The 72,089-nt window shown below is 42.4% G+C and overlaps 1 protein-coding gene across 1 annotated transcript; it reads left to right on the top strand.

Annotated features, from left to right (window-relative positions):
- The first annotated feature begins 13,723 nt into the window (after positions 1–13,723).
- Positions 13,724–59,702, top strand: LOC145339191 (ETS domain-containing transcription factor ERF-like). Its single transcript, XM_080183577.1, has 5 exons — positions 13,724–13,787; positions 48,345–48,579; positions 50,295–50,478; positions 55,330–55,471; positions 58,811–59,702. Exons 1-5 carry the CDS (start codon positions 13,724–13,726, stop codon positions 59,437–59,439), a joined length of 1,254 nt encoding a protein of 417 aa, XP_080039703.1. The 3' UTR covers positions 59,440–59,702.
- Positions 59,703–72,089: the final 12,387 nt, after the last annotated feature.

Here is a 72,089-nt window from a genome sequence, read left to right on the forward strand (position 1 = left end):
ACAGCTTGTAACACTTGAACCCCAGGGTGTAGTGTCAGTTGATGGGATGTTTGATTCCACATATCCACCCAAACAGCGATACCTGACAAGTGAGGGAATAGAATCCCTTATTGTCATTGTGAAGGTTGAAGGATAGAAATAGAGAGATAGGTAGAGATTGATCGATAGTGACAGACGGGCAAATGAGAGAGGTGGGTAGATCAAAGGAGCAGAGGGAGAGGGAGGCAGATAAAGTTCGACAGGGAGGGATAGAGGGACGCAGAGAAATTGAGGGAAGCAGACATAGAAATCGAAATAGGTCACGAGATTTGGAGAGCAATAGAGGGAGAAACAGATGTTGTTGATAGACAGAGCAGCTTCAAAATGCACCCAGGCAGAGGGATCTGGGTGTCTTTGTTCACGAATTGCAAAAGGTCAGTATGCAGGTGCAGTACGTAATGAAAAGGTAAATGGGATGTTAGCATTTATTGCAAAGGGACTGGAGTATAAAAGTAGAGAAGCATTGTTGCAATCGTGCAGAGTATTCATGAGACCACATCTGAAATATTGTATCCAGGTTTTTGTCTCCTTACTTGAGGGAGGGTGTGGTGGCGTTGGAGGCAGTTCAGAGGAGGTTCACCAGATTGATTCCGGGGATGAAAGGGTTGACGTATGAGAAGGGTGACTGGGTGGCATAGTGGTTAGCACTACTGCGCCAGGGACCCGGGTTCAATCTGGCCTTGGGTCACTGTCTGCACGTGTTTCCTGTGTCTGCGTGGGTTTCGCCGAGTGCTCCGGTTTCCTCCCACAGTCCAAAGATGTGCAGGTTAGGTTAATTGGCCATGCTTAAATTGACCATTAGGATCAGGGGGATTAATGGGGTAATTATGTGGGTTTATGGAGATAGGGCCTGGATGGGATTGTTGTTGGTCCAGGCTTGATGGGCCGAATGGTGCTGTAAAGAATTCTTTGAGAAATTAAACAGTTTGGGCATGTATTGCCTAGAGTAGGAAAGAATGAGAGGAGATCTGATCGAGGTATATAAAATGCTAAAAGGGATCATTAAAATTAATGTAATCCAAATGCTTCCTCTTCTGGGTTAATCTACAACAAGAGGTCACAGGTACAGGTTGCAAGGCAGTAGATTTAAAACTGAGATCAGGAGGAACTACCTCTCGCAGAGGGTGGTGTATTTGTGGAACTCGCTGCCCCATAAAGCGGGTCTGAATCACGACATCTTTCAAGAAAGAGATGGATATATTTCTGATAAAGAAAATGGGTTAAAGGGAAATGGGGAACATATGGAGAGATGGATTTGAGACCAGGGAGAGATCAGCCAGGGTCTGTTTGAATAGCGGAGCAGGTTTGAAGGGCTGAATTTGAATACTTCTGCTCCTATGTTAGTGACAGAGATGAAGAGGGAACTTTCAACAAGTTAAGATAAATGAGAAATATAGCAAGGTAGGTAGAGGGAGGAATGTCTTATAGTCTGATGGAATAGAGTTGGTCTTTCAAGTAGATAAGTAAGGTGACAGGAAGGGAAAGATTGAGGGAGGTGAAATGAGAGATAGAACGACAGGGAGAATGAGAACAATGTAGAGAAAGAAAGATTGACAGAGAGAGGAATAGAGAGAATGCTAAAGAGAGGGTAACAAGAGGAAGAGACAGATAGATAGATTGGTCAACAGCGAGATATGGAAGGAGGTAGAAAGATAGAGAGCACAAGGGATAGAGAGAGGGAGAGAGGTACAGGGGAGAGAGAGGAAGAGAAAATAAGATAGACAAATGAAAAGATGGATTGACATTTTGTGAGAGATAAAGGCTCAGACAGATATGTCAGTTGGGGGTAAGGCAGAGCAAGAGAGGGCGAGATATGTCGAGAAAGGAATATGAAATTTACATATTAATATTACAATATAACATGCATGTAGTTGACACATTACACATTCACTTCGTACCCGCACCTCGGATAAATGTGAGGTGATGTATTTTGGTAGATCCAATTCAAGTGGGAGCTATAAAATCAGTGGCAGAACCATCAGGAATGTAGATACATACAAAGACCTGGGAGTACAGGTCCACAGGTCCTTAAAAGCGAGGTGGAAAAGGTGGTGAGAAAAGCATTTGGCATGCTCGACTTCTTCGGACAGAGCATCGAGTATAAAAGTTAGCAAGTTATGTTACTGTTATATGAAATGTTGGTTAGGCCACGTTTGGAACATTTGGTGACTAATTCTAGTCACCACACTGCCAGAAGGACATGGAGGCTTTGGAGAGAGTACGGAAAAGGTTTACCAGGATGTTGCCTGGTATAGAGGAGAGATTGAATAAACTGTTCTCGCTGGAAAGACGGAGGCTGAGGGGCGAGCTGATAAAAATTTATAAAATTATGAGGGGTATGGATAGGGTGAACAGTTGGGAGCTTTTTTCCAGGGCAGAAATGACAATTACAAGGGGGCACAAGTTTAAGATAAGGAGGGAAAGGTTCAGTGGAGATGTGCAGGGGAGGTTTTTTACACAGGGGGTGGTGGGGGTTCTGGAATGCACTGCCAAGTGAGGGGGTGAGGCAGTTACATTAGCCACGTTTATCTTGATAGGCATGTGAACAAACGGCGAATAGAGGGATATAAAATGTTGGTTAGATGGGTAAACGTGGCTGATGCAGGTTTGGAGGGCCAAAGGGTCTGTTCGTGCGCTGTACTGTTCTTTGTTCTCTTTGTTCTTTACATGACTGGTACAGCAGATGTGTGACCATGTTTCAGGGACCACATTCTTTGCATGATCATGATTCTAAACCATCCTCAATTGTGTGTGTTCATGAACCTGGTGTAATCTAATGTGTGTCTGGGGACATGATAGACTGTACAGGGATTCTACATGCGTGTGTGTGTGTGTGTGTGTGTGTGTGTGTTCAGATAACTAGTGCAGTATACACAGTATGTGTATAAAAGGAAAATACTATGTAAGAAAAAGAATCAGCATAACTTTTACTATTTGAGATATTTAAACATGATAAGATGTAATGCTTAACACCCAGCTATCTCTATGGCTCCAATCTGAGAACTATCCCCACACACGCGTACATTCTTCTTCAGAATCAGTTCGCACAAAACATATAGCTCATGCGGCTGCTAGGTTTCCAGACTTTTAACAGCTCTAGACTGAGATCCAGAAAAACACCTTCTAAACTCCCATACAGCAGCCTCCAGAGAAAAATTTAACTTCAAGCAGTGGACTTCAGGAAAAGAGACCTATTTTCTGGCAGATCCCATTTTCCAATCTTCAGGGAATGAAAAGGTTACTCCTCTCTTCAGCTCCCAAGCAGCGACTGAACTGGGTTTCTTTCTGTGCGCCTAGTCGCATGACTTATCCTGTCAATTAACATAATCAATCCCCACTCTGAAAAGCCCTAGGGGTAAACACTGAAATAACAGATCTGCTTCAGCCCAGATTAAAAGCAAACATTCCAACAATGAGGACCAATTATGCTTCTGCAGCAACAACACGTAGGCTGCCAGTTACAGACAAAGTGAGTCCACTACACAGAACTGACTGCTAAAAACCATCCTGCACAGGAAACATGACACAAATACATTTCTTAAAGGCACTGTACTTATAATAGGTCTTCGGAGGCAGAAATCCCTTCACTAAAATCCCTTATTTACAATTCCAGCAGCAGTGCACAGAGTGCTAGCCATCAGCAGTGGGAGTGCCAGATGAACTGACAGTCCAGGTTCAATACAAGGAAAAGACTCCCTAATCAGGGAGTTCGTATTCCAATTGGCCACCCTCAATGGCTTGAGTGAAGTCATTACAGCATTGTCACACCTCCCCCATTAAAAATAAACTAACAACATGCAAAGATGGCTTCATTTTTCAAAACCTTTAGTTTAACACTAATAGTACTCTACAATACACACACACACACATTTTGTTAAATCTAAACATACAAATGTAACAGTTGTATCGCCCATTTCAGTTCTTTTCTTCCACCATTGAACATTCCTTCATCATATTCATGACAAAACATGGGCAACCATATTCTCTCTTCCTGCCACTTGAGTAATTTTCAAATTAAATGGCTGTAATAATAAATTCCATCCAAACAGTCTTGCAATTGTATCCATAAATTTCTCCAAAACATCAATGGATTATGATCAGAGTGAGCACAAATGTCTCTGATGAATTACCGGTGATATAAATGTTGCAACGCCAACACCAAACTCAAAAACTCTTTCTCAACAGTTGAATATTTCTTTTGATAACCATTTAGCATTTTTGGAAAAATCCCCAAAGGCCTTTCAGCCCTCCCATCGTCTTCTTGTAATAACGTAGTACCAACACTCACGTCAACGGACATGTTAAGTAGCTTTGTATAATTTGGTGTGTCTAATAGCTGGGTGGAGGGTAACACAGTTTTCAGGCTAGCAAAAGCCTGACCTTCCGCCGTCCACTGAAATTTGCAAATCTTCTTCAGTAGGTCAGTCAGTGGAGCAGTAATGCTGCTAAATTTCAGCATGAATCTCCTGTCAAGGCAACTCAGGCCAGGAATCTCAGTATTCCCTCAGTACGGAATGGGAAAATCCCTCAATAACTTGTATTTTCACATCAATGTCCAGTTGAATAGCTGAGGAGCATGATTTGGGATTTTGCAAACTCACTTGTAGCCAGGTTTTCCACCAAGCCCCTGAAGTCGATCAAACTATTCTGCCAGATGCTTCAAATCCTCCTTCCTCATCTGAATAAAAAAAACACCAGACCATCTTATGTACACAGCACAATTGGATAATCCTGAAATGACCTTGTTGGTTTACCTTTGAAATGATTAGGATATGAATCTCAATTTGTAACTGCATTGACCTTTCTATAGTCCACCCACAATCGTTGAGCTTTGGTGCCATCACTATGGAGCAGCCCCATTCACTGCAACTCATTACAATTGTCATTTTTAAACATACTTTTAATCCATGTTTGACAACTTTAGAGGGTTAACCTCTAAGGATGTTGCTTAATTGGAACAGTATTTCTTACATTTATATCATGCATTATTATTTTATTACTTCCAAATTTATTCCAACATATATCTCAATGGGATTGGAATAATGCTTCCAGGTCATTATGATTTTTCTCCAGAAGGATAATCCTCAATAATTTATTCCAGTTTCTGAAAACTTCCTTATTATCCAATTGAATTTGAGGAACTTTAATTTTTGAATCATCTGGATTTGTTCTTCAATCTGTGTTGTAACAACTAACACATCCTCCTTCTGCTTTCCTTCTCCATCAAAGTACCCTTTGAGCATATTCACATGACACATTCTTCCCTTTCATCCAGTCTTCTCATCAAATCATTCACCTCATTCAATTTCCTTTCAATTTGATAACGTCTATTAAACCTTGCTTTTAGACATTCATCTATTACCCATAGCATTATTAATACTTTATCCCCATCAGCAAAACTACACATTTTTGATTTCTTATCCATTTCATGTTTCATTACATGCTGTGCCACTTTTAAATATTGTCTATCCAACTCACCCACTCTTTTTAATCTCTCCCTAAAATTTGACATATGGTTCAATAATGCAGTCTCAGACGTTGACTCACTCTTTTCTCTTTACTCATTTTAAGTGGTCCTCTTACTTTACCTCATGACTAAAAATCAATTCAAATGGAGTGAATTTAGTTGCTTCATTAGGTGCACCCTAATGCAAAAAGTACAAATGGAATTCCTTTACCTCAATCCTCTGGATAACCTTGAATGTAGGCCTTCAACATGTTCTTTAAAATTTGATGACGCTGCTCTAACACTCCCTGTGATTCTGGAGGGTACAGTAAGAAGTCTCACAACACCAGGTTAAAGTCCAACAGGTTTTTTTGGCAGCACCAGCCTTTGGAGTCTCAGGCTCCTTCAACAGGTGAGTGAGGACTTGTGTTCACAAACAGGGCACTAAATTATCCATAATTTCCTTGAATACTTTTGATGTAAAATGTGATGCTTGATCTGATTGTCTTTCTGTGGGTAGTCCATGTCTAGTCAGAAAATTCAAGCATCTCCTCTACAATCCTTTTAGCTATAATATTGTGTAATGGAGTGGCCTCTGGAAATCTAAAAGATACATCCATACGGCCCATAGATATTGATTCCTTTTTTTTGTTTTAGAGATGGGTCCTAAGCAATCAAATAAGACCCTTGTAAAATGTTCCTCAGACGCTGGAATGAGTATTAAACATTCTGGTTTTATCACTGCTTGGGGTTTCCCTACTATCTGACATGTGTGACATGTCTGTCAAAATTCAACCATATCTTTATGCAGTCAGGGCCAATAAAAATATTTTTGTGTTTTGGCCTGAGTTTTCCTTCATCCCAAATGATCTCCTACTGGAACCTCATTTGTTACCCAAAACACCTCCTTTCCATAATCCTACTGGCAATACAACTTGATGAACTTCTGCCCTCTTTTCATCCACCTGAATATGTAAAGGTCTTTATTTCCTTATTAAGACATCCTTTTCAAAATAAAAACATTCCAGTATACACACAGATTCTTCTTCTTCTGTGTATATTTTCTGATACAATTGTTTTATCTCCACATTTCTCTGTTGCAACTTTCCTGAACTAAAAATATCCACTTTGCCCTTCACCTATTCTTGTTCTTCCTCAACCATCTGTTCAAAATGGTTTTGGCTAACTGAACTTCAACTTTTTTACCTTTACTCTTTGATTTCTCCTCTTGTCTTAACCTATGGCTTTGTGGCTTTGTTACTACACAATCAGGAAAAATCCTAGGATATGTTTCTTGTAACACATCAGTTGTTTGATTGTATTCATATTTTTCAACCACAGTAGCAGCACTCCCACCTGTGATCCAGCTATACCATTATCCAAGACAAACTGTATTCCTAGACTCGATCATTTCTCTACTACTCCTTTGCCATTTTGTACTGGACTCTCCTACCTCACCTTACATAATGGAACATTACTTTTCTCACCATATATTCCACATATTATTAATTAAGTTGCATGTATTCCATCCACTATGTATACCACATATTACCAATTTTCCTGGCAATACTCCTTCTGAACTACAAAACTCTTTATCTCTTACCATCAACTTGCTCCCATATCTCTTAAAATCTTAACTTGTTTCCCTACTCCTCCTGGTATACCTGAGTAAACTTTACCTACACATATACATTCTTCAAAGAAACCTGGCACTTTCTCATCAATCAACCCCTGACCAAGCCAACATTCTTTGCACCTCTTTAGTTTCAGTGGAGTTTCCTTTTACCACTTTAACAAACCCCACTGCCTCATCCTGTTTTATCGCATCTGTCTTCCCAGTGCTTTTCTCAAGCCACCAACACTGTGATCCTGTGTGTTCTACTTTATGATGTGGAGATGCCGGCGTTGGACTGGGGTAAACACAGTAAGAACAAAACAAAGAACAAAGAACAGTACAGCACAGGAAACAGGCCCTTTGGTCCTCCAAGCCTGCGCCACTCATGTATCCAACTAGACCATTCGTTCGTATCCCTCCATTCCCAGTCTGTTCATGTGGCTATCCAGATAAGTCTTAAAGGTCTTAAAGAAGTCCAAGGTTAAAGTCCAACAGGTTTATTTGGTAGCACAAGCCACTAGCTTTTGTCTGTGTCGACAGTGTCACTCTGAAAGTTAGTGGCTTGTGTTACCAAATAAACCTGTTGGACTTTAGACTGGTGTTGTGAGATTTCTTACTGTCCTACTTGATTAGAGTGAAAACATCTAAGGCTTTTTTATTTCTCTTCCACCGTCAGTGGTTTTATTTTTAACCTGAGGTACACTATCTTTACTATCTGCCGTGAGATCTCATTTACCCATCCCACCTGAGATTATCTCTTTTCCTCAGTTTCTATCTGTTGCAGTTTGAAATTGGTGTTGGAAACTTTGATTTATGAACAAATTCATAATCACCTGCCATTTCTGCTGCTAACCTCACAGTTTTAACCTCCTGCTTTTCCACATGAGTTTGGGGTAGCACGGTGACACAGTGGTTAGCACTGCTGCCTCATAGCACCAGGGGCCTGTGTTCAATTCCCTGCTTGGGTCGCCGTCTGTGTGGATCTGCACGTTCTCCCTGTGTCTGCATGGGTTTCCTTTGGGTGCTCTGGTTTCCTCCCACAGTCTGAAAGATGTGCTGTTAGATGCATTGGCTGTGCTAAATTCTCCCTCAGTGTACCCAAACAGGTCAGACTCTGTGACAAGGGGATTTTCAAAATAACTTCATTACAATGTAAATGTAAGCCTACTTATGATATGAGTAAATAAACTTTAACACTACTTCAGGACGTGAATTTTTAAACTCCTCCAAAATAACTGTTTCTCTAAGAGCTTCATACATCTGGCCTATTTTCAATGTCCTTGTCTTTCTATCAAAATTACTTTGTTTGATCCTTTCAAATTCCATGTACGTTTGACCAGGTTCTTTCCTTAGATTTCTAACCTGTTGTCTGTAGGCTTCTGGCATAGTTCATTTGCACTTTAAATGTTTTTTTTAACCTGATCATAATGCTTAGATGCCTCCTCTGATTGTAATGCGAACATCTCACTAGCTCTACCTACCAACTTCATTTGAATCAACAATAGCCCCATGATCTGTAGCCCTTTAGTTTATTTAGCTGCTTTTTCAAATGAAATGAAAAAGGCATCTACATCTTTCTCATCAAACCTTGGCAATGCTTGGACATATTTAAAAGGCCCTCCGGAGGCCTTTGACTATAATATGCTTGCTCTTCCTAACTGCCTCATCACAGTCCCAAATTTTACCTTTACCTCTGGCATTCTAATTTGACATTCACTTCTCCAGTACAATTTCTGAAGTTCAAATTCTCTCTCCCTTTCCCTTTCCTCTCTTGTTTTCCAACTATAAAAGCTTTACTTTAACCACCTTTTCTAAATCAGCCCAAGTGACTTCTTCCACACCCATAAAGCTTTTAGCCGCTGAACGAGGCATTATTCCACAAGGCACTCTCTATTTAAATGAACTGAATGCAACACCAAAAAGCAAATACAAATATTCACAAGACTCACTGTTTTTGAGTTCAATAATCCTCAAACCCAAACAAGGAATTGTAGATTTTAATCGCCATTAAGACCCTAATGTTTAGGGATCTGATCAGAAACTCCAAATATTTTATGAAGTTGTCCTAGACACCAACTTTTTTTGATTTTGGCATTAGTGTGAACATCATTCCAGGTGCAATTCTATTAACCCACTAGGAAGCTGTTTTTAAAACAAACTTTACTTAAGAACAAAGTTGAAATATAACAAAAAGAGTCAGCATAATTTTTACGAATTAAAATATTTAAACATGCCATGGTATATTTCTTAACAGCTATCTATCTGTATAGTTCCAAGTTAAGCAATATCCTCACAGACGTATATCCTTCTTCAGACTCAATAAGCACAAGATGTATAGCTCATGTGGATGCTAGCTTTCCAGTCTTTTAATACCTCTGGACAGAGATCCAGAAAGACAAATGTCTTCTGACTCCATATAGAAATCTCCAGTGAAAGATCTAACTTCAGACTGCAGAACTTTGGAGAAAGAGGCTGGTTACGGACAAAGTGGCACTGATACATAGAACTGACTGCTAAAAAAACTGCACAAGAAACATGACATAAATACATTTCTTAAGGGCACAGTATTATCATAACATTCTGTATCTGTGTGTGTATACATGTGCTCATATATCCTTGTACTATACACAATGTGTGTGTGTGTATGTGTGTTTGTGTGTGTGTGTTCAGAGACCTGGAACAAGATATGCAATCTGTCCATATGTGTTAAGAAACTTGTTGCAATACATGCGGTCTGTGTATGCATGTTTGTATGCATGCATGTACGTACACATGTTCAAATATTTGGTGCAGTATACACAGACTGCATGTTTCAGTTCAGATATCTAGTGTAGTACACTCTGTGTGTGATCAGATGCCTCATGCAATATACATAGCCTGTGTGTGTGCATGTGTACGTGTGTGCATCTGAGTTCAGAGACCTGGGTCAGTATACATTGTGTGCATAGTTTCATGTGTGTCTGTGTGGTCAGAAGCCTGGTACGTGATACACAATTTGTGTGTGTGTTTGTGCATGAGAGCATACATGTGCATGTGTGTGTGTTCAGATCCCTGGTATAATAGTCACAGCATGTGTGTTTGCATTTGCGTTTGTGTGTTCATATCCTGGTGCACTATACACAGTATGTTATGTGCATGCGTGTGTGTGTTCAGTATGCACTGTGAGCAGGATTTTCTGGCCACATTCACTCCAAAACAGGAAAATCCTACCCGTCAACTGACATTTGCATAGTCTACCCCCATCTTCTACAATTCCTGTGGTATGTGGGATGGGAACATTCCCCCCGTGTGCGTGTTCAGATATCTTGCACAATTTAGACAGTCTGTGTGTGTGTGTGTGTGTGTGTGTGTTCAGATACCTGATGTAATTTACACAGTCTATGTGTGTGGGTGTGGATGTGTGTATCTGTCTGTGTGTGTTTGTGTTCAGAGACCTTTTGCAGTATATACAGTCTGTGTGTGTGTTCAGATACCTTCTGAAACTTACACAGTTTGTGTGTGTGCATGGGTGTGTTGTATCTGTCTGTCTGTCTGTGTTTCTGTTCAGAGACCTGGTGCATTTCACTCAGTCTGTGAGTGTGTATCAGATACCCAGTGTAATATACACAATCTGTCTGTGTGTATGTTCAGATACTTTGTGCAATATATGCAGTGTGTGTACATGTATAACTGTGTGTATGCTTGTATTCAAAGACCAGTGCATTGCATGCATCCTGGTCTGTGTATCCAGATACCCAGTGTAATATGCATACATTATGTGTATGTTCAGATAATTTATGGCATATATCCAGTCTGTGTGTCTGTTTGTATGTGTGTATTTGTATGTGTGTATGTTCAGATAACTTGTGCAGTAAACACAGTCTGTGTGTGTGTGTGTGTGTGGGGGGGGGTTCGTCAGATACCTTGTATCATATGCACAGTCTGTGTATTTGCATGTGTGTGCGTTCAGGTATCTTGTGCAATATACATAGTATGTGTGTGTATATTCAGATATCTGGTGCAGTTTACACAGTCTTACATGTGTGTGCTTTCAGAAACCTGATGCAGTTTACACAGACCATTGTGTCTCTGCGTGTCCAGTTACCTGCTACAATATGTGTGGTGCATGTGTATACCTAAACATGGTGCACTGTGCAGATTCTGTGTGAGTGTTTGTATTCAGAGTCCTAGTGCATCTTGTGCAGCCCATGCCTCTGTGTGTTCAAAGACTTGTTGCAATATACACAGTCAGCATGTATGTGTATGCATGTGTGTCTGCTGGCATTCAGATTCCTGGTGCAATATACACAGTGTGTGTGTATGTTCAGGTACCTAATACAGTGTACACAGTGTGTATGTATTCGGACACCTGTTGCAATATATACATCTGTGTGTGTTCAGATACTTAGATACATAGTTTGTATGTGCGTGTTTCAGACACATGTTGCAGTATAGGCGTCTGTGTATTCAGACACTTTGTGCAGTATAGACAGTCTGTGTGTGCACACAGGCGTGTGTGTGTTCAGGTACCTGGTGCAGTATACACAGTCTATGTGTATATTGAGGTACGAGGTGCAGTATACAAAGTCTGTATGCGTGTGCGCTCAGACACCTGGTGCAGTATACACAGTCTGTGTGTATATATTCAGGTACCTGATGCAGTATATACAATCTGTGTGTATGTATTCAGGTACCCTGTGCAGTATACATAATCTGTGTGTCTGTATTCAGGTGTCTGGTGGAGTATACACTACGTACATATTCAGGTATCTGAATCAGTATACACAGTCTGTGTGTATGCATGCAGGTATCTGGTAGAGTATACACTTGTATGTATGTATGTATTCAGGTACCTGGTGCAGTATACACGGGTACCATTTATTTGCGATCAATTGCAGGATTTGACTGAAACTAAACCCGCTGCTTCACCGCAGACCGCTCGCCTTCAGTTCCATTTGCTTAACTCCCCTTTTCCGTGAGCCTAGTGTCTATAATGCAAAGAGTTGCAACAATTCCTGTCCTCGAGAGGGTTTAACTTTGGAGGATTAAAATAAAAGGCTTTTTTTTTTAAAATGTGTTTGAGAGGGGCAGACCAGTGTTGTTGAAACGACTCTGGAAGGTAACTAAATAAATGATGATGGATGGCGGTGCCTGTCACACAGAGTAACATGGCCCTGGGCTCAAATCTTGCAGTTTAACTTACTCGCCGGCTCCGACTGCTTATTTGGGGCCGGCTGCTTCCTCCTGACGCTGGGGCGACCCAAACTGTGCCCGCTGCAGCCGGGGAGAGAGCGCTGACCCGCGGTTACCAATTCAGGGACGGGTCGCTGTTGTTCCCCCCTACGCCCAAGGAGCGAGAGACAGTGAGAGGGAAAGAGAGGGGCAAATAGAAGGCTCTTAATCGCAAAGTCCTTTTATGCATGTGTATGTATCAGGACAGCTAACGCTTCAACCCCAGCCTCCTGAATATTGAAAATGATACATTATCTCTCTATTTAAGAGATGAAGTGAGTTAGATTTTTTTTTAAAAATCTATTTTCTTTTTTTCTCCCCCTCCTACTTTGCACCCCCCTCTATCAAATGTGACACTGAATTGCCGCTTTGGTTAGAGGATAGATGGGGAAAGGGAGAGCGAGAGAGAGAGAGAGACAGGCAGAAGGCTGGGTACAGACTGGCAGCCGCGCTGTGAGCGGAATCGGCTGCAATCTAAGCATTTCATTCTGAGGATAACTTCGAGGGGCGTTCAGATACACGGCAGCGAAGCCGCCAATACGATTCATACTGAATGAAACATGTTATTCCATTTCGTTTTGTTTCCTTTTCAAAGACATTTTCAGAACATTTTTCAACGTGTAACATCATGAAATGTTACCCATTTGTTTGAACTTAAATGCAAAGCCTTGTATTCACCCGTGCAGGAACTAGTAGTTTTGAACGCGTCTATGTTTCAGTGTTGTGTTCGTTTTAAAGATTTTGTATCAGTTTTTCTTGTTGATTTTTATTGCCACGCTGCTTGAGCGTTGCGAGCAAATTTTCAAACGCTCCCTGCAAATATTTTACTTCGGCTGAACAAGAATTGTTTGCTGTAGTTATACTCTGATCTGATGTCACCTATTGTATTAGGGGATTTTTTTGTTCTTTTTAACTGTTCTTGAAACCATGACATTTGTGTGTGATGTGTGACCGTTTCATTTCTACCTTTGGGCAAATGTGTCATTTTAAAATCGCCCACAATATTTATAGTTTGCTACACATTTGTTCGTTTCATTTTTTTTTGTTTTTTTCTAACAAAACATCCATGATGTATCCATCTTTGTGTTTATTTATTTTTAAATTGCTTTCTGTTTCACACACGTGCGAATACCTGGGAGAAGCCGAGTGGAATTTTAAATGCATCTTTATTTAGGAACCCAGTTGCAACGTTTAAAAAAAATCGATAGATTGGCTTTGCATGCAAGGTGGCGAGTTTAAACTTTCTGCCGGTTTATTTCTATTGTTTTTAAATCGAATTGTCGCTGCTTAGAAAGTAATTCCTTGTGAATTTATTGCCGCAGAACTGTTTAATTTCCCGTTTATTATTTTATATTTATATATATTGATTTAACCCCTCGCTTTCTTTCTAGGGTCGCTTCTCGTTTATCACCATGGATTGCAGTTGTGTCTCTGATTTGCTTCTCACTCCACCTCTGCCCACTCTATGGACTCCAGGTATTAACCAGTCGGTTAAGGAAAACTCCACTAAGAAACTATATACGAGTGTGTTTTTTTTTCAGTTTGAAGGTGCAATTGAATTGTACCGGACACTGGTGGGCAGCAGGTTAGAGCGGGGAATTCGCCAGGGTCTGAGACAAGTAAATCACCACGGTTCAGGTTGTCCCTTAACGCGCCTTGTTATTTTCCGCTCTGTAATAGCGGATGAATGGAATAGAGGAGACAGAAGTGTATGGGGATGGGAATGGGGAAGGGAGGGGGCGTTGGAATAATTAAACAGAGAAGAAGAGAAGATAGAGGAGAAAGAGATTTATGAACGAATGCACTCAGAACTGGAGACATAGTCTGGCATAGAAAGGGGACAGCGTCAGATGAGAAAGGATTGGAAAGGGATGAATATGGGAGGCAGTGTGTGATGGAGAAATAGAGCGAGAGATAAAGTGTGTGCGGGGGGAGGGGGGGAAGGTGTGGAGAAAAGAAGAGAAAGCGGGAGGGAGTGGGGAAAGATTTTTGAGTGAGCCTGAAGGAGGAATGGAGAAAAGTAAAATGCAAGGGAGAAATTGAGGGAGAAAAGGAGAGCAAGAAAGAGAAATAGAGAGGAAGAGAACGTGTGAGGGAGAAATTGAGTGAAGGAGAAAAAGTGTGTGGAGGGAGGGAGAGAGAAAATAGAATGAGAAATGAGAGGGAGGGAAAGATAAAATTGGAAAGTGTGAGGGAGAAATTGAAGGACGAAAAGAGAATGAGAACTAGATATAGAAATGGACAGTGCAAGGGAGAAATAGTGATGAAGAAATAGAGTGAGAAAGGGAGAAGGAAGGAAGAAGCTGACAGACGAAAAGCACAGGGGAGCGAGAGGAAAGGAGGGGGGGAAAACAGAATGAGGAAGGAAGAGTGAGAGGAAAGGAGAGAGAGAGGGCAGTGGAGAAAGAGAGACGAGGAAGAGAGGGGATGGCAGAAAGCGAGACTAAGAGGGGGTGTGAGAAAGATGAGGCGGAAAGAGACAACAAAATAATAGAATGAGGGAGAAAGAAAGAGAGAAATGACAGATTTAGGAAGAAAGAGATGAAGAAAGATAGGGAAGGTGGCAAGAAGACTGAGAGTAAAGGGTAGAGTGAAAGGGAAGGAAGGAGAGAGAGATGGAATGAGAAAAAATAAAGGGAGAAAGAGGAGAGAGTGAGGGAGAGATAAAGGAATTGTGAGAGAAAGACAGGTTGAGAGGATGTGAGAGATAAAGAGAGAGAGAAAGGAAAGCAAGGGAGAAAGAGTGACCAAAGAAGATAGTGATGGGGAAGGGATATGTTTAAGGAAGGATACACTTGCATTGGAAGCGACGCCGCAGAGGTTCATGTAGGGTGATCCCCGGAGGGAGGGGTTTCTCTGTTGAAAGGTTAAGTCATTTAGCCTTATGTTCTCTAGAGTTGAGAGAATGAGAGGTGATTTGGTAGAAAGGGATTTGAGTGGACAGACACTGAGAAGTTGCTTCCCTTGGCTGGGGAGCCTAAAGCACAGGGGGCACAGTCTCAGCACAAGGGGACAGTCATTTCAGACTGAGGCCTGGAGAAATTTCTTCACTCAAACAGACATAAATCTTTGGAATTTCTATCCCAGAGGGTTGTGTGTCGGCCAGTCGCTGAATACATTTCAGGCTGAGATAGATCCATTTTTGAACCCTTGGGGAATTAAGGAATGGGAGGGCCAGCAGGAATTGAAGTTGTGGCCAAACATAAGCCATGGTGTTCTTTAACAACAGGGCTGGGGGACAACATGCATTCCTATGATGTCCTACTCTTCAATTCAGCCCCCAAATCAGTCTCTTAGAGTGCTGAAAACACAATCACTACACCTTTCTATATCACTAACTCTAACAGTGTCTGTAACAATCACCTGAATGCAATTTCAAACAGTAGCCACAAATAACTGTGGTTATCACATTGTCCTCGAGAGTGAGTAAGCCATTCATATAGAGATTGTTTATACCAGAGTCTGCGATGCAAGCAGACAGCTGTAACACTGAATGTCACAGTGACTACAGCAGTGACTATTTGAATGCACGAACAGTCTCTGAAGAAGGTCAATCACAGTTGGTATGACTGTCACCAGATTTTTTTTAAAAAAGAGCAAGAAAAGTTAATATAGTATTGTTTATAAGAGTGTCTGTAAGAATGCCTTTAATAAGAGTGTCTACAACAGTGTGTATAACAGTGCCCTTAACAGCATCTATAACAATAACTGTAAATGTCTATAACAGTGCCTGTAACAGTGAATATAACAGTTAATATAACTTTTTCTGTATCAGTGAATATAAAAGTGAATATAACAGTGACTGTGTCTATAGCAATGTCTATAATAGTTTATAACAGTGACTATAAGAGTGTCTATAACAGTGTCAATAACAGTGTCAAAAGTGTCTTTAACAGTGTCTTTTACAGAGACTATAACAGTTTCTATAACAATGTATATAACTCTGGCTATTACAATGTCTATCACAGTGACAATTAAAGTGTTTTTGACCTTGATGGTAAGATTGTGTACAACAATGCAAATAAAATAGTACCTATAACAGTGTTTATTACAGGTTCTATAACAGTTTCTATAACAGTGACTCTAACAGTGATAATAACAGTGACTATAACAGTGTCTAAAACAGTGACTATACAGTGACCAAAGCACTGTCTTTAACAGTGCCAGTAATGGTGAATATAACAGTGTCTATAACTGTGGCCATTACAATGTCTATCATGGTGAGAATTACAGTGTCCTTAACCTTGACTGTAAGATTATGTACAACAATGCTCAAAACAGTGCCTATAACTGTGTTTATTACAGTTTCTATAACCATGTCTGTAACAGTGCTTATTACAGTTTCTATAACTGTGTCTATAACAGTTTCGAGAACACAGTCTGCAACAGTAAATATAATAGTGAATATATTTCTTCCATACCTGTGTCTATAAAAGTATCAGTATTTATAACAGTGTCCATGACGTTTGTCTAACAGTGATTATAACAGTGTCTCTAACAGTCTTTATGACAGTGTCTATAACAACATCTATACCAGTGTCTTTAACAGTGTCTGTAACAGCATTTATAACAGCGTATATAACAGCATCTATAACAGTGTCTCTAACATTGACTATAACAGTGTCTATAACAGTTTTTAATGGAGTCTTTGACAAAGTCTCTAACAGTATCTATGACAGTGTCGATAACAACATCTATAATAGTCTCTATAACAGTGTCTATAACAATGCCTGTAACAGTATCTATTATAGTCTTTATAACAGCATCTATTATAGCGTCTATAACAGCATATGTAACAGCATCTCTGACAGTGTCTGTAACAGTGTCTATGATAGTGAATATAACTGTGTCTAGAACAGTTTCTATCACAGTGACTATAACAGTCTCTGACGGTGTCTGTAACATTGACTGTGCAAGTGTTTATAACAGTGTCTATAACAGCGTTTGTAACAACAACTGTAATAGTGTCTATAACAGTGTCTCTACAATTGTCTGTAACAATGTTTATAACAATGTTTCAAACAGTGTCTATAACTGTGTCTTTAACAGTCTCTATAACAGTGCCTATAACAGTGACTGCAAGTGTCTAATATATTGTCTATAACAGTGACTATAATAGTGTCTTTAATAGTGCCTATAGCTACAAAAATGTTTATAACAGTGCCTATTACAGTGTCAGATACAGTGATTATAACAATGTCTATAATAGTGTCAATTACTGTATTTTTGACAGTGACAGTAAGATAGTGTACAACAATGCCTACAACAGTTTTTATTACAATGTTGATAACAGTGACTTTAACAGTGTCTAGAACAGCATCTATAACAGCGTCTATAGCAGTGTTTATAACAGTGATATAACAGCATCTCTAACAGTGTCTAAAACAGTGACTATAACAGTTTGTCTAACATTATCTATAACAGTGACTATAACAGTGCATATAACACTCTCTATAGCAGTGTCTATTAAAGTGTCTTTAATGGTGACTATAACAGTGGCTACAACAGCGTCTCTAATAGTGTTTATAAATAACAGTGTCAATAACATTGACTACAAAAGTTTATATAACACTCAGTAACAGTGAATGTACTGTGTCTATTATTGTGTCTCTAACAATATCTCTAACAGTATCTATAATATTGGCAGTGCAAGTGTCTATAACAGTATCCATAACAGTGACTATAACAGTTTCTGTAATAGTGACTATAACAGTGTCTATAACATTGCCATTAAAACAATGACTATAACATTTTCTATAATAGTGACTATAACAGTGTCTCTAACAGGGTCTATGATAGTGACTATAATAGTGTCTCTAAAAGTGACTGTAACAGAGTCTGTAACAGCATCTATAAAAGTGTTTTAACCAGTGTCTCTAACAGTGACTATAACAGTGTCTCTAACCGTCTCTATAGCAGTGTCTCTAACAGTGTCTCTAACAATCTCGATAACAGTGCCTGTAACAGTGTCTCTCACAGTGTCCATAACAGTGTTTATAACAATGACTATAACAGCATCTATAAAAGTGTCTTAAAAGCATCTATAACAGCAGCTATAACAGTGACCAGAGCAGTGACTATAACAATGTTTCTATCAGTGTCTATAACAGTGTGTCCAATAACAACATTTATAACAGTGTTTATAACAGTGTCTATAATGGTGTCTATAATAGTCTCAAAACAGTGCCTATGACAGTGACTGTGCAAGTGTCTAATACAGTGTCTAATATAGTGTTTATAAAGTGTCTATAAAATGTCTATAACAGTGTCTGTAACAGTCGCTATAACAGTGTCTATAACAGTGACTGTGCAAGTGTCTAATTTAGTGTCTAATATAGTGTCTAATGTAGTGTGTAAGTCTATAACAGTGACTATAATAGTGTCTGTAATAGTGCCAATAGTTACAAAAATGTCTATAACAGTGCCTATTACAGTGTCAGATACAGTGATTATAACAATGTCTATAATAGTGTCAATTACTGTGTCTTTGACAGTGACAGCAAGATTATGTAAACACTGCCTATAATAGAGTTACAGTGTTGATAACAGTGACTTTAACAGTGTCTAGAATAGCGTCTATAACAGTGTCTATATCAAATTCTATAGCAGTGTTTATAACAGTGATGTAACAGCTTCTTTAACAGTTTGTCTAACGTTGTTTATAACAGTGACTATAACGGTATATACAACACTCTCTACAGCAATGTCTATTAAAGTGTCTTTAACAGTGACTATAACAGTGTCTATAACCATTTGTCCAACAATGTTTATAACAGCTTCTATGACAATGTTTATAAAGTGACTATAACATTGTCTATAACAGTGAATGTAACAGTGTGAATAACAGTAAATATAACTGTGTCTATAACAGTCTTTATAATAGTTTCTATAACAGTGAATATAACAGTCTCTGTAATAATGTCTCTAACAGTGTCAATAACAGTGTCTTTCAGTGAATTTTACATATTCTGTAACAGTGACTGTAACAGTGTCTATCACAGTGCCTATAACAGTTTGTCTCACAGTGTGTATAACAGTCTCTATAAGTGTTGATGTCAATGTGTATAACAATGTCTCCAATAATATCTATAACATTGACTGTGCAAGTGTCTATAACAGTATCTATAACAGTTGCTTTAACAGTGACTATAACAGTAACTGTGTGTCTATTACAGAGTCTATAACAGTGTCTATAAAAGTGTCTACAATAGTGTTTATAACAGTGACTATAACAGTGTCTATAACAATGTCTATAACAGAGTCGATACCAGATTCCGTACCAGCCTATAACAGTGTCTATAACAGTGTCTATAATAGTGTTTATAACAGTGACTATAACAGTGACTATAACAGTGTCTATAACAGAGTCGATACCAGATTCCGTACCAGTCTATAACAGAGTCTATAACAGTGTTTGTGATAGTGTCTATATAGTGTTTATAACTGTGTCTTTAACATAATCTATAACAGTGTCTCTAATAGTGTTTATGACAGCATCTATAATAGTGTTTATAACAGTGACTATAACAGAGTCTATAACAGTGTCTCTAACAATGTCTATAGCAGCGTCTCTAACAGTGTTTATAACAGTGTCAATAATATTGACTGCAAAAGTTTATATAACACTGTAGTAACAGTGAATATAACTGTGTCTATAGCAATGTCTCAAACAGTATCTATAACACTGGTAGTGCAAGGGTCTATAAAAGTGTACATAACAGTGTCTATAACAGTGTCTATAAGTATCTTTAACAGTGACTATAACAGTGACTATAACAGCATCTATAAAAGTGTCTTAAAAGCATCTGTGACAGTATCTATAACAGTGACCAGAACAGTATCTATAACAATGTTTCTATCAGTGTCTATAACAGTGTGTTCATAACAACATCTAAAACAGTGTTTATAACAGTGTCTATATTAGTGTCTATAAAAGATCAATGACTGCCTATTACAGAGACCAATACAGTGTCTCTAACTGTGGCTATTACAATGTCTATCACATGTCATTGCCCATGTCATAGGATTTCATAAAACAAAACTTCTAACAGTGCCTGTCATAGTGAATATAACAGCGACTACAAGTGCCTATAACAGTGCCTATAATAGTAAATATAATAGTGACCATAACCATGACTATAGCAGTGTCTATAACAGTATCTATAATGGTGTCTATAACAGTTTCTATAACAGTGCCTATAACAATGACTGTGCAAATGTCTAATTTAGTGTCTAATATAGTGTCTACAAGTGCATGTAGCAGTGTCTCTAACAGTGTCTAGAACAGTGTCTATAACTGTCAAAACAATAACTATAAGAGTGTTTATAACAGCGTCTATAACAATGACTATACAGTGACTATAACAGTATCTCTAACAGTGTCTCTAACAGTGACTATACCTGTCTATAACAGTGTGTATAACAGCGTCTATAACAGTAACTATAACAGTGTCTATACATAGTGACTATAACGGTTTTATAACAGCGACTATAACAGTGTCTATAGCAATGTCTATAATGGTGTCTATAACACTATCTTGAACAGTGACTATAATAGTGCTTATAACAATTTCTTTAACAGTGTCTGTAACAGTGTTTATAACAGAGTCCATAACAGTATCTATAACAGTATCTATAACAGTATCTGTAACAGTGTCTCTAACAGTGACTATAACATTGACTATAACACTGTTTATAACAGCATCTATAATGGTGACTATAACAGTGACTATAACGATGTGTCTAACAGTGTATCTAACAGTAACTAGAACAGTGTCTATAACAATGTCTATAATGATGACTATAACAGTGACTATAACAGTGTCTATAACAGTGATTGTAACAGAGTGTGTAACAGTGTCTATAACAGCATCTCTATGGTGTCTCTAACAGTAACTAGAACGGTGTCTATAACTGTGTCTAACAGTGTCTATAAAAGTAACTGTAACAGTGACTATAATAGTGTTTATAACAGTGTCTATACAGTGACTATAACAGTATCTATAACAATGTCAATATCAGCATCTATGACAGTATCTATAATTGTCTAAAACACTTTGTCTAACAGTGTCTCTAACAGTACCTCTAACAGTGACTATAACAGTGTTTGTACCAGTATGTATAACAGTGTCTATAACTGTCTACAATTGTTTGTCTAATAATGTCTCTAACAGTGTTTATAACAGTGTCTCTAACAGTGACTATAATAGTGTTTATAACAGTGTCTATAATAGTGTTTATATCAGTGTCTATAACAGTGACTGTAATAGTGTTTATAACAGTGTCTCTAACAGTGACTATAATAGTGTTTATAATAGTGTCTGTAACAGTGACTGTAATAGTGTTTATAACAGTGTCTCTAACAGTGACTATAATAGTGTTTATAACAGTGTCTATAACAGTGACTGTAATAGTGTTTATAACCGTGTCTCTAACAGTGACTATAAAAGCATCTATAACAGTGACTACAACAGTATCTATAACTGTCTATAACAGTTTGTCTAACAGTGTCTATAACAGTGATTATAACAGTGACTATAACAGAGACTATAACAGTATCCATAATAGTGTCTCTAACAGTATCTCTAACCATCTCGATAACCGTTTCTATAACCGTCTTTATAACAGTGTCTCTAACAGTGTCTATAACAATGTCCATAACAGTGTCTGTAACAGCATCTATAACAGTATCTATAGCAAGTGTCTATAACAGCGTCTACAACAGTATTTATAACTGTCTATAACAATGTTTATAACAGACTCTACAACAGCATCTCCAACAGTGTCTCTAACAGTGTCTCGAACAATGTCTATAACAGTATCTATAAGTCTCTATAACTGTCTCTATAACAGTGTCTATAACAGTGTCTCTAACAGCATCCATAACAGCATCTGTAACAGCATCTATAACAGTATCTATAGCAAGTGTCTATAACAGCGTCTACAACAGTATTTATAACTGTCTATAACAATGTTTATAACAGACTCTACAACAGCATCTCCAACAGTGTCTCTAACAGTGTCTCGAACAATGTCTATAACAGTATCTATAAGTCTCTATAACTGTCTCTATAACAGTGTCTATAACAGTGTCTCTAACAGCATCCATAACAGCATCTGTAACAGCATCTATAATGGTGTCTATAACAGCGTCCATAACAGCATCTATTACAGCGTCCATAACAGAGTCTATAGCAGTGTCTATAAAAGAGTCTTAAAGGCATCTATAACAGCATCTATAACAGTGACCAGAACAGTGACTATAACTGTGACTATAACAATGTTTCTATCAGTGTCTATAACAGTGATTATAACAGTGTCTGTTATAGTGCCTATAGCTACAAAAATATCTATAACAGTGTCTATATCAGTGCCTATTACAGTGACTATTATAATGTCTGTAACAATGTTAGTTACTTTGTCTTTGACCATGACTATAAGATTGTGTTTAGCAATGCTTATAACAGTGCCAATAACAGTTTGTTACAGTTTCTATAACAGTGCTGATAATAGTGTCCATAACAGAGTCTATAACAGGTTGTCCAATAGTATTTGTGACTGTCTATAACAGTGTTTAAAACAATGACCAAAACAGTGTTTATAATAGTCTTTATAATAGTCTCTATAACAGCAAATATAACAGTATCTATAACAATGTCTCTGTAACAATGTCTCTAACAGTGTCAATAACACTACCTTTAACAGTGACTATAACATTGTCTGTAACAGTTTGTCTAACAGTGTCTATGACAGTCTCTATAACAGCGTCTCTAACAGTGTTTATAAGTGTCAATAACATTGACTACAAAAAATTATATAACACTGTCAGTAACAATTAATATACCTGTCTTTTATTGTGTCTATTTTATTGGCCTTCATAGCGAAGGGGATTGAATATAAAAGTAGGGAGGTCTTGCTGCAGCTGTATAGGGCATTGGTGAGGCCGCAGCTGGAGTACTGTGTGCAGTTTTGGGCGCCGCACCTGCGCAAAGATATTTTGGCCTTGGAGGGAGTGCAGAGGAGGTTTACTAGGCTGATACCGGAGTTGAGGGGGTTGAGCTATGAGGAGAGGCTGAATGAACTAGGCTTGTACTCGTTGGAGTTTAGAAGAATGAGGGGAGATCTCATTGAGACGTATAAGATGATGAATGGGATGGATAGGATAGAGGTGGAGAGACTCTTCCCGCTCAAAAAAGACAGTAGGACTAGGGGGCACAGCCTCAAGATAAAGGGGGGGCGTTTTAGAACGGAGTTGAGGAGGAACTTCTTCACTCAAAGGGTGGTGAATCTCTGGAATTCTCTGCCCGTTGAAGTGGTGGAGGCTGCCTCGCTAAATATTTTCAAGAAGCGGGTTGATAGGTTTTTGATAAGAGAGGGGATTAAGGGTTATGGGGAGAGGGCCGGAAAGTGGAACTGAGCCACGACAGATCAGCCATGATCTTATTGAATGGCGGTGCAGGCTCGAAGGGCCAGATGGCCTACTCCTGCTCCTATTTCTTGTGTTCTTGTGTTCTATAACAATGTTTATAAGTGTCTACAACATTGACTGTGCAAGCGTGTATAACAGTATCCATAACAGTTTCTTTAAAAGTAACTATGCAAGTATCTATAACAGTCTCTATAACACTGTCCAAAACAGTGTCTATGATAGTATATTTATATAACAGTGTCTATATTAATCTCTGTAATAGTCCCTATAACAGTGTCTATAACCGTGTCTAGAACAGCACCTATAACAATCTATAACAGTGTATGTAAAAGTGTCTTAAAAGTGACTATAATAGTGTCCATAACACTGAATCTCTATAACAGGGTCTACAACAATGACTATAACAATATTTCTATCAGTATCCATAACAGTGACTATAACAATAATGATAATAGTGAACATAACAGTGTCTATAACAGTGACTATGATAGTGACTATAACAGTGTCTATAACAATATTTCTATCAGTGACTATAACATTGTCTATATCAGTGTCTTTAACAGTGTCGAGAATAGTGTCTGTAATTGTGGCTATAGCTACAACAATATCTATAACAGTGTCTATTACAGTGACTATTACAATGCTAATTACTGTGTTTTTGATCATGACGATAAGGATGTGTGTAGCAATGATCATGCCTTTAACAGTGTTGTTACAGTTTCTATAACAGTGCCGATAACAGTGTCTATAACAGCGACTGCAACAGAGGCTAGAACAGTTTCTATAACAGCGTTTATAAAAGTGAATATAATATTTTCCATTACAGTGTCTATAACAGTGTCAAGAAGAGTTTCTTAATCAGTGCCTGTGGCAGTGACTATAACAGTGTCTATAACAATATCTGAAGCAGTGTGTATAACCATGACTATAACTATTTTCATAACAATGACTATAACAGTATCTAAAGCAATGTTTCTAACAGCGTCTTTGTCAATGGCTAACACAGCAACTATAACAGTGTCAATAACAGTAACTAAAACAGTGAATATAACAGTATTTATAACAGTGTCTATAACGGTGTCTATAACAGTAACTATAACAGTGAATATAACAGTAACTAAAACACAGTCTATAACAGTTTTGATAACAGTGTCTATAACAATATCTGTAACAGTGGCTATACTAGTGTCTATAATAGTTTGTTAAACAGTGTCTATACCAGCATCTCTAACAATGTTTATAACAGTGTCAATAGATTGACTAGAAAAGTTTATAAAACATGTCAGCAACAGTGAGTATAACAATGTCTATAACAATGTCTATAACAGTGATGATAACAGCATCTGTAATAGTGAATATCAGAATTTCTATAATAGCATCTATAACAATGACTATAACAGTAACAATAAGTGCCCATAACAATGTTTGCATCAGTGTCTTTAACAGTGATTATAACAGTGTCTGTTATAGGGCTTATAGCTACAAAACATATCAATTACAGTGACCACAACAATGTCTATAACAATGTCAATTGCAGTGTCTTTGATCGTGACGATACGATTGTGTGTAGTAATGCTTATAACAGTACCTAAAACAGCACTTGTTACATTTCTATAACAGTATCATAACAGTGCTTGTTACAGTGCCTATAACAGTGCTGATAACAGTGTCTATAACAGTGACTGCAACAGAAATAGAATAATGTCTATAACAGCACTTATAAAAGTGAATATAACAGTGTCCATAACAGTTTCAATAATAGTGACTATAACAGTGTTTAAAAGTGTCCATAGCAGTGTCCATAACAGTGTCTGTAATAGTGTATTTATCAGTGACTATAATAGTGTCTATAACAGTATCTTAAGCAGTGTGTATAACCGTGACTATAACTATTTCCATACAATGACTATAACAGTGTCTAAAGCAATGTTTCTAACAATGTCTTTATCAATGACTATCACAGTGTCTATAACAGTAACTAGAACAGTGAATATAATACTAACTATAACAGTTTCTATGAAAGTGTTTATAACAGTGTCTAAATCAATGTCTATAACAGTGACTGTAACAGTGTCTATGTCAGTGTCAATAACAATGTACATAACAGTATAAATAACAGCATATAAGAAGGTGTCTATAACAGGGTCTATCACATTGATTATAACAGTGTCTATAAAAGTGTTTATAAAAGTGCCTATATAAGTGTTTATAACAGTATCTATAAGTTTCTATGACAGTTTCAATAACAATGTCTATAAAATTGTGTATAAAAGCACCTATAAAAGAGACTATAACAGTGCCTATAACAGGGTCTATTAGAATGACTATAAGAGTGACTATAACAGTGCCCATAAATGTGATTATAAAATTGACTATAATAGAGTCTGTAACAATGTTTGTAAAAGTGCCTATTACTGTAACTGTACAATGTCTAATAATGGTGACTTTGACTGTGTTAGTAAGACTGTGTACAACAGTACTTATAACGGTGCCTATAACAGTGTTTATTATAATGTCTATAACAGGGAGTATACCAGACACTATAACAGAGACTATAACAGTGCATATAACAATGATTATAACAGCATCTTTAAGAGTATCTATAATAGCATTTATAACAGTGTCTATAAGTGTGTGTATAACATATCAATTACAATGCCTATTACTGTGACTGTTACAATGTATAATAACAATGCCAATTGCAGTGCCTTTGACCCTGACTGTGACTATAAGATTGTGTACAACAATGGCCATTGTGTTTAAAGCAGTGTGCATAATAGTGACTATATCAGTGTCCATAATGCTGACTATAACAATGTCTATAACAGTGCCTATAAGAGCACAGTCTATCAAAGATTGTGTCTATAACAGTGTCTATAACAGCATTTAATAGTGTTAATGACAGTGTCTATGACAGTGTATGTAACAGTAACAATAATAACAGCATCCATAAGGCTGTATATAACATTGTCTATAAGTGTGTATAACAATGACTATAACAGAGAATATAACAATATCTGTAAGTGTCTATAAAAGTTTCTATAAGAGTGTCTATAATGGTGCTCCTAACATTTTCTATAACAGCGACTTTAACAGAGTTAATAACATTTTCTATAACAGTGTCTATTAGAATGTTTCTAACAGGGATTTTAACAGTGACTACAACAGTATCAATAAGATTGTCTATAACAGTGTCTCTAATAGCATCCATGACAGTAAATATAACAGTGCTGATAAGGGATCTATAAAATGACTATAACAGTGACTATAACAGTATCTATAACAATGAATATAACAGGGTCTATAACAATGTCTATAACAGTGTTTATAACATTGTCTATAACAGTGTTTATAACAGTGTTTATAACAGCATTTATAACAGTGTCTATAACAGTGACTGTAGCAGTGTCTATAACAGTGTATATAGCAGTGTTAGTAACAGTGACTATAACAGTGACTTTAACAGTGTCTATAACAGTCCTTAACAGTGTTTAAAACAAGGTCTATAACAGTGTCCATTAGGATGTTTCTAACAGTGTCAGTAACTGTGTCCATAACATTATCTGTAACAATGAATATACCAGTGTCCATAACACTGTCTGTAAGATTGTCTAAAACAGTGTCTCTAACAGTGTCCATAACCGTAAATATAACAGTGCTTATAAGGGTGTCTATAAATTGTCTCTAACAGTGACTATAATAGTGTCTTTAGCAATATCTCTAACTGTGTCCATAACAGTCTATAACAGTCTCTATAACTGTGTCTGTAACAGTGTCTATAACAATGTTTCTAACAGAGTTATTAACTGTGACTATAACAATGTCCATAACAATGTCTCTAACAATGATTATGACAGTGACTGTAACAGCGTCCATAACAGTGTTTATAACAGTAGTTCTATAACAGTGACTGTAACAGTGCTTATAACTGACTGTAACATTGTCCATAAAATGTTTATAACAATGTCTTTAATGGTGGCTATAACAGTGCCTGTTACAGGGTCTTTCAGTGGTTATAACAATGTCTGTAACAGTGCCTATAACAAAGACTGTAACAGTGTCTGTAATGGTGATGACAACATTGTCTAAAACAGTGACTATAACAGCATCCATAACAGTGTTTATAACAGTGACTATAACAACGTCTATAACACTGCCCATAAAATGTCTACAACAGTAACTATAACAGGACCAAAACAGTGAATATAGCAGTGTCAATTAGAGTGTCTACAAGATTAAATGTAACAGTATCTTTAAGAGCGACTATAACAGTCTGTAACAGTGACTATGAGGATGTCTGTAAAAGTGACTAGAATAATTTCTATAACAGTGTCTATAACATTGTCTATAATAATTCTATAAGTCTCTACAACAGCTATCATAACAATGACTATAACAGTGTCTCTAACTATGTCTATAACAGCATCTATAACAGTATATCTAAACAGTGTCTGTTAGAATGTTTCTAACAGTGTCTATAACTGTGTCCATAACATTACCAATAACAGTGAATATAACAGTGTCCATAACAATGTCTATAAGATTGTCTATAACAGAGTCTCTATCAGTGTCCATAACAATAAATATAACAGTGCCTATGAGGTTGTCTATAAAATCTCTCTAACAATGACTATAATAGTGTCTATAACAATGTCCATAACAATGTCTTTAACAATGTCTCTAATAGTGTCCCTAATAGTCTCTACAACAGTTTCTATAACAGTGTCTATAACTGTGTCTATAACAGTATCTATATCAGTGTCTATAACAGTGTCTATAACAGTGTCTGTAGCAGTGTCTGCAGCAGTGTCTGTAGCAGTGTCTAGAACAATGTTTCTAAAGTGTCATTGTGACTATAACAGTGTCCAAACCATGTCTCTAATACTGATTATGACAGTGACTATAACAGTGACTGTAACAGTGCCATAACTGACTGTAACATTGTCTATAAAATGTCTATAACAGGGTCTTTAATAGTGGCTATAACAGTGTCTGTTAAGGGTCTTTCATAGTGACCATAACAGTATCTAATACAATGTCCATAAAAGCATCTATAAGAATGTCTATAACAGTGCCTATAACATTGTTTATAACAGTGACTATAGCACATCCATAACAGTGTTTATAACAGTGTCTATAAGTAAATATAAGTGTCTAAGAGTGTCTATAACAGTGCCTCTAGTTGTGCCCATAACATTAAATATAACAGTGTCTTTAAGAGTGTCTGAAACATTGTCTATTGCAGTGCATGTAACGGTGTCTGTAACAGTGACTACAAGGGCATCTGTAAAGTGCGTCTAACATTGTCTATAACATTGTTATATCAATGCCTCTAATAGTGCCCATAGTAATGTCTATTACAGTCTCTATAACAGCTACTATAACAGTGACTATAATAGTGTCTAAAACAGGGACTAGAACAGTATCTATAACAGGGCCCCTAAATTTTCTTTAATAGTGACTTTAACAGTGTCCATAACATTTTCTATAACAGTGTCTATTAGAATGTTTCTAACAGTGTCTTTAACAGTGACTATAACAGCGTCCATAACATTACCTATAACAGTGAATATAACAGTGTCCATAACAATGTCTATAAGATTGTTTATAACAGAGCCTCTTGCAGTGTCCATAACAGTAAATATAACAGTGCCTATAAGGCTTCAATAAAATCTCTAAATGTGACTATAACAGTGTCTATATCAATGTTTCTAACTGTGTTGAGATCAATGTCTCTAACCATGTTCATAATAGTGTCTATAACAGCTTCTATAACTGTGTCTGCAACAGTGTTTAGAACAATGTTTCCAACAATGTCGTTAACTGTGACTATAACAATGTCTCTAATAATGATTATGACAGTAACTGTAGCAATGATTGTAACAGTGCCTATAACTGACTGTAACATTGTTTATAAAATGTCTATAATAGTGTCTGTAACAGAGAGTATAACAATGTCTGTAAGTGTCTATATCAATGACTATAACAATGTCGGTAACATTGTTTGTAAATGTGTCCGTAACAGTGTCTATAACAGTGACTATAACAACTTCTATAACAGTGTCTACAACATCGACTATAACAATGTCTCCAACAATGTCTGTGACATTGACTGTAACAATGTCTATAATAGTGACTGTAGCAGTGTCTATAACAGTGCCTTGAACAGAGACTTTAACAGTATCTACAACAGAGGATGTAACAGTGTCTGTTACTGTGACTATTAACAGTGATAATTACAGTGTCTTTGACCATGGCACTAAGATTGTGCACAACAGTGCTTATAACAGAGCCTGTGAAAGAGTTTATTACAGATTGTATAACAGTGACTATAACTATAACAATCTCAAAAAATATTATCTACAACAGTATCTACAACAGTGGCTACAACAGTGTCTTTGACAGTGCCTAAAATAGTGCCTATAACAGTATCTATAACAATGTGTATAACAATGTCTCTTACAGTGTTTCTAGCAGTTCCTATGACAGTGTCAATAGCAGTGTCTATAAAAGGGTCTATAACAATAAAAAAAGTGTCATTAAGAGTGTCTTTAAACATGTCTATATAAGTGTCTACAACAGTGGCAGTTTGTAACAGTGTCTATAACAGTTTTTATAGCACTGTCTATAACAGTATCAATAACAATGTCTATAACAGTGTTTATAACAGTGTCTCTAACAGTGTCTATAACAATGAATATACAGTGTCTAGAACAGCTTTTATATCAGTGTCTACAACAGTGTCTATAATGGTGTTTATAATTGTGTCTATAACAGTGTTTATTACAGTGTCTATAACAATGTTTCGAACAGCGTCTATAACAATGACTATAAGAGTGTCTATAATCGGTACTATGACAATGACAGTGTCTAGAAATGATCTATAACAGCGACAAAACAGTGTCTAAAACAGTATCTACTACAGTGTCAAAGTCTATAACAGTGTCTATAAATATCTGTAACAGTGAATATTACAGTGTCTATAAAATGTCTATGACAGTGTCATTAATAGTGCCTATGACGGTGCCTGTTACACTGCCTGTAACAGTGTCTATAGCAGTGACTATAACAGCATCCATAAGAGGGTTTATAATAGTGTCTATTACAGTGATGATGACAATACCTTAACAGTGCTTATAACACAGTATCTAAACAGTATCTGTAAGTGTCTATAACAGTATCTATAAAGTATATGTAACCGCAACTATAACAACATCTATAACAGTGTCTAAAACAATGTCTCTATCAGTGACTACAATGTCTATAAGTGTCTATATCATTATCTATAATAGCATTTACAAGAGTGTTCATAACGGTGTCTACTACAGTGTCTATGACCGTGACTCTAAGAATATCTATAACAGTGTCTATAACATAGAGTATAGCAGTGTCTATGACAGTGTCCAAAACAGTATCCAAAACAGTGGCTATGACGTTGTCTATAGCAGTGACTATAACAGCAACAATAACCGTAACTATAAAAATATCTATAACTGTATCTATAACAGTGACTATAACATTCTTTATAATAGTCTCGATAACAATGTCTATAACTATGTCTTAACAGTGACAATAACACTGTTTATAACAGTGAATATAACAGCAATTATAACAGTCTCTATAACAGTATCAATAACAGTGTCTATAACACTGTCTATAACATTGACTATAACAGCATCAATAACAGTGTCTCTAACAGTGTCTATAACAGCGGCTATAATAGCGACTACAAGTCTCTATAACAGTATCAATAACAGTGTCTATAACACTGTCTATAACAGTGACTATAACAGCATCAATAACAGTGTCTCTAACAGTGTCTGTAACAGCGACTATAATAGTGAATACAACTGTGACTATAAGAGTATCTATAACTGTGTCTATACCAGAAACTATAACATTCTCTATAACAGTGTCCATTACAGTGCCTATAAAAGTGACTGTAACAGTGTCTATAACAGTGACTATAACTGCAGCACTGTGGCACAGAGTTTTAAACTCTGCCTCATAGTGCCAGTGACCCAGGTTCGATTCCCAGCTTGGGTCACTGTCTGTGCGGAGTCTACGCATTCTCTGTGTCCACATGGGGTTCCTGTGGGTGTTCCAGTTTCCCCACAGTCCATAAGATGGTTTGGTTAGATGCATTGGCTATGCTACATTCTCCCTCAGTGTACCCGAACAAGTGCCGGAGTGTGGCGACTGGGAGATTTTCACAGTAACTTCATTGCAATGTTAATGTAAGCCTACTTGAGACACTAATAAATAAACTTTGAAAAAACAGTGACTATAACAGTATCTATAACATTGTCTATAATAGTGTCTATAACAATGTCTGTTTCTCTGACTATTACAATGTCTATAAACAGTGACAATTACAGTGTGTTTGACCGTGACAGTAAGATTGTGTGCGTCAATGCTTATTGCCTATAACAGTGCATATAACAGTGCTTATTACAGTTTCTGTAACAGTGTCTCTAACAGTGTCTATGACAGTTTCTATGATAGTGTCTCTAACTGTGTTTATAACAGTGGCAATATCACTGCCTATAACAGTGTCTGGAACATTTTCTGCCACTGTGTTTCTTAGTTTCTATAACACTGTCTATAATAGGGTCTATAACAGTGTCTACAACAGTTTCGATAAGAGTGACTATAAGTGGCTAAAAAGATTTCGTACAAAGTCAATAACAGTGTCTACAACAGTGTCTATAACAGTGTCAATATCAGTGAATACAACAGCTTTGATTACAGTGTCTTTAACTATGTCTCTAACTGCATTCCTAACAGTGAAAAAACAGTGTCTATCACGATGTCTATACAGGTGTCTATAAAGGTGTCTATCACAGTGTCTATACCAGTGTCTATACCGATGTCTATAACAGTGTCTATCACAGTGTTTATACCAGTGTCTATACCGATGTCTATAACAGTGTCTATACCAGTGTCTATACCGATGTCTATAACAGTGCCTATCACAGTGTCTATACCGATGTCTATAACAGTGTCTATCACAGTGTCTATACCAGTGTCTATACCGATGTCTATAACAGTGTCTATCACAGTGTCTACACTGGTTTCTATAACAGTGTCTCTAACAGTGATTATACCAGTGTCAAAAACAGTGACTATAAGAAAGTCTACAAGAGTAATCTTAACAGTGAATATAACAGTAGCTATAACTGTGACTGTAATAGTGACTATTGCAATGTGCATAACAGTGTCTATGTTATTGTGTCTAACTATATTCATAACAGTGACTATAAGTATCTATGTTAGTGCTTATTGCAGTGTCTAGAACAGTGTCTGTAACAGTGACTTTCACAGTGTCCATAACAATGACTATAACAGTGCCTTTCCCAGTTTGTATAACAGTGTCTATTACAGTATCTTTAAAAGTGTCTATAAAAGTGTCTGTAAAATGCATATGACAGTGTCTATAACAGTGTCGATAATAGTGTTTCCAACTGTGTCAACAACAATCTAACTATGGTTATTACAATGTCTGTAAAAGTGACAATTACCGTAAGATTGTGTACAATGAACTTATAACAGTGACTATAACTGTGCCTATAACAATGCTTATTACAGTGTCTATAACAGAGTTTATAAGTGTTTTTAACAGTGTCTGTAACAGTGTCAGTAACAATGTCTATAACAGTCAGTAACTGTTGATGATTACAGTGTCTTTGACCATGACAGAGCGTGTACAACAATATTCATAATAGTGCAAATAACTTTGCTTATTACAGTGTCTACAAGTGTCGATAACAGTGTTCATAACACTGACTATAACAGTGGTGTCTATAACAGTGACTATAACAGTGATTATAACTGTGGACTATTACAATGTCTATAAATAGTGACAAACACAATGTCTTTGACCGTGACTGTAAGATTGTGTATATGTTTAAGACAGTGATATATGTGAGTATAACAGTCTCTATAACATGACTGTAAGTGTCTATAATAGTGTCTATAACAGTGACAATAACGGTGTCTTTGATCTTAACAGTAAAATTGTGTACATCAATGCTTATAACAGTGGCTATAACGCTGTTTATTGCAGTTTCTATAACAGTGTCAAAACAATGCCTATTACAGTGTCGATTACAGTAACTATAAAATTTCTGTAGCAGTGCAAATTACAGTGTCTTTGTCCAAGACTATAAGATTGTGTATAACAATGCTTAGAGCATTGTTTAAGACAGTGATATAACAGTGTACACCAATGCATGTAACAGTGCATATAATAGTGCTTATTACAATTTCTATAACAGTGACAATAACAGTGTCCATAACAGCAACTGTAACAGTGTCTGTAAAAGCATCTATAAAAGTATCTATAAAAGTGTCTACAATACTGCTTATTACAACTTCTATAACACTGACTATAACAGTGACCACAACAGTGTCTATTACTGTGACTATTATGATGCCTATAAACAGTGACAATTACAGTGTATTTGACAGTGACAGTAACATTGTGTATAACAATGCTTATAACAATGTCTATAACAATTTTTATTCAGGTGTCTATTACAGTGACAAAATGTCTATAGCAGTGCAAATTACAGTGACTGGAAGATTGTGTATAACAATGTTTATAGCATTGTTTATGATAGTGAGTAACAGTGTTGATAACAGTGTTGATAACAGTGTATATAGCAATGTCATTAACACTGTCACAAACACTGTCTCCAAGTGTGATTATTACAATGTCCATTGAGTGACAATCACAATGTCTTTGACCATGACAGTAGGATTGTGTGCAACAATGCTTAAAACAGTGACTATAAAAGAAGATATAACAATGTCTATAACAGTGTCTACAACAGAGTCTATAACAGAGTTTGTAACGGTGACTATAACAGTGTATAACAGTGACTATAACAGCGCCTCTAACACTGCCTATAAGAGTGTCTATTACAGTGACTATAACAGTGTCTATAACAGTGTTTAGAACAGTGTCTATAACAATGTCAATAGTAGGTATTATAACAGCTACTATATCATTTTCCATACCAGTGACTTCAGTAGTGTCTAAAACAGTGCCTATAATAGTGACTATTACAGTTTCCATAACAATACCTATAGCAGTGTCTATAAAAGTGCCTATAGCAGTGCCTATTACAGTGTCCATTACTGTGTCTATTACAATGTCTACAACAAATAACAATGTTTTTCACTTTGACTGTAAGATTGTGTATAACAATGCTTATAACGGTGTTTATGACTGTGATATAACAGGATGATAATGGTGACAATAACAGCGTCAATAACAGTGACTATTACAATGCCTTTAAAAGGGTCTTTAATAGTATCTACAACAGTGCTTATAACAGTTTCTGTAACAGTCTCTATGACAGTGCCTATAACAGTGTCTATAATAGTGCCTATAACAGTGCCTATAAAAGTGTCTAGAACAGTGTCTTTAACAGTGACTATAATACTTTTGATAACAGTATCTCTAACAGTGGGTCTAACAGTCTCTATAACAGTGTCTATCACAGCAGCTAAAGCAGTGTCTATAACAATAGCTAACAGTTCTATAACAGTGTCTATAAGTGTCTATAACAATCTCTATAACAGTCTCCATAACAATGTCTATAACAATCTCTATAACAATGTTTATAACAGTGCCTATAACAATGACATAAACAGCATCAATAAGAATGTCTATAACAGTGTCTCTAATAGTGACTATAACAGAGACTACAACAATGACATAAACAGCATCAATAAAAGTGTCTATAAGTGTATGTACAACAGTATCTATAACATTGTCTATAATGGTGACTATGAGAGTGACTATTATTTTATGTCTACCTGTGTTTATAACAGTGACAGTGTCAATATCTGTTATAGTACCTGTAACAGTGTTTGTAAAGATGTTTCTTACAATTTTTATAGCACTGACTACTGGTGTGTCCACAACAGTGTCTTTAACATTGTCTATAATAGCGATTGTAACAGCAACTATGATAGTGCCTCTGTGTTTATAACAATGTCAATGTCTGTAACTGTCTACAAGTGTCTTTAACAGTGACTGTAACAATGACTTTAAGAATGTCCAAAAGGATGCCTATCACAGTGACTGTAATAGTGTCTACAACTGTGTCTGTAACAGTGCCTATAACAGCATCTACAACAGTCTCTGTAACAGTGTCTCTAACAGGCTCTATGACAGTCTAAAACAGTCTCTATGACAGTGTCTATAACAGTCTCCCTGAAAGTGCTTATAACACGACCTACAACAGTGTCTGTAACAGTCTGTATAACAGTGTCTATAACAGTCTCTATAACAGTGTCTAAAACAGTGTCTAAAACAGTGTCTATAACATTCTCTATGACAGTGCTTATAACACAACCTACAACAGTGTCTATAACAGTCTGTATAACATTGTCTATAACAGTCTCTATGACAGTGTCTAAAACAGTGTTTACAACAGTGTCTATAAGAGTTTCTATAACAGTGTCGAAAACAGTGTCTAAAACATTCTCTATGACAATGCCTATAACACTACCGACAACAGTGTCTATAATAGCGTCTCTGACAGTCTCTGTAATAGTGTCTCTAACAGTGTCTCTAACAGTGTCTCTAACTGTCTCTATAACAGTGTCTACTATTTCTTTAATATTTGTTGTGAAGGTGGCTATAAGAATATGCATAACAGTGTAAATAACAGTGTAACAATAGTGTCAATAACACTGTCCGTAACAACATCAATAACACTGTAAATAATAGTGTTAACAATTGTGTCAATAACAGTGTCCGTAACAGCATCAATAACAGTGTCAATAACAGCATCCGTAACAGTTTCTATAATGCTGACTATATTAATGTGTATAACAGCATCTATAACTGTGACTATTACAATGTCTATAAGAGTGACAATTACAATGACTTTCACTGTGACAGTAAGATTATGTGCATCAGTGCATAGTATTACAGTGCTTATTACAGTTTCCATAATAGTACCTACAACAGTGTCTCTAACAGTGTCTGAAACAGTTTCTATAACAGTGTCTAAAACAGTCTCTATAACAGTGTCTATAACAGTCTTTATGACAGTGCTGATAACACTACCTACAACAATGTCTATAACAGTCTGTATAACAATGTCTATAACAGTGTCTATAATAGTGTCTTTAACAGTCTCTATAACAGCGTCTCTAACAGTCTCTATAACAGTGTCTACAACAATCTCTATAACAGTGCCTATAACAGTAACTAAAGCAATGAGTATAACGGTGTCTGTTATAGTGACTGCAACAGTGACTATAACAGTGTCTCTTACAGTGCACCTCTTACTGTGTCTAAATAGACAAAATACACCAGAGTATGACGACTAGATTTCCACAGTAACTTCACTGCAAAGTTAATGTAAGTCTACTTGTGACACTAATAAATGAACCTTAAGAACACTAACTACAACAGTGTCTATAACAGTAACATAAACAGCATCAATAAGAGTGTCTGTAACAGTGTCTCTAGCAGTGACTATAACAGAGACTATAACAGTGACACAAACAGCATCAATAAGTGTCTATAACAGTGCCTGCAACAGTGTCTATAACATTGTCTATGAGAGTGATTATTATTGTACCCCAAACTGTGTTTATAACAGAAACAGTGTCAATATCTATTACAGTATCTGTAAAGGTGTTTCTTACAGTTTTTATAGCACTGACCACAGCAATGTCTACAACAATGACTGTAACAGCGACTATGATAGTGTCTCTAACTGTGTTTAAAACAATGTCAATGTCTGTAACAGTGCCTAAAAGTGTCTTTAACGTGACTGTAACAATGACTCTAAGAATATCTATAAGAGTGTCCAAAAGAGTGTCTATCACAGTGACTATAACAGTCAGTATAACAGCATCTGTAACCATATCTACAAAAGTGTCTAAAACACTGTCTAAAACAGTGGCAGCGTCTATAACAGTGTCTATGATACTAACTTTCACAGTCCATAACAGTGCTTATTACAGTTCAAGAACAGTCAGAAAAATGACTATAACAGTGTCTCTATCAGTGTCTATTACAGTCTCTATAACAATCTCTATAACAGTGTCTATATCGTGACAGTGTCAAAAGCATTGTCTATAACAGGGGCTATAACAGTCTCTATAACAGTGCCTATTACAGTGTAAATAACTGCGTCTGTAACACAGACTACAACAGTGACTATAGCACACACTATAGCAGTGTCTATAACACTTTCTATCTTTATAATAGTTTCTATATCAGTATCTATAATACCGTCTACAGCAGTGACTATAATAGTGTCTATGAAAGTATCTCCTACACTGTCTATAGCATTCACTTTCATAGCGTAGTGACTATAAATAAGTGTCTATATCATTGACTCTCATATTGTCTATTATGATATTTTTAATGGTGTGTACAGTGACAATTATCATTATTACGGCCTTGTCTGTTTAAAACATAATTAATCCCGTGTAAAACCATCTTTGTTTAGCTCTATAGGGTAGCACAGTGACACAATGATTAGCACTGCTGCCTCACAACGCCAGGGGCCTGGGTTCAAATCCAGCCTTGGGTCACTGTCTGTGTGGAATTTGCACGCTCTCCCTGTGTCTGCGTGGGTTTCCTCTGGGTGCTCCAGTTTCCTCCCAGAGTCCAAAGATGTGCGGGTTAGGTTGATTGGCCATGCTAAATTGACCCTAGTGTCAGAGGATTAGTGGGGTAAATATGTGGGGTTGTGGGAATAGAGTCTGGGTGGGATAGTGGTCGGTGTAGACTCAAGGGGCCAAATGGCCTCCTTCTCCACTGTAGGGATTCTTTGATCTCATTCATCAGGGACCCATTACGTTTTGCCATCATTTTTAATCGCTCCCTCAGATTATTCCCTCTGTCCACATTGAATCTTGCCTTCTCATCTCAGAGCACTGCTATTTGGAGCCTTTAATCCTGGGTACCCTTCAATTGTGAGGGTGGGCCAGCTTTAATCTGAGACATTCTCTGTGCCTTCATAGAACATAGAACATAGAAAAACTACAGCACAAACAGGCCCTTCGGCCCACAAGTTGCGCCGAACATCTCTAACTACTAGGCTTATCTATAACCCGCAATCTTACTAAGTCCCATGTACTCATCCAGAAGTCTCTTAAAAGACCCTATCGAATCCGCCTCCACCACCACCGCCGGCAGCCGATTCCACTCACCCACCACCCTCTGAGTGAAAACCTTACCCCGACACCTCCTCTGTACCTACTCCCCAGCACCTTAAACCTGTGTCCTCTTGTGGCAGCCATTTCAGCCCTGGGAAAAAGCCTCTGAGAATCCACCCTATCTACACCTCCCAACATCTTATACACCTCTATCAGGTCACCTCTCATCCTTCATCTCTCTAAGGAGAAAAGACCGAGCTCCCTCAACCTATCCTCATAAAGCGTGCCACCCAATCCAGGCAACATCCTTGTAAATTTCCTCTGCACTCTTTCAATGGCTTCCACATCCTTCCTGTAATGAGGCGACCAGAACTGAGCACAGTACTCCAAGTGGGGTCTGACTAGGGTCTTATACAGCTGCAGCATTATATCCCGACTCCTAAACTCAATTCCTCGATTGATGAAGGCCAGTACACCATAAGCCTTCATTCAGGGGAGTGATGTGGAGATGCTGGTGTTGGCCTGGGGTGGGAACAGTAAGAAGTCACCAGGTTAAAGTCCAACAGGTTTATTTGGTAGCACAAGCTTTCAGAGCGCTGCCTCTTCATCAGGTGAGAATTTAACCTGGCTTTGTAAGACTTCTTACTTTGCCTTCAGAGGAACATTACGTTTTCCATACCTGTAAGGTCAGTTGATCATGGAGTTTGCTCCAATATCCCTTTTGATATTTGTCTCTTAGCTGATATTTTTAAAAACATTTTTTTTGCGTCCATTCACCTCACTGCTCTTGTTTGTGTGTGGGGTCAATCGTTTCCAACATTCGCTGCACTACCTGCCTTTCAAAAATGCTTTATTTTCCCGCAGACCCCGTGCGCACCCTTACACCTTGAGTAGCACACTTCCGAGATGCATTGTCTCACTCTTTCCCCTTTAGCAATGCCCACATTTACCCCAAAAGCCAAACACAGCAAAGGTTGCAACGTTTCCGTTAAACATGGAATTAATCAGCACATCAGGTGGAATCTATAGAAGGAGAAACAGAACGTTAGGTTTATATGTGAAAGAGTGAAAGGGGATGATATACAGTGGGTTGGGCAGGCAGGAGAGATTAAATGACTAAGCAATGGTGTTGCACAGCCACAAAGAGGGGTAATGATGTGGCGGCTAAATGGCAGCTTCTGGTCTTCTGCCCTCCTCCTACTCCTCCTGGCTACTGTTCTGCTCCTCCCTGAGTGACGCTCAGTGTGAGCTGAAGGAACACCACCTTGCCCCTCGTCACAGCGCGCTAGAAACCCTACAGCGCAGAAGGCCACTCAGCCCATCAAGGCTGCACTGACAACAACCCCACCCAGGCCCTATCCCTGTAACGCCACATATTTACCCTGCTGAGCCCCCGACACTAAGGGGCAATTTCCCATGGCCAATCCACCGAAACCGCACATCTTTGGACTGTTGGGGGGAAACCGGAGCACCTGAAGGAAACCCACGCAGACACGGGGAGAATGTGTAAACTTCACTCAGACAGTGAGCTGAGGCCGGAATTGAACCCGGGTCCCTGGCACTAATCACTATGCCACCTTCAACATTGAGTTCAACAAGTTCAAACCCTAATCACCACTCATATCTTTTCAGACATTAGGTGCCAGCAATGATTCTGTCACTTCCACCTCCTCTGCCCCCTCTCCCCTGAACCTTTGTAAATTTAATTCGCCCCACTTTGCATCCCACTTTGTCATTCAATCTCTCCTGTTTTCTGCCCTGTCATGGGCCTTTAGTAACCTTGCCCCCTCCCCCACTTTCCCTACTCGTTTACACCTTGCTGCTTCTCTAACATCTCCCAGTTCTGATGGCCAGCCATTGAGCTGAGATGTTAATTCTGTTTCTCTCTCCACAGATGGCGCCTGACCTGCTGAGTGTTTCCAGCACCTGGGGACAGGGGACACATTGCTAGAGGTAGTCAGATCATCCAGTTGTGATGAGTGCAAACTCATTCAGAGGCTGGAGACATGAATAAAACACAGGCAGAACATGGAGCAGTACAGCACAGGAACAGGCCCTTCGGCCCAACATGTTGTGCTGAACATGAAGCCAAATTAAACCTATCATTCTGCCTGCCCTTGGCCCATATCCCTCTATTCCTTGAATATTCATGTGCTTACCTAAAAACCCCTTAACCACCCCCACTCTATCGTATCTGTCTCCACCACCACTCCTGGCAGCACGTTCCAAACACCAACCACTTTCCGTGTAAAAATATTTGCCCCTCACATCTCACTTTTCCCTGAAGTGCATGCCCCCTAGTATTAGACATTTCAATTCTGGGACAAAGTTTCTGACTATCAACCCAATCTATGCCCTGCATAATTTTATAGATTTCTGTCAGGTCTCCCCCTCAGCCTCCACCGCTCCAGAGAAAACAACCCTTATCTGTCCAGCCTCCCCTTGTAGCTCATACTCTCTAATCCAGGCAGTATCCTGGTAAATTTCTCCTGCACTCTCTCCAAAGTCTCCACATCCTCCCTGTGCCGACCAGGATTGAACGCAATACTCTAGGTGCAGCCTAACCAAAGTTTTGTAAAGCTGCAATATGACATCCTGATTTTTGTACTCAATGTCCCAACTAGTAAAGGCAAGCATGCCATCCGCCTTCTTTACCACGCTGTCTACTTGTGTAGCCACTTTCAGGGAGCTATGGACGTGAACCCCCAAGATCCCACGGTAGCACAGTGGTTAGCACTGCTGCTTCACAGCTCCAGGATCCTGGGTTCGATTCCTGGCTTGGGTCACTGTCTGTGTGGAGTTTGTACATTCTCCTCATGTCTGCATGGGTTTCCTTCAGGTACTCCGGTTTCCTCCCACAGTCCAAAGATGTGCGGGTTAGGTTGATTGGCCATGCTAAGAAATTGCCCATTAGTGTCCAGGGATGCATAGGTTAGCGGGATTAGTGGGTATGGTGTGGGGGTAGGGCCTGGGTGGGATTGTGTTCAGTGCAGACTCAATGGGCCAAAGGGCCTCATTTTGCACTGTAGGGTTCTATGATTCTATGATAGTCCTCTGTACATAAATGCTGTTCAGGGTCCTGCCATTAAGTGAATACTTACCCTTAACATTTGGTTCCCCCAAGCGCAGCACTCACACTTATTCAGGCTAAATTCCATCTGCCATTTCTCTGCCCACATCTGCAACTGATCTGTATACCGCTGTATTGTTTGATGATCTTCTACACTATCCACCACTCCAGTTATCTTTGTGTCATCCACAAACTTGCTAACTCATCCAGCTACATTTTCATCCAAGTCAGTTATATACATCACAAACAGCAGAGGTCCCAGTACGGATCACTGCAGAACACCACTAGTCACAGACACCTCCAGCCAGAAAAACACCCTTCCACAGCTCTGACTTCTGTGGGCAAGTCAATTCTGAATCCAAGCCGCCAACTTACCAGGAGGGAACTTGTTGAAAGCCGCCATCCACTGCTCTATGCTCAATCAATCATCTTTGTCACCTCCTCAGAAAAAATCAACTAAGTTAATAAGACGTGGCCTGCTCCGCACCGAGCCAAGCTGGCTTTTTCTAATTCAGCCATGCTTCACCAAGTGTACATAAATCCTATCCCTAAGAATCCTCTCCAATAATATCCCAATCACTGATGTGACACTCACCGGTCTATAATTTCCTGGATTATCCCCTTATCCTTTCTTGAACAAAGGAACAACATTAGGTCTGGTAACCCCACTAACAGGTGAAGATGGAGTGAAGAAATGAAAGAGAGGCAGAGACAATTAAATGTAGCTGACACAAGGACATTGTCCTGTTAACTCTGTTTCTCTCCCCACAGGAGTTGCCCGACCCACTCGCTGAGTGTTACCAGCGGTTCCTCTTTTCATTTTCGATTTCCAACATTTTACTTTGTTGCAGAATAAACAACAGGGAGAAGTAGGGGCACGGAGGAGAAAGGGGAGGGGGAGGAAGATAGACAGGCAGACAGACAGAAAGGTAGTCAGGCAGACAGATAGGCAGGGAGAGGTAGGGGCAGGGGGGGAAAGGGGCTGGGAGAGGGGGAGGGGGAGGGAGATAGACAGGCAGACAGACAGAGAAGTGGACAGGCAGATACTTTGACAGATAGACAGACGTAGATGGATGGATGGACAGATGGATGGATAGATAGTTAAAGAGCACATTCTCTGGCTAGGAGGTCTAGAACGAGGGAAGGCAGTCTCAGAGTAAGGAATGGGTCATTTATGACAGAGATGAGGAGGGATTTCTTCACTCAGAGCAGTGAATCTTTGGAATTGTCTACTCAGAGGGTGGTGGAGATTCACTCAATGTGTGTGTTCAGGACAGAGAACGAGAGATTTCTAGATAAAGAATTCAAAGAGTGTTGGGGATGGTGCAGGAGAATGGTGTGGAATGGGAAGAACAGCTGCGATGTCACAGAATAGTGCAGTGGGATTGGGGGCACTGAATGTTCCCTTTTCCTGCTGGATAGACAGACTAACACAGAGAATGAAGCAGAGATACACAGCAGTTTGGTCCAGTCTTGTCTTCCTGCTTCATGTGAGCAAATGGATCGAATCACGTTCCCTGCATCCCGTGTCCCTTCATGCTCCAAACCAATCTGATGCTGATAGTTGCTGCTCTCAACGTTAACACCCAATGTGTGTCCCATAGCCTCACCATAATATGAACTAGCATCTCCCCCCCCCCAACTGAAATCTCTCAGCCTTACTATTGTCTGTCTCTCTCTGACAACTCATCCATCACAGTGCTTTAAGCATTGAAAGAGGCTCTTCGACCCATCCTGTTGGCACCAGCCATTAAGCACTTATCTATTCTAATCCCAGTTTTGAGTACTTGGTCCACAGCCTTGTATGCTACGGCACTTCAAGTGCTCATCTGAGTGCTTCTGAAGTGTTGTGAAGGTTCCTGCCTCTATCACTAGAATAACTCCAGGAATTGGCTGTGAAGGCACTGTGCTTCTATTGCACAAATGGAAAAAAAACAACCACCACCAAACCTGTGGTGTACACGACAGATCCCTACTGGGACTAAACCGTTAACGGACCCTCTCGTGGTCTTGCTTTATATAGGGATCAGTATACAAGCTCCACCTGGTGGGCTAAGTACCAGTCCTCAGGGAGCTTGTACTCAAACTTACTTCCCCAGGGAGTAGGGAAAATGTGGGACTCGCTCCTACAGGGAATGGGGGAAATGTGGGACTGGCTCCCACAGGGGGTGGGGAGAATGTGAAATTTGGTCCCAAGGGGAGTGGGGAGAATGTGAAATTCACTCCCATGAGGTAAGGGGAGAATGTGGGACTTGTTCCCACACAGGAAATGGGGAGAATGTGGGGATTCATTCCCAGATAGAGTGGGGAGAATGTGGGACTCGCTCCCACAGTGAGATGTTGAGGTGAATAATATGGACACATTTACAGGAAGTTGAATAAACACATAAGCGGGAAAGGAATCGAAGGATGTGGTGATTGTGTGAGTGAGAAATATTGTTTCTTATGCACTATACAGACAAAGCATACCATTCATAGAGTGCATAGGGGAGAAGGAAAGGAGAGCGTGCAGAATATAATATTGCTGTTAGTTGATAGGTCAGTTACAGCTGTTGATAGGACCATTCAGAAAGTCTGATGGCAGCAGGGAAGAAACTGTTCCTGAATCAATTGGTACATGTTCTCAAACGTTTGCATTTTTTCCCGACAGAAGAAGGTGGAAGAGAAAATGTCTAGGATGTGTGAGGTGTTTTCTTATGCTGGCTGCTTTGCCAAGGTAACGGGAAGTGTAGATGGAGCCAGTGGATTGGAGGCTGGTTTGAGTGATGGATTGGGATGCGTTCACGACCCTTTGTAGTTTCTTGCGGTCTTGGTCAGGAGCTATACCAAGCTGTGATACAACCAGAAAGAATGCTTTCCATGATGCACCTGTAAGAATTGGTGAGAATCGTAACAGATATGCCAAATTTCCTTCATCTCCTGAGAAATTTGAGGCTATGGTGGGCTTTCTTAACTGTAGTATTGGCATGGAGGGACCAGAATAGGTGATCTGGACATCTAGAAACTTGAAGCACTCGACCATTTCCACTTCATCACCGTTGATGTAGACAGGGGCATGTTCTCCACTACACTTCCTCAAGTCAATGACTATCTCGTTCATTTTGTTGGCTAAAAGGGAGAGATTCTTCTCATTGCACCAGTTCACCAGATTCTCTATCTCTTTCCTGTACTCTGTAGAAGGACAAGGGCAGCAGATACATGGGGACACCACCGCCTGGAGGTCCTCCTTCAAGTCACTCACCATCCTGACTTGGAAATATATCAGCTCTTCATTCATTGTCACTGGGTCAAAATCCTAGAACTCCCGCCCTAACAGCATAGCTACATCACAGGGACTGCAGTGGCTCAAGAAGGCAGTCCAACACCACCTTCTCAAGGGGCAATTAGGGATGGGTAATAGATGCTGGGCCTAGCCAGTGACACCCACAAAACATAACTGAAGGAAAGAAAATTTGCAGTTTGATTTTTTTATATTTGACATCCCTTGTGACATAGATTTGTTTCCTTTTTCTCACAACTTTATCAACATGAAGTTCCACTGCCGACATCTTGTTTCTCTCAATGTTTTTCCCCCCAACACCCCTGTCCCACCCCCTACCCCAACACCATCCCCACCATCACTGAGTTACACTGTCGCTTGTCCCAAAACCATAAAATCCCACCCAAGGTCAACGGACCTTCCCATGCTCTACCCACTCCAATTTTCAGGGCAAGTGGGCCAGTAAAATTCCAGCTACAGAGTCATTAGAACACAGAAGGTGACCATTCAGCCTCTTGAGTCCATAGGGTCTCTGTGAAGCCATCCAGTCCATCCCATTGTCCTTCCTACGCTTAGCTCTGTGGGTTTATCTATCTCAGGCGGCCATCCCATAACCGTCTCCGTTTCTACCACCCTTGTAGGCAGCTCACACCAGGCCATTGCCACTTGTAAGAAAACAATAGTCTTCCTTTCATCGGCTGCCGTGATATTACAGAGATGACAACATGGGACCCCAGCATTCGATATAATATGTTCAGTGCTTTATGGGTCACCTGATGGGAGTCAGATACACATTTAAATGTAAGCTATAACCAGGGTGCAGCCCTGCGATTGTGTCCATGTTCTGTTCATACTAAAAGTTTATTTACAATCATGATATTTGTCATCCTGCAATGTAAAAGAATGACATCCCAACCCCCCCAGTCAAAAAGCTTAGCTGCAATTTCCTGTTGACAGTGGCAGGGCTAGAGGGTCCAATGGCCACCCAATGGCAGGTTGTGCGGATAATCCTGCCCCTTAAATCTCTGCCCCCATGGTTTGGGCAGCATGGTGGCACAGTGGTTAGCACTGCTGCCTCACAGTGCCAGGGACCCGGGTCCAATTCCGGCTTCGAATGACTGTGTGGAGTTTGCATGTTCTCCCCATGTCTACATGGGTTTTCTTCAGTCCAAAGATGTGCAGGTTAGGTTGATTGCTCCTTAGTGTTCTGGGATGTGTAGGTTAGAGGGATTAGTGGGTAAATGTGTAGGGATATGGGGATAGGGCCTGGGTGGGATTGTGTTCGGTGCAGGCTCGATGGGCCTGTTTCTGCACTGTAGGGTTCTATGTTCTATGCTCTGGTTTCCTCCCACCTTTCAAAAATGTGTGGGTTAAGGTGGATTTGCCATACAAAATTGCCCCTTAGTGTCAGGGAGATTAGCAGGGTAAATACATGGAGCCTCGGGGGAAGGGCCTGGGTAGGATTGTTGTCAGTGCAGGCTCGATGGACCGAATAGCCTCTTTCCACACCATAGGAATGCTCGTAGAATCACCTACAGTGCAGAAGGAGGCCATTCGGCCCATCAAGTCTGCACCGACCGCAATCCTACCCAGGTCTTATTCCTATAACCCCACATATTTACCCTAGCTAGTCGCCCTGACACTTGGGGCAACTTAGCATGGCCGATCCACCTAACTCGCATATTTCTGGAGTGTGGGAGGAAACCGGAGCACCTGGAGGAAACCCACGCAGACACGGGGAGAATGTGCAGGCTTCACACAGACAGTGACCTGAGGCTGGAATTGAATCCGGGTCCCTGACGCTGTGAGGAGGAATGCTAAGCCCTGTGTCACCGTGCTGGTGATAATTTTATGATTCTTTGTAACAATTACGAAAAGGAACAGACTTTCCCTTTGCTTTTTCTAAATAATCCTGTACAATCTGTCAAATCTTTCCTCCATTTCCTTCACTCCAAGAGGAACAACTGTAGTTCCTCCAAGTTGGAGAATTGTGTGCAGTTTTGGTCTCGTTATCAAAGAAAAGACAGACTTACCACAGACAGAGTGCAGCAAATGTTCGCCAGATTGATTGCTGGTGTAGCAGGACTGATGTATGAGGAGAGATTGGGTCAACTGGGTTTGTATTCACTAGAATTGAAAAGAGTGAGTCGGATCTAATTGAGACGTATAAAATTGTGACAGGGCTGGACGCACGGATATTGTTTCCTTTACCTTGTGGGTCCAGAACAAGGGGTCACAGCCTCACGATACAGAGGAGGCCATTTGTCATACATACTTACAATCCCAGAGTGCAGAAGGAGACCATTCAGCCCATCGAGTCTGCGTCAACAACAATCCTGCCCCATCCCTTTAACCCCATGTATTTTCCCTGCTAGCCCTGCTGACACTAAGGGGCAATTTAGCATGGCCTATCAACCTAACCTACACATCCGTGAAGCGTGAGAGGAAATCGGACCACCCGGTGGGAACCCATGCAGACATGGGGAGAACGTGCAGACAGTGATCCGAGGCTGGGATGGAACGCAGGTCCCTGGCACTGGTGAGGCAGTAGTGCTAACCAGAGGGTGATGAACATATAGAGTTCTCTACCACCGAATGCTGTGCAGACCAAGTCACAGACTGTATTTGAGAAGGAAATAGATAGATTTCTAGACTCTAAATGTGTCAAGGGATATGGGGAGAACGCAGGAGTATGGGGATGAACCTTTGAATGGTAGGGCATGCTCAAGGGGCTGAATGGCCTCTTCCTACTCCTATTTTCTATGTTTTCAAACCTTGTAGCGAAAATGCCGTGTGTTGGCAACAATTTGGATGAATCTGCTCCGCACCCTGACATCCTTCCGAAAGTCTGGTCACTGTAATTGAGTGAAATGCAATTTGCTACTTTGTGTTTGACAATCTAACATTTGTTCGATTCTTCAGGGTGCGAGGGATTTGTCTGAGATTGACACAGGGCCATGGGGAGAGAGTGGAGCATTGCAATGAATGTTGAATTGTTGGACCACCAGCGCCATCAGGCAACTAGCCGAGTGGCTTGTGCATTGTTCTAGACATCTGCGTTGAATCCATACTCGAAGAGGTTGGAAGCGCAGCGTGGAAACCTCTCCTAACTCTCCTTTCCTGTTAATGTCTCCTCAGGCTTCGCGTTCCCGGACTGGGCCTACAAGCCGGAATCGAGTCCCGGATCCCGGCAGATCCAGCTCTGGCACTTTATCCTGGAGCTGCTCCAGAAGGAGGAATATCAGAACGTTATCGCCTGGCAGGGAGACTATGGGGAGTTTGTCATCAAGGACCCGGACGAAGTGGCCAAGCTCTGGGGCGTCCGCAAGTGCAAACCGCACATGAACTACGACAAGCTGAGTCGGGCCCTGAGGTAACGCTCCCTTCCCCCGCCTCACCGTCTCTCCCTCTTACTCACCCTCCTTTTTCCCTCCCTCACTCTCCTTCCTTCCCTCCCCATCTCCCTCCCACCCTTCCACTCTCACTCCATCCCCCTTTCCCTTACTCTTCCCTTCCGTCATTCCCTCTCTCCCTCCTTCCATTTTCCCTCCCAATCTCCATCCCCATCTCCCTTCCACTCTCACTCCATCCCTCTCTCTACCTCCCTCTCTCACTCTATCCCTCTTTCCCTCTCTCACTCCCTCAGGCCCCCCTGCTCCTGCCTATCAAGGGGACCTTTAGACAGACAGCCTGACAGATGGTGACCCCTCTCCAAGACCCCAGTGCCTGTTGGAGGTTCACTGCACAGGGAGTGAAGTCACTCTGTGGTGTCACTGCCGGTTATCTCTGCATCACTTGAATGAAGTCACTCCCGATTCCTCATGTCACCCTGGGGGGGGGTTTCTATGTCATTCTAGGTGTCCCCATGCCATCCTGGGGGGGGGTTTCCTGTGTCTGTGCAGAGGGCCCTGTGTTAATCTGGACTCTGTATGTCTAGAACATAGAACATTACAGCGCAGTACAGGCCCTTTGACCCTCGATGTTGCACCGACCAGTGGAACCAATCTAATGACCCTCTAACCTAAACTATTCCAATGTTATCCATATGTCTATCCACTGACCATTTGAACGCCCTTAAAGTTGGCGAGTCCACAACTGCTGCAGGCAGGGCATTCCACGCCCTTACTACCGTCTGAGTAAAGAACCTACCTCTGACATCCGTCCTATAATTACCACCCCTTAATTTAAAGCTATATCCCCTTGTGTTAGCCATCACCATCCGAGAAAAAAGGCTCTCACTGTCCACCCTATCTAACCCTCTGATCATCTTGTATGCCTCAATTAGGTCAACTCATGACCTTCTTCTCTCTAATGAAAATAACCTCAAGTCCCTCAGCCTTTCCTCATAAGACCTTCCCACCATACCAGGCAACATCCTGGTAAACCTCCTCTGCACCCTTTCCAATGCCTCCACATCTTTCTTATAATGCGGCGACCAGAACTGTACGCAATACTCCAAGTGCGGCCGCACCAGAGTTTTGTACAGTTGCAACATGACCTCACGGTTCCGAAATTCAGTCCCTCTACCAATAAAAGCTAACACACCGTACGCCTTCTTAACAATCTTATCAACCTGGGTGCCAACTTTCAGGGAGCTATGCACATGTACCCCGAGATCTCTCTGCTCATCAACACTACTAAGAGTCCTTCCATTAGCCCTGTATTCTGTACTCCTGTTGCTCTTACCAAAGTGAATCACCTCACACTTTTCAGTATTAAACTCATTTGCCACCTCTCGGCCCAGTTCTGCAGCTTATCTATGTCCCTCTGCAAACTGTAACATCCATCCTCGCTGTCTACAATTCCTCCAACTTTGGTGTCGTCAGCAAATTTACTAATCCATCCTTCTACACCCTCATCTAGGTCATTTATAAAAATGACAAACAGCAGTGGCCCCAAAACAGATCCTTGAGGTACACCACTTGTAACTGAACTCCAGGTTGAATATTTCCCATCAACCACCACCCTCTGTCTGTCTGAGAGTCTATAGCGGGAGGTTGGGGTGTGACTGGAAGGTGGGGGTCTCTGTGTCTCTCTCAGTCTCTCCGTATCTCTCACTGACTCTGTCCCTTGCTGATCTTTTTCCAGGTATTACTACAACAAGCGGATCCTCCACAAGACCAAGGGCAAGCGCTTCACCTACAAGTTTAACTTCAGTAAAGTCATCTTGGTGAATTACCCTCTGCTGGATATGAGCCACTCACAGTTACTGCTAACCTCCAATCCATTCAATAACAGCCAGGGCCAAGACTGCTCACCAGTCACCACCGAGGTACATCAGAAACCAGACAACCCCACAGAGGCCAGGCCGCAATCAATCCAAACTCCTCTGCAACCCACTGTCTGTGCTGCCTGACCCTGGGCCTCAGCCTTGCAGCCTCCCTTCGAAAAATGTCCTTAATGTTTTCGGATCACTGCATGACCCCATCCCTCCGTATCTTTGTAATCTCCTCCAGCCCCTACGACACTCCCTACTCTATAACCTCCTCCAGTCCCTACAACCCTCCCTATCTCTGTAACCCCTTGCAGCCCCTACAACCCTCCCTATCTCTGTAACCTCCTCCAATTCCAACAACCCTCCCTATCTCTGTAACCTCCTCCAGCCCCTATAACCCTCCCTATCTCTGTAACCTCCTCCAATCCCTACAACCCTCCCTATCTCTGTAACCTCCTCCAATCCCTACAACCCTCCCTATCTCTGCAACCTCATCCAATTCCTACAACCCTCCCTATCTCTGTAACCTCCTCCAGCCCCTACAACCCTCCCTATCTCTGTAACCCCTTCCAGCTCCTACAACCCTATCTCTGTAACCCCCGCCAACCCCTACAACCCTCCCTATCTCTGTAACCCCCTCCAACCCCTACAACCCTCCCTATCTCTGTAACCCCCTCCAACCCCTACAACCCTCCCTATCTCTGTAACCCCCTCCAGCCCCTACACCCCTACCTATCTCTGTAACATCCTCCAGCTCTACACCATTCCGAGTGCTCTGCGCTGCTATTATTCCAGTCTCCCATCACTCTGCCATTGCCAGCTGGAGCTATCCCACTCCTGACAAGTTGTTTTTTTTGGGTTTGAATTTATGGGGCATTGGCACCAGTATTGGGGTAGGTGGGACCTGTTCGGGCGGGATGGGGTTGGTCTGAACCGTGCTGGGACCAGAGTGCTGGCGAATCGAGTAAAGAGGACTGTAGACAGGGCTTTAAACTAATTGGGGGGGGAGGGTGCGAGGGTAGGTGACCTTACGAGGTCTAAAGTTAAGGAGAGGGTACAGGTAAGGGAAGAGGCCGAGGATGTCCCAATAATAGAGGGAGTAGGGGGCGTGAGTACGGTTGGTGGCGTTACGGCAAATAGGGTCCAGGTGAAGGCTGGGATGAAAGCGCTGTATCTGAATGCACGAAGCATTCGGAATAAAGTGGATGAGCTGGTGGCGCAGATCAACACAAATGGATATGATCTGGTGGCCATTACAGAGACATGGCTGCAAGGTGACAGGGACTGCGAGCTGAATGTCCAGGGGTGTCAAGTGTTTAGGAAGGATAGGCAGGAGGAAAGGGGGGGTGCGTAGCTCTGCTGATTAAGGATAGCATCAAGGTGGTAGCAAGGGATGATATTGGAGCCAAGGAGCAGAACGTGGAATCGTTGTGGGTGGAGATTAGGAACAGCAAAGGGAGGAAGACGCTGGTGGGTGTCGTCTATAGGCCCCCGAATAATGATCTGGAGGTGGGGTGGGCTGTTAACTCGCAAATAAGTGCAGTGTGCAGGAATGGGACGGCTGTAGTTATGGGGGATTTCAGTCTGCGTATTGATTGGTCGACCCATATTGGACACGGTGGGCTCGAGGAGGAGTTCTTGGAATGCTGCCGGGATAATTTCCTTGAACAGTGTGTGTTGGAGCCGACGAGGGAGCGAGCTATCTTGGATCTGGTGCTATGTAATGAGGCGGGTAGAATTAGGGACCTTGTGATGAAGGATCCTCTTGGGGAGAGTGATCATTGTATGGTGGAGTTTCTGGTGCAGATGGAGGAGGAGAAAGTGGGTTCCCGGACACGCGTCCTTTGTTTGAATAGAGGGGAGTACGGTAGGATGAGAGAAGAATTGGCGAATGTGGACTGGGGGAGTGCATTGGAGGGAGGGTCTGCTGAGGAGCAGTGGAGGATCTTTAAGGAGATCTTTCTTGGTGCTCAGCAGAAATTTATTCCAATGGTCAAAAAGGACAGTAGGAGGAGAGGTAATAAGCCGTGGATAATGAAGGAGGTGAAGGAAAGTGTTAAATTAAAAGCGGAGGAATTTAGAGTAGCTAAGAGTAGTGGGCGAGAAGAGGATTGGGAGAGGTTTAAATGTCAACAAAGATTGACAAAGAAGTTGATAAAGGAGGGTAGGAGAAACTATGAAGCTGGGCTAGCGCTTAATATAAAAAAGGATAGCAAGAGTTTTTATAAATATATAAAAAGGAAGAGGCTGGCTAGGGTGAACGTTGGTCCATTAGAGGATGAGAAAGGGGACCTAGTGGTAGGGGATGGGGATATGGCTAAGGTATTGAATAACTTTTTTGTTTCTGTCTTCACGGAGGAGGACGTGAATAATTTGCCGGGTGTTAGCGATGGAAAGGTGGTAGGACTGGAGGGTCTTAATGACATTACTGTTACTAGAGAGGCGGTGCTCGACAGACTGGAGGGGCTGATTGTGGACAAGTCCCCAGGACCGGATGGAATGCATCCGAGGGTTCTGAAAGAAATGGCGGAGGTTATAGTGGATGCCTTGGTGGTTATTTTCCAGACGTCGCTGGATTCCGGGGAAGTGCCGGAAGATTGGAAAACGGCTAATGTTACGCCGTTGTTTAAGAAGGGTGCCAGGCAAAAGGCGGGGAATTATAGGCCGGTTAGTTTAACGTCTGTGGTAGGTAAAATGTTTGAATCCGTCATTAAGGAGGAAATTGCGAGGCATCTTGAAGGGAATTGCTTGATAGAGCAGACGGAGCACGGTTTCATTAAAGGGAAGTCGTGTCTGACAAATTTACTGGAGTTCTATGAGGATGTGTCTAGGGCGGTCGATAGAGGAGAGCCGGTGGATGTGGTCTTTCTGGATTTTCAGAAGGCGTTTGACAAAGTACCTCATAAGAGGTTATTGCAGAAGGTCAGGGGACTTGGAGTTGGGGGTAGGGTGTTAGCGTGGATAGAAGATTGGTAGTCAAATAGGAGGCAGAGAGTGGGGGTCAACGGATGCTATTCGGATTGGCGGATGGTGACTAGTGGAGTGCCCCAGGGGTCGGTGCTGGGGCCTCAGCTTTTTACCATTTATATAGATGATCTGGAGGAGGGAACCGAGTGTAGGGTGTCGAAATTTGCGGATGACACCAAGATTGGGGGAACGGCAAATTGTGCGGAGGGTGTGGAGAGTCTGCAGAAGGATCTAGATAGGCTGGGCGAATGGGCCAGGAAATGGCAAATGGAATTTAATGTTGGCAAGTGTGAGGTGGTCCACTTTGGTAGGAAGAATGGTAGGAAGGACTATTACTTACGGGGCGAAAAACTGCAGCAGGCGACGGTGCAGAGGGACCTCGGGGTCCTTGTGCATGAGTCACAAAAACCCAGCTTGCAGGTGCAGCAGGTGGTCAGGAAGGCGAATGGGATGCTGGCCTTCATAGCGAGGGGGATTGAATATAAAAGTAGGGAGGTCTTGCTGCAGCTGTATAGGGCATTGGTGAGGCCGCAGCTGGAGTACTGTGTGCAGTTTTGGGCGCCGCACCTGCGCAAAGATATTTTGGCATTGGAGGGAGTGCAGAGGAGGTTTACTAGGCTGATACCGGAGTTGAGGGGGTTGAGCTATGAGGAGAGGCTGAATAAACTAGGCTTGTACTCGTTAGAGTTTAGAAGAATGAGGGGAGATCTCATTGAAACGTATAAGATGATGAATGGGATGGATAGGGTAGAGGTGGAGAGACTCTTCCCGCTCAAAAAAGACAGTAGGACTAGGGGGCACAGCCTCAAGATAAAGGGGGGACGTTTTAGAACGGAGTTGAGGAGGAACTTCTTCACTCAAAGGGTGGTGAATCTCTGGAATTCTCTGCCCGTTGAAGTGGTGGAGGCTGCCTCGCTAAATATTTTTAAGACGCGGGTTGATGGGTTTTTGATAAGAGAGGGGATTAAGGGTTATGGGGAGAGGGCGGGAAAGTGGAACTGAGCCACGACAGATCAGCCATGATCTTATTGAACGGCAGGGCAGGCTCGAAGGGCCAGATGGCCTACTCCTGCTCCTATTTCTTATGTTCTTATGTTCTTAAGCTCCACGATTTTATCCCTATAGCTCTCTGCCTCTGTCCGGCCTCCTATACCAGCCTCCGGAGAGCCTGCTTCCTGTGCCAAGCTCCAGGTTATACATCCCAATTATCCCAAGGCCCACTGTTAAATTTTGGATAAGAAATAGCTCACATGAGGAGGTGTTACCGGAATTATGACAATATCTTTTGTGAGATATTGTCACTGTAACTCGGGAAGACTCTATCTAACCCCGTGCTGTACCTGTCCTGGGAGTGTTTAATGGGGGACAGTGTAGAGGGAGCTTTACTCTGTATCTAACCCTGTACTGAACCTGTCCTGGGAGTGTTTGATGGGGACAGTGTAGAGGGAGGTTTACTCTGTATCTAACCCTGTGTTGTCCCTGTCCTGGGAGTGTTTGATGGGGACAGTGTAGAGGGAGGTTTACTCTGTATCTAACCCTGTGTTGTCCCTGTCCTGGGAGTGTTTGATGGAGACAGTGTAGAGGGAGCTTTACTCTGTATCTAACCCCGTGCTGTACCTGTCCTGGGAGTGTTTGATGGGGACAGTGTAGAGAGAGCTTTACCCTGTATCTAACCCTGTGCTGTACCTGTCCTGGGAGTGTTTGATGGGGACAGTGTAGAGAGAGCTTTACCCTGTATCTAACCCTGTGCTGTACCTGTCCTGGGAGTGTTTGATGGGGACAGTGTAGAGAGAGCTTTACCCTGTATCTAACCCCGTGCTGTACCTGTCCTGGGAGTGTTTGATGGGGACAGTGTAGAGGGAGCTTTACTCTGTGTCTAACCCCGTGCTGTACCTGTCCTGGGAGTGTTTGATGTGATATCTATTTGTCTCTCCCATGAAGGCAATCCAAAGCTTGTTAACTCCACCGAGACTTCCGGAACCAGGGGGCCGGGAGCTGCGGAATCCAGTGTTTGAACGTCCCATTCCCACAGCGGACACAGAGAAACTCCGACTCGAAACCGGCCTCGCTTTCTTCACTTCAGGTGTGTGAATCTGCACAGGAGGGATCAGAACAGAGGGAAGAAGGGAGGGGGAGAGAGAGAAAGAGAGACAGGGAATGAGAAATGGAGTGAGTGAGAGAGAAGGAACGATAGAAGAAAGAGAGAGGCCGTGAGGAAAAGTATGAAAGAGCGGGAGTATGATGGAGAAGAGAGAGAGAGGGAAAGAGGGAGAGAGAGTGAAAGAGGGAGAAAGAGGGAAAGAGGGAGAGAGAGGGAAAGAGGGAGAGAGAGGGACAGAGGGAGAGAGAGGCAGAGAGATTGAGGGAGATTAAGTTAGGGAGAGAGGGAAATAGAGGCAGAGAAACAGAGAAAAAGCAAGCAAAATAGAGGAGAGAGGGGAATAGAGAGAGAGAGGGAGAGAATGGTGGAAGGATAGAGAGAGAGGAGGAGAAACAGGAAGGGAGAGGGAGAAAGAGAGGGGGAGCAAAGAAAAGAGAGTTGAGAAACTAAGAAGAGGTGATTTAGGAGAAGGAGTAGGCCACTCGGCCCCTCAAACATGCTCTGCCATTCAATAAGATCATGGCTGGTCTGCTTGTGGCCTCCATCCCTGCCTGGTCCCCCCGAACACTCAAATCTCTTGGCAATTAAAAGTCTCTCCAAATTCAGTTTTGAATATATTCAGTAATCCAAGTCCTCTCTGCGGAACTTCAAACACTATAAAGACCGTCTGAGGGAAGAAGTTCCAATGGTGTTGACCCAATCTGCCCCAGCCTGCCCCAATGGAGAGACTGCTTCCTCTGGGTGAATAGGCCTTCCTGACCTGCTTCCAATCCAGGTTCATCATGCCGCTGTCAGACTTTTGAAAGGACCTACCTCGCATTAAATTGATCTTTCTCTACACCCTAGCTGTGACTGTACTTTCTGCACTCTCTCATTTCCTTCCCTATGAACAGTATGCTTTGCCTGTATAGTGCAAGGAACAATACTTTTCACTGTACACTAATACATGTGACAATAAGACATCAAATCAAATCAAACCTGAAGTAAGGTATTCATTCTCGAATGCACTGCTCCATCTACAATCTCAACAATGCCTTGAACATGGGCCTGGATTCCCCAATGTCACTCGTTCCCATCTTCGTTGCCATCAGGAATGAGGAATTTGGTACTCAGCCATGCCTCCATTCACCGCAGTGGGACTGGAGAATCCCAGCCTTGGGAGAATCCCAGCATAAGACTTTCCCACCCTCGTGCTCCACCCCCCCTTGTAATAAAGGCTAATTTTTCATTTGCCTTTCTAATGACTTGCAGGCTTAACCTTTTGTGATTTATGCACTAGGGCATCCAGATCCCTCTGTACCACCACGTTCTGCTGCCTCTCACCATTTAAATAGTCTCCTGGAGCTAGCTGGCTGAGAGAGGTAGGGAAGGTGAGAGTGTGAGATTGCACGGGAGGGTGGGTGACAGAGAGAAAGTGTGAGAAAGAGAGGAGAGGGATGCCACATTTGGGAGAAGGGGAAGAGGGTGTGGGAGAGAGAGAGGGGGGGGAGAAAGAGACACAGGGAGAAAGAGACAAACGGAGAAAGAGACAGAAGGAGAAAGAGACGGGAAGAGATGGAAGAATGAGAGAGAAAGGGAGAGACTAAAGATAAGCAGACACCATGGGTCGGAGGAGTAGAGGAAAGAGGGAGAGAGAGACATTGAGGAAAGAGGGGGCTGTTCATGCAGTGAGAGGATGGGAAAGGGAGAGACTGAGATGGAGAGAGGGGAGACAGGGGGAGAGAAAGAGAGAGAGAACCAGACAACATGCGTGGGCATGTGTGTGTGTGTGTGTGTGGTACATCCATTGAGCCAGGATTCAGACTACATTGATGTTTATTGATGAGAACAGAATGACTTAGGGGCCAGTGTGGATACGGGGGATACAGGGTTACAGGGTGGGAATCAGGGGTCAGGAGGATAAAGGTGTCAAGGTAGGAATAGGAAGGTAGAGGGGTCAGGCTGCGGATGGGGATACAAGGATCAGGATGGAAATAAAGGATATAGGGGTCAGGGGTCATGATGAGGATGGGGACACAGGGGTCAGGGGTTAGAGGTCAGGGTGGATATGGGAATGTAGGGGTCAGGTGTCAGTATGGGAATAAGACAATGCAGGGGTCAGGGTGGAAATGGGGGATATAGGGATTAGGGGTCATGGTGAGGATGGGGAACAGGGGTCAGGGTAGGGACTTAGATGCAGGGGTCAGGGTGTGAGTGGGAGATATCGGATCAGGGTCAGGGTAGGAATAGCAGATACAGAGGTCAGGGTGGGAATGGGAGATACACGGGTCAGGTTGGGAATGGGGGAATATGAGGTCAGGGTGGGAATGGGGGATACAGGGGGCAGGTTGGGAATGGGGGATATGAGGTCAGGGGTCAGGGTGGGAATGGTGGATATGGGGTCAGGGTGGGAATGGGGGATATGAGGTCAGGGGTCAGGGTGGGAATGGGGGATACAGGGGGCAGGAATGGAATGGGGAATATAAGGTCAGGGTGGGAATGGGGGATATGGGGTCAGGGTCAGGGTGGGATGGGGGATATAAGGTCAGTGGTCAGGGTGGGAATGGTGGATATGGGGTCAGGGTGGGAATGGGGGATACAGGGGGCAGGATGGGAATGGGGATATGGGGTCGGAATGTAATGGGGAATATAGGGTCAGGTTGGGAATGGGAGATACAGTGGTCGGGGTGGGAATGAGGAACATGGGGTCAGGGGTCAGGGTGGGAATGGGGGATATGGGGGTCAGGGGTCAGGGTGGGAATGGGGGATATGGGGTCAGGGGTCAGGGTGGGTATGGGGGATATGGGGTCAGGGTGGGTATGGGGGATATGGGGTCAGGGTGGGAATAGGGGATATGGGGTCAGCAGTCAGGGTGGGAATGGAGGATATGGGGTCAGGGGTCAGGGTGGGAATGGGGGATATGGGGTCAGGGTGGGAATGGGGTCAGGGGTCAGGGTGGGAATGGGGGATATGGGGGTCAGGATGGGAAAGGGGATATGGGGTCAGGGGTCAGGGTGGGTATGGGGGATATGGGGTCAGGGTGGGAATGGGGGATATAGGGGTCAGGGTTGGAATAGGGGATATGGGGTCAGGGTGGGAATAGGGGATATGGGGTCAGGGGTCAGGGTGGGTATGGGGGATATGGGGTCAAGGTGGGAATGGGGGATATGGGGTCAGGGGTCAGGGTGGGAATGGGGGATATGGGGTCAGGGTGGGAATGGGGTCAGGGGTCAGGGTGGGAATGGGGGATATGGGGTCAGGGGTCAGGGTGGCAGATAAGGATTGATAATCAGTGATGAGTCTTGCATTTCCTCCTCACTTTGTTCCTGTTTCCTTTCACAGGGGCCCCTTACTATTCCAAGCCTCCGGCAATGATGGGTGCCTATGGGAGGAATGGCCACTTCTCAGACTACCCCTGGACCCTCCCTTCCTACCCTTCCCCCACATTCAACCTCCCCGCCTCCAAGATGTCTGCCCTCTACCCCCCTCACTACTACCCCAACACGTTGGCGGGGGGCCTAGCTCACCTCCCCACCCAGATCTCCCTGCTGCCCCCGGCCGAGCCAGGCGACAGGGGCCCCCAGCAGCCCGGCCCCTACCCCCGGCTCTGCCTGGGCCAGAAGGGCCTGCCCTCCTACCCCGTCATCCAGGCGCTGCGGGCAGACCTGGCGCCTCCCGCCTCGCCCCAGACCCCCTCCCTCTCCCGGGCCGGCGACAGGGCCCAGTCCCGGGCAGCTGACGGTGCTGGGGGCCCCTGGGTCAAGGCGGAGACAGACTCCGAGCTGGAGGTGACTGATCTGAGCGACTCCAGCTCGGAGGGTGAGGCCGGCCCTGAACTCCCCGAAGGCCCCGGGCAGCGGGTCTGGATGAAGGCCCAGAAAGCCAACCCCTCATCGACGGAGCGAGCGGAGGAGGATTTCCCCAGGGTCAGTGGCAAGGCCAAAGAGCTGGGAATGGGATATCGGAGCTGATGTGGAGCCGGGAAGCTGCCCCCATTCCCAATCCCGGTGGCTCCAAATCCGAAAGCAAACATGCTCGAAGGCTTGGCTGTATTTGATGACCAGCGGCCCAAGTTAAGTGTTGATGTACAATAATAGCTTTTATTCTGAGTGCAGCTGTGTGGAGGTGAAGCTGCTGTTTGCCTGGGTGGGGTGGGTGACTGTCAGCGGGAGCACCAGCCACGGCTCACAGCAACGTTCCCAGTTTAACACCGACCCTCGGCCATTTCAGGCTCCCGCCTGCACCCCGTCCAATCCAAGTGATTGGGCCAGAACCTGACCCTCATCTTGCTATTCGTCACTCTACAGCTCACTCCCCTCTCCCCACCCAGCTCCCCCTCCCCCACTCCCCCCCCACCCCAGCTCCCTCCCCCCACACCCCTGTCCCAGCTCCCCCTCCATCCCAGCTCCCTAGTGGCCCTGCTCAGTCCGCATTGGGATCGGCCTGTGTAATGCAACCTGGAGAGTGTGATTGAGGAGTAGTTTTCTGCATCTCTCAGATTCTCTTTCCTCTCTGGATTTCTACGTACTCCCCCCTCTCTGTGTTGTCTATCTCCCCCCCACCTCCACCATCTCTCTCTCTCTCTGCACTCACTCCCACCCCACCTTCCCTCACTCCCTTTCTCTCCTCGTCATTTTTTTGTCTCTGGTTTGGAATTACTCTGTCTTTCTCTTTGGCCTCTTTTTTTTTTCTCACTCTCTCTTTTGTCTTCTCCATCTGCGTATCTCTTTCCATCTCTCTATCTATCCCTGCCTCGATCTGCCCCTCTTTTCTGTCTTCCTCTGTCCCTCCCTCTATGTCCCTCTTTATGCTTCTCCCCCTCTGTCCTCTCTACCTCTCTCTCTCTGTTTCTCTGTTCACCTCACTTTGTTTCTCTCTGTGTCTGCCTGTCACTCTCTCTTTCTGCCTCTCTCTTTCTCTCTGCATGTCTGTCATCCTCTGTCTCTCTCTCCCTCTCTTTCTCTCTGTGTCTGTCATTCTCTGTCTCTCTTTCTCTCTCTCTTTCTCTTTCTCTCTCTGTGTCTGTCATTCACTGTCACTCTCTCTCTGCGTGTGCGTCATTCTCTGTCTCTCAATCTCTTTGTCATTCTCTCTGTCTCTGTGTGTCTGTCTGTCATTCTCTGTCGCTCTCTCTCTGTGTCTCTCTTTGTGTGTCCGTCTGTCATTCTCTGTCACTCTCTCTCTCTCTGCCTCTCCTTTTCTCTGCGTGTCTGTCATTCTCTGTCTCGCTTTCTCTCTTATGTGTCTGTCTGTCATTCTCTCTGTCTGTATCGCTATGTATCTGTCTGTGTGTGTCACTTTCTGTATCTGTCTGCCTCTCTCCGCCTCTCTGTCAATATCTATGTCTATCTGTCAATATCTCCTTCTATCTGTATCTCTGCTCTCTCTTACCTGCCTGTCTGTCTTTCTGTCCAGTCTGTCTCATCTAGTCTGCCTGTCCAAGGACGGCAGTCAACTTCTCCAAGTTGCTCCAAGCCTTGAGTTCTGTGTTGACGGGACTCTGAGGGGAGTCAGCAGGTCACCTGCAGTCAAAACAAAAGCCGAAAGTTCCTTCTTTTTTAAAAATCCTTAAATTCCTTATTTCCTGTCCCAGGGAAGTGGGATTCAGCCTTACCCATTCTTCAAAGAGTAATGTTAAAACTGGGAATAATCCACCTGAAACAGGAGAAAGAGAGAGAATGAAAATGCAAGGGAGAGGGAGAAAACAAAACAGAGAGAACAGGAGAAAGAGAGAAGGAAAGAGTGGAAAAAATGAGAGAAAGAGGAGAGAGAAGAAAACGAGAGAGGCAGCGAGAGAGCCAGCGAGAACGGGAGAGAGTGTGTGAAACAATAGGTCTCCTGGGCAAAAACTGAATGGGGGTCTCCAAAAATTCCCGACAGCACCCAACTGGGAACAACTCATTCTGCTGACCACCACCCGTCGCCACCCAGGAACAAAAACCCGAAAACAGGTTACTGTAAAATAATTCAGAGAGACTCACGTACATGTTAAAATAACTTTGAAACAAGGTGAGGGAGAAGGGAAGTGAATGCACTTGAGAAACACAATGTCAGTGTATCTATTTTTTGGATTGGGAACATTTCCTGCAGGAATTGATAATGCCCTGATTTGAAGATAACTGTATATAATGCTCCTGTCTCTGTGTAACTGGTGCCCATGACTGTAACTTGGCAAATCACTGTCTTTCATCTGTGCATTGGGCTTGTCACGTGTGGAGAGGTGTTTAAATATACGTACTGTTGTTTTTCTTTATCTTGTAAGAGAAAAGTTTGGATAAAAGTCTTTATTGAAGTAGATGGTCTGAAGCAATAAAAACTCCAGTTGGTTTAAACCTGACTTTGGACTCCTTCACTTTGGGTGTACTATCAGAAGCCATTAACTCTTTGTTTAAAGTTTATTAGCATCACAAGTAGGCTTATGTTAACACTGCAATGTAGTTACGGTCAAAAATCCCCTAGTTGCCACACTCTGTTTGGGTATACTAAGGGGCAATTTAGCGTGGCCAATGCACCTAACCAGCACATCTTTCAGACTGTGGGAGGAAACCGGAGCACCCAGAGGAAACCCATGCAGACACAGGGAGAATGCGCAGACTCTGCAACGTCAATGATCCAAACCAGGAATCGAATCCAGGTCCCTGGAACTGTGACGCAGCAGTGCTAACCACAGTGCCAAGTTGCTGTTTGAGGCTCAATACATTTTAAAAGGTACTTTGATCTGCCTCTGAAATGCTGGAACCCGCCAGGCAATGGACCCAGGGGCTGGAAAATGGGATTAAAATGAACAGCTAGTTACTTTCTATCTTGTTTTTGGGCAATACAGACAAGATGGGTTGAATGGCCTCATTCTGTGCTGTAAATATTCCATGCTTCTGAACCAGTTGTTCTAATATTTAGTTTCCTTACATCTCCAACAATGATTAAATGTTGAAAGAATGAGCTCCCATGCTTGCAAAGGTTAATTTTCAGGGCCAGAGAGGTTGTTTGTCAGTGCTTAAGGCTTATTATGTCATTAGAAATCCAGTTTGTACCAGAATGGGCAAGCACTAGCATTATCAGGTCTGCTTCATGGATTATTTGTGGCTAAGTACAGGAGATTCATGCTATCCAAGAGTTTGATCAACTCACTCAGCAAAAGAACCAAAGATGAATGAGTACCAATTGTTCAGAAAGAGGTTCACTCTGCACCAACTCTCTGAAAGAGCATCCCACCCAGGCACTCCCCTATGCCCTATCCCTTGCATTTACCACGGTTAATCCACCTAACCTATACATCTTTGTGCATGCACACACATACACACACACACACAAACACACAAGAAAACAAATACACGGAAACGTACACACACACACAAAAAAAACACACAAACATGCACAGAAACAAAATCACAAACATATCTAGGAACAGAAAGACAGATGCGTACAGAAACAAACACAAAACATAGAAATACACGCATACACACACACACAGAGAAACACAGACACACAAACACACATACACAGAAACACACACACACCCAGAGAAACACACACACACACAGAAACACAGACACACAAACACACACATAGAGACACACACAGAAACACACACAAACACACACGCAGAAACACACACACACAGAAACACAAACACACACACAGAAATACACACAGAGAAACACACACACACAGAAACTTACACACACACAGAAACAGAAAAACACACACACTCACGGAAAAACACACACAGAATTATCTGCAGAAACATATATTAAAATAGCTGCAAACGTACACACAAATTAACATTGAAACAAACACACACAGCCGTATACAGAAACACACAGACATATACAAAAATCAACACATAACACATAGAGAAACACACACATGCAGAAACAAATTCACATATACACTAATATACACAGAAACAGGAAAAAATGTAGGCACACAGCAACAAACATACAGGGGCATGTGGCAGGACAAATGGCAGAATCCTTAAGAGTATTGATAGGCAGAGGGACCTGGATGTACAAGTACACAGGTCACTGAAAGTGGAAATGCAGGTGGAGAAGGTAGTGAAGAAGGCATACGGCATGCTTGTCTTCATTGGCTGGGGTATTGAGTTTAAAAATTGGCAAGTCATGTTGCAGATTTATAGAACCTTAGTTAGGCCGCACTTGGAATATAGTGTTCAATTCTGGTCACCACACTGCCAGAAGGATGTGGAGGCTTTGGAGAGGGTACAGAAAAAATTTACCAGGATGTTGCCTGATATGGAGGGCATTAACTATGAGGAGAGGATGGGGTAACTAGGTTTGTTCTCACTGGAACGACAGAGGTGAAGGGGCAACCTTAAAAAAGTTTACAAGATTATGAGAGGTGTGGACAGAGTGGATAGTCAGAAGCTTTTTCCCAGAGTGGAAGAGTCAATTACTAGGCGGCACAGGTTTAAGGTGCGAGGGGCAAGGTTTAAAGGAGATGTACGAGGCAGAGTTTTTACACAGAGAGTAGTGGATGCCTGGAATTTGTTGCCGGGGGAGGTAGTGGAAGTGGATACGGTAATGACTTTCAAGGGGCGTCTTGACAAGTGCATGAATAAGATGGGAATAGAGGGATATGGTCCCCAGAAGGGTAGGGGGTTTTAGTTAAGTTGGGCAGCATGGTTGGTGCAGGCTTGGATGGGCCGAAGGGCCTGTTCCTGTGCTTTATTCTTTGTTTGTTCTTTGACACAAAAATATACACAGAAACACACACGTACAGAAACCCACAGACATACAGAAATTCATACATATAAAAACAAACACACACATGGAAAGATGGGAAGGCAGATTATTATCTGACTATAAATTAAGAGAGAGGAATGTGCAACGAGATTTGCGTGTCCTTGTTCACAGCGAGAGGATTCGAGTACAAGAGCAGAGATATCTTGCTGCATTTATACAGGGCCTTGGTGAGGCCACACCTGGAATATTGTGAGCTGTCCTTATCTGAGAGAAGGTTATTCTTACTTAGCCAAAGTTTACCAAACTGATTCCTGGGATGGTGGGACTGGCATGTGAGGAGTGATTGAGTTGGTTCGGATTATATTTATTGGAGGCACAAATTTCATGGAAACCTACAAAATCCTAACAGGACTAGACAGGGGAGATGCAGGAAAGATGTTCCCGATGGTAGGGATGTCCAGAACCAGGATAACAGTCCAAGGATACAGGGTAGGCCGTTTAGGATAGATTTGAGGAGATATTTCTTCACCTGGAGAGTGGTCAGCATGTGGAATTAGCTATCACAGAAAGCAGTTGAGGCCAAAACATTGTTTTTTTAAGAAGCAGTTAGATATATCTGTGGGGGCTAAAAGGATCAAAAGATATGGACAGAAGACAGGATCAAGCTTTTGAGTTGGATGATCAGCCATGCTCTTAATGATACGTTTATCATTATACCATATTGGATCCTACAATGCAGAAGGAAACCATTTGGCCCATCAGGTCTGTATCGACCACAATCCCACCCAGGCCCTATCCCCATACATTTATTCTAGCTAGCCCCCCTGACGCCAAGGGGCAATTTAGCATGGCCAATCCGCCTAACCCACACATCTTTGGAGCGTGGGAGGAAACCGGAGCACCCGGAGGAAATCAACCAGATACAGGGAGAACGTACAAACTTCACACAGACAGTGACCAAGCAAGAAACAATACTTCTCACTGTATCCCAAGACATGTGACAATGAAACAAATCAAATCAAATTGCAGAACAGGCTTGAAGGGCCAAATGGCTTACTCCTGCTCCTATTTTCTATGTTTCACACATACAAACCTAGTCAGAAAGACACACATACAGAAACAAACACACACGAACATACATGGAAGCAAAAACGCATGTAAACAGAAACTAACAAGCACACACAAAACATACAGAAACAGAAACATACATACAGGAACAATATACAGCACTAATATACACAAATATACAAAGAAACAGGCAGACACATACAGAAAGACACACACAAACATACACAGAAATATATATATAAAAACACAAATATACACAGGAACCCACTCACATAGACACACATACACAGATCAGTATCTTAAATCTTCTAAAATTCACACTACGGTGTCACCTACTGGCTGGAAGCTGCAACAACAATGTCTTGGATGGCTCACAGAATGGAGCATATAGAAGCAACATCATTTACAATAGGGACAATTTCAAAAGTGTAACCAACGCTTTCAAAAGTTCTTCAGAACCCATCTTATTAAGTGTCAACATCATTGCTCCCCAAACTCTGGAATAAGTCACCCAATAAATCCCACTTTCATATTCACTTCCTCCCCAATCTAATCTTATTCCCCGCACACATTAATATCCCTCCCAATCTAATCCTACTCGCCTTCACTCCCTGCACACTCTAACAACCTTCCCAGTCTAATCCTCTTTCCCCTCACTCCTTGCACACTCTAACATCCCTCCCAGTCTAATCCTCTCTCCCCTCACTCCCTGCACACTCTAACATCCCTCCCAGTCTAATCCTCTCTCCCCTCACTCCCTGCACACTCTAACATCCCTCCCAGTCTAATCCTCTCTCCCCTCACTCCCTGCACACTCTAACATCCCTCCCAGTCTAATCCTCTCTCCCCTCACTCCCTGCACACTCTAACATCCCTCTCAGTCTAATCCTCTCTCCCCTCATTCCCTGCACACTCTAACATCCCCCCCAGTCTAATCCTCTCTCCCCTCACTCCCTGCACACTCTAACATCCATCCCAGTCTAATCCTCTCTCCTCTCACTCCCTGCACACTCTAACATCCCTCCCAGTCTAATCCTCTCTCCCCTCACTCCCTGCACACTTTAACATCCCTCTCAGTCTAATCTTACTCTCCCCTCACTCCCTGCACACTTTAATATCCTTCCCAGCCTAATCGCTGGGATCAGTTGGATGATCATAATGAAGGAGAGAACAGGCTCAAAGGGCTGATTGGCCTCCTCCTACTCCTCTATTTTTGTATGTCTTAACAAAGATGTCATGGGCAAAGGAGGTGTTACTTACAGTGTTTAAGCGTAAGGTAGATGCTAATAGCGACATAATGGTAAGATAACAAAGCGCATTAATAGAGGATTGAGTGAAAGCTGGCCCTCGTGGGGACTGAAGCTTTTCACTCCTCGGGACAAATGCAGGAATACCAAATTTCAAACCATCACTGCAATTATGGGAGAAAAATGAGTGCTGATTGGCTGGCAAGACAACTCTGATTGACCAAGGCATTACCATGAAGAAAGCAACAGAGTGGTTTCAAGTGCCTAGGTAATTCACAGAAGTTGGAAAGTGTGAACATATTCCTTTTGTTTGCAGGGAGCGGGTCCCTGTGAGTGAATGTGTGTCATTGTAAGCATGTATAAATGAGCTACATTATGAGCTCAACTGCTCATCTTAAATTAGTTTGTGGCATACTCAGTATTATTCAGTAAGTGCTGCCCAATTGAGGAATTATCTTTAATAGTTGGTGAACAATTCCTTTCCTGCTGTGCTGGAAAAAAGTCCTGTTCTCTGAGAGCGTCTCTGAGCAATGGAAGGAGGGGATGGGGGCGAATACTGTCAGTGAAGGATCCATACAAAGTTATAGAGGAACTCCAGGCATTTCACAGTAACAAACATATTCAGCATGTACCCCAGTTATGTGCTCCTGTGCGTAAATACAAGGCCTTTTGTCCATCCTGCGGCTGACCCTGTTGAGGGCAATAACTTTTTTTTTAAAAAAAAGGAATCCTCAAAAGACCAGTGGAAAGAAAATCCCCTGAGACAAGACTTCACGTTTTAGATCTATTCTGTAATAGGGGACAACTAAAATGAACTGAACTCAAATATGATTCAACAAGTGACGGATATTTCAGACAACAAGGTAAATTTCACTTTAAGTACTCAATACAACTGCCTAATATGGTTACAAGTATCTGCGTTACCACTCACACAAACACAGCATCACGTTAAATCTCTACAACTTGAACTTGGACAAGATTCCCCACTTCCTGGCCAATCATTTCAGCTCTTGGGATGTGCTTAACCAGAGCTGAATTTAATCCATAGTCTCTGGACACAGTTAACACCAACACCTACAAACCCTCTTAAACTCTGGTCATGACAGTCCTAAAGCTACAGAATTCCCAGAGACTCCTTTCTCTGAACACATTGAATGCTCGGCTGGGCTCTGGCAAAGCCTCAAGAGTAGCAATGGGTAATGCCCAATGCACAATCTCTCGCCCTTCCAGTCTCCAGTGTTCTGCCCTTTTCCAACTGTGCAGCACGCACTCTAACAATAGTTGCTGCTCTGTACTCAGAGACCTGCTTCAACACCAGGATCTGTTCAAAGACTGCCAAATAAAACATTGGTCCATTCAGAGAGAGCATTTTTGTTTCCTCTTTCCACAGATTCTCGGTGCTCTGAGCTGCCAGACAGAAAAAGAAATCGCTGACCCCCACACCGCTCCAATTAAGTTTCTGGTTACCTTTTGCTTCTTTGTCCGAAGTCACATGGTCACTTGTTGGCACCAAAATTATCATAATCAGGAAACTGAATATCCCTCTTTCAATGGATCCTCAAGGCCACCTCCTTCTGAAACATCTATTACATAAAAGAACATTTCCCATGGACGTTGCAATCCTTAGTTTGAGATTAAAGGGTGTCAAATTGCCCTCAATGGCCAAGAAGACCACTCAGTTGAAGAGGCAATAAGAAATGGGCAATAAATGCTGGACTAGCCAGCGATGCCCACATCTCCCATGAGTGAATTGAATAAAATAGTTGAAGGAGCCTAAGCTGTAGGCCCAGGTGTCAAATTGCGATAGGTTGCTGGAAGATAAAGGGCAGTTTTGCCATTCTCCAGTTCAATTTGTATCCCTCTGTGAACACATCCCAAACCAGGATGTGTGAGGAGGGGAGGGGGGGGCTTGTGCAATATCAGAATCACTGAATTGTTACCTCAATGTTCATGCCATAAAGCTATTGAGAGGGTGCAGAGGAGATTTACAAGGATGTTGCCTGGATTGGGAGGCATGCCTTATGAAGATAGGTTGAGGGAGCTAGCTCTCTTCTCCCTGGAGAGACGAAGGTTGAGAGGCGACCTGATAGAGGTTTATAAAATGTTGAGAGGAATAGATAGGGTGGATTCTCGGAGGCTATTTCCCAGGGCTGAAATGGTCGCTACGAGAGGACACAGGTTTAAGGTGCTGGGAAGCAAGTACAGAGGAGATGTTAGGGATAAGTTTTGCACTCAGAGGGTGGTTTGCCGTCGGTGGTGGTAGAGGCAAACTCGCTGGGGTCTTTTAAAAGACTTCTGGATGAGTATATGGGATCTAATGGGATTGGGAGTTACAGATAGTTCTATGGCTTGGTAAGTATAGATGTGATCGGCGCAACTTGTGGGCCGAAGGGCCTGTTTGTGCTTCTATGTTCTATAAAGGTCAGCAAAACTTCATCGCAATGGGCAGAGAGGGAGTGAACTGGACTCACAGCTCTCCGTCAAACAGTTTTACAGCAGGGAAAGAGGCCCTTCAGTCCATCATGTCTCTGCTGGCCATCAAGAACTTATCTATTCGAAAGTTTATTTATTTATTTATCACAAGTAGGCTTACAGTCACACTGCAATGAAGTTACTGTGAAAATCCCCTAGTTGCCACACTCTGGCATCCTCTCGGGTACACAGAGGGAGAATTTAGCACGGCCAATTCACCTAACCAGCATGTCTTTCGGACTATGGGACGAAGCCAGAGCACACAGAAGAAACCCATGCGGATACGGGGAGAACGTGAAGACTCCGCACACACAATGATCCAAGCCAGGAATCGAACCCAGGTCCCTGGCACTGTGAGTCAGCAGTGCTAACCACTATGCCACCATGCCCCCCTAATCCCACACTCCCCCTCCCTGCACCCCGCACCACCCCCCCCCCCCCCAAGGTCACTGATACCTTTCAAAGTGGAAAAAATTGTTTCTGTCTACCCCATCTAAGTCCCTCATAATTGTGTACACACTTGAAATCCCACATGGAACACATTCGCATTAAGTCTGGATTAAAAGAACAAAGAACAGTACAGCACAGGAAACAGGCCCTTCGGCCCTCCAAGCCTGTGCCACTCATTGGTCCAACTAGACCATTCGTCTGTATCCCTCCATTCCCAGTCTGCTCATGTGTCTATCCAGGTAAGTCTTAAACTATCCCAGTGTGTCTGCCTCCACCACCCTACTTGGCAGTGCATTCCAGGCCCCCACCACCCTCTGTGTAAAATACATCCCTCTGATATCGGGATTAAACCTCGTCCCCCTCACATTGACCCCGTGACCCCTCGTGATCGTCATCTCCGACCTGGGAGAAACCTTCCCACTGTTCACCCTATCTACACCCTTCATAATTGTGTACACCTCTATTAGGTCTCCCCTCATTCTCTATCTTTCCAGGGAGAACAAACCCAGTTTACCCAATCTCTCCTCATAGCTAAGACCCTCCATACCAAGCAACATCATGGTAAACCTTCTCTGCACTCCCTCCAAAGCCTCCGCATCCTTCGGGTAGTGTGGTGATCAGAGATGGACACAGTACTCCAAATCTGGCCTAACCAACGTTCTACATAGCTGCAACATCAGACTCCAGTTCTTATACTCTACACTCTGTCCTATAAAGGCAAGCACGCCATATGTTTTAAGATAGGTGAGGACAGAGGCCTGGATTCTCTAACGTTCTATCAGATCTGTCCCTGCAGTACAGGGAAACATGGGAACAAACCTGACCACAAATTTCACCCCATAAACATCATTGTGACAGCAGCGAATTTCTGCTGCTGATCGAAGGTTAAGTATTAGCTGGGCTGTCGGGGGATCCAACCCACTCTTAATCCAACGATGGTCTGGCCATCTTTTACATCAATGTGAGAGAGAGCAGATGAAACTGATTCAATGTCGCAGTGAACACACAGCACTAATGACAGTGCAGCCCTCCCTCAGTACTGACCCTCTGACAGTGCGGCACTCCCTCAGCACTGACCCTCTGACAGTGCGGCACTCCCTCAGTACTGGCCCTCTGACAGTGCGGCACTCCCTCAGTACTGACCCTCTGACAGTGCGGCACTCCCTCAGTACTGACCCTCTGACAGTGCAGCACTCCCTCAGCACTGACCCTCTGACAGTGCGGCACTCCCTCAGTACTGACCCTCTGACAGTGCAGCACTCCGTCAGTACTGACCCCCTGACAGTGCAGCACTCCCTCAGTACTGACCCTCTGACAGTGCAGCACTCCCTCAGTACTGACCCTCTGACAGTGCAGCCCTCCCTCAGTACTGACCCTCTGACAGTGCAGCACTCCCTCAGTACTGACCCTCTGACAGTGCGGCGCTCCCTCAGCACTGACCCTCTGACAGTGCAGCACTCCCTCAGTACTGACCCTCTGACAGTGCAGCACTCCCTCAGTACTGACCCTCTGACGGTGTAGCACTCCCTCAGTACTGACCCTCTGACAGTGCAGCACTCCCTCAGCACTGCCCCTCTGACAGTGCGGCACTCCCTCAGCACTGACCCTCTGACAGTGCAGCACTCCCTCAGCACTGACCCTCTGACAGTGCAGCACTCCCTCAGTACTGACCGTCTGACAGTGCAGCACTCCCTCAGTACTGACCCTCTGACAGTGCAGTGCTCAGTACAGGGGCTTCGAAAAGAGAAATATAATCGCGGGTGTGGGGTAGAGGATTAAAAATCCAGGTAAGCAGAAGCTCATTTGCATAATTAAATGGTAAGTGATTAGTTTAAACCTTGCCTCTGATTGGTTTTCCAGCTTTCTGGAGAAGATGGATGTGGTCAGCTCAGCTCCAAAGTGTCACAGCAGGAGTTCCTCAGGGCAGGGTCCTCGGTCCAACCTTCTTCAGCTGCTGCATCAGTGGGAGTGCAGAGGAGGTTCACTCGGCTGATACCGGAGATGAGGGGGTTGGACTATGAAGAGAGATTAAATAGACTGGGTCTGTACTCGTTGGAGTTTAGAAGGATGAGGGGGGATCTTATAGAGACGTATAAGATAATGAATGGGATGGATAGGGTAGAGGTAGAGAGATTCTTCCCGCTTAGAAAGGATAGCAGGACTAGAGGACACAGCCTCAAGATAAGGGGGGGCGCAGTTTAGATCGGAGTTGAGGAGGAACTTCTTCACTCAAAGGGTGGTGAATCTCTGGAATTCTCTGCCCGTTGATGTGATGGAGGCTACCTCGCTGAATATATTTAAGACACGGGTAGATAGGTTTTTGATAGACAGGGGAATTAAGGGTTATGGGGAGAAAGTGGGAAAGTGGAACTGATCCACTTCAGATCAGCCATGATCTTATTGAATGGCGGGGCAGGCTCGAAGGGCTGGATGGCCTACTCCTGCTCCTATTTCTTATGTTCTTATGGCCGTCTTTCCATCATAATGTCAGACGATGGTGTACAAAGTTTTCTGTGTTTGTTGCAACTGGGAAAGTTAACTGAGAATTATAAAACAGAGTGTGTTTATCCAGCTGCCCTCATGTAATAAAAAGCCTAGGGGCTTACTCCTGCTCCTATTTCTTATGTTCTTATGTTCTTATGTTCTTATGTTCACAGGGGCATTGCAAAACAACATTTCTCA

This window comes from Carcharhinus amblyrhynchos, unplaced genomic scaffold, assembly GCF_965287045.1.
Source record: "Carcharhinus amblyrhynchos unplaced genomic scaffold, sCarAmb.v2.hapA chromosome_335, whole genome shotgun sequence".
Classification (NCBI taxonomy): domain Eukaryota; kingdom Metazoa; phylum Chordata; class Chondrichthyes; order Carcharhiniformes; family Carcharhinidae; genus Carcharhinus; species Carcharhinus amblyrhynchos.

Bases quoted from the DNA above. Each gene is read 5' to 3' on its own strand.
- LOC145339191 (XM_080183577.1), top strand. From the start codon at position 13,724: ATGGATTGCAGTTGTGTCTCTGATTTGCTTCTCACTCCACCTCTGCCC. The intron at 13,788-48,344 runs GTATTAACCAGT...ATGTCTCCTCAG, and splicing joins GCCCACTCTATGGACTCCAG to GCTTCGCGTTCCCGGACTGG. The intron at 48,580-50,294 runs GTAACGCTCCCT...ATCTTTTTCCAG, and splicing joins AAGCTGAGTCGGGCCCTGAG to GTATTACTACAACAAGCGGA.